Source organism: Phaseolus vulgaris, chromosome 3 (genome assembly GCF_051622355.1).
Source record: "Phaseolus vulgaris cultivar YP4 chromosome 3, ASM5162235v1, whole genome shotgun sequence".
In the NCBI taxonomy this organism is placed as follows: domain Eukaryota; kingdom Viridiplantae; phylum Streptophyta; class Magnoliopsida; order Fabales; family Fabaceae; genus Phaseolus; species Phaseolus vulgaris.
The window spans coordinates 5,662,464-5,734,552 of record NC_143500.1 but is presented as its reverse complement, the minus strand read 5'-3'; the positions used below and the strand labels follow the sequence as shown (position 1 = coordinate 5,734,552).

At 28.2% G+C, this 72,089-nt stretch overlaps 2 protein-coding genes, 1 long non-coding RNA gene and 1 pseudogene across 10 annotated transcripts; 1 reads left to right on the top strand and 3 right to left on the bottom strand.

Moving 5' to 3' along the window:
* Positions 1-11,927: 11,927 nt before the first annotated feature.
* On the bottom strand, positions 11,928-17,178 carry LOC137806314 (dihydrolipoyllysine-residue acetyltransferase component 4 of pyruvate dehydrogenase complex, chloroplastic-like; annotated as a pseudogene). Its single transcript, XR_016519832.1, has 6 exons — positions 16,477-17,178; positions 15,509-15,700; positions 15,311-15,398; positions 15,148-15,218; positions 14,947-15,029; positions 11,928-12,289 (listed from the first exon to the last, which is right to left on the bottom strand). The product of XR_016519832.1 is annotated as a dihydrolipoyllysine-residue acetyltransferase component 4 of pyruvate dehydrogenase complex, chloroplastic-like (transcript).
* A 2,352-nt stretch (positions 17,179-19,530) lies between these two features.
* On the bottom strand, positions 19,531-25,793 carry LOC137806313 (uncharacterized). 3 transcript variants are annotated; one of them, XM_068606352.2, is made up of 5 exons: positions 25,345-25,793; positions 23,388-23,445; positions 20,533-20,616; positions 20,309-20,450; positions 19,531-20,030 (listed from the first exon to the last, which is right to left on the bottom strand). In XM_068606352.2, the coding sequence occupies exons 1-5, from the start codon at positions 25,724-25,726 to the stop codon at positions 19,752-19,754; spliced, it is 945 nt and encodes a 314-aa protein (XP_068462453.1). In that variant the 5' UTR covers positions 25,727-25,793; the 3' UTR covers positions 19,531-19,751. The 3 variants fall into 3 exon arrangements, with proteins under 3 accessions (XP_068462453.1, XP_090156745.1, XP_090156746.1); XM_090300619.1 differs by lacking the exon at positions 20,309-20,450; XM_090300620.1 differs by lacking the exons at positions 20,309-20,450; positions 20,533-20,616 and having other exon boundaries at positions 19,830-20,030.
* A 15,104-nt stretch (positions 25,794-40,897) lies between these two features.
* On the bottom strand, positions 40,898-41,775 carry LOC137806312 (uncharacterized). The gene is made up of 2 exons (XR_011080327.2): positions 41,709-41,775; positions 40,898-41,252 (listed from the first exon to the last, which is right to left on the bottom strand). It is a non-coding gene; the product is annotated as an uncharacterized LOC137806312 (long non-coding RNA).
* Positions 41,776-41,857: 82 nt separating this feature from the next.
* On the top strand, positions 41,858-57,475 carry LOC137806311 (bifunctional 3-dehydroquinate dehydratase/shikimate dehydrogenase, chloroplastic). 5 transcript variants are annotated; one of them, XM_068606348.2, is made up of 13 exons: positions 41,858-41,987; positions 42,078-42,295; positions 45,669-45,774; positions 46,448-46,666; positions 46,770-46,862; positions 53,419-53,765; positions 54,491-54,554; positions 54,668-54,776; positions 54,873-55,016; positions 55,822-55,970; positions 56,470-56,632; positions 56,758-56,802; positions 57,344-57,475. In XM_068606348.2, exons 1-12 carry the CDS (start codon positions 41,967-41,969, stop codon positions 56,796-56,798), a joined length of 1,674 nt encoding a protein of 557 aa, XP_068462449.1. In that variant the 5' UTR covers positions 41,858-41,966; the 3' UTR covers positions 56,799-56,802; positions 57,344-57,475. The 5 variants fall into 5 exon arrangements, with proteins under 5 accessions (XP_068462449.1, XP_068462450.1, XP_068462452.1 ...); XM_068606350.2 differs by having other exon boundaries at positions 41,934-41,987; positions 45,656-45,774; XM_068606349.2 differs by lacking the exon at positions 46,770-46,862.
* The last annotated feature ends 14,614 nt before the right edge of the window (positions 57,476-72,089 follow it).

The following is a 72,089-nucleotide window of genomic DNA, read 5'->3' as shown; positions in this document are numbered from 1 at the left end:
AGAACGTGACAAAATTGGTTTAATGTAACCTCTTACAGTATTTTAGCACTAAGAAATGTAGCAAAATTTCTAACATTATACAATTTAATATTTAGCTTGATATTATACGTGAAATTACGATAATTTCGAAAGTAATTTAGTATATCATAACTTTATGTTTGCATCAATCACTAGTAAAAGAAAAGTGTTTAACAACCTCTTAGATAACCCATATAGTGAATCTATTCTTGAAAGTACTATATTCTTCAAACTAAGACTAAATTTATGATAAATTTATGATGATGACTATAGAATCTTCTTGGTAAAAAGTATTGTATAATAATAATCTTCAAATTATTATAATTATGAAGTTTATATATCAATAGGGTATATTTTTTCTTCAGTCAGTTTTATCTTCTCTTATCATTATTGCATAGTCTTCTTGTTTAAGATGTTTTAATTGTTGTCTTTCCTTCTTATTGTATTGATTTCATGTCTTTTTTCTCTTACCTTAAATTGATTAGTTTGGTTTGTGACTTCTTTGTTTCTCTCGTGGGAACATAATCTCTTCTTCTCCATTTTATTCTCTCATTTCTAGTTGATTTTCTTATGCTTATTATAATGAACTAATTATTAACTTGTGATTATCTCTTTATTTGATATATTTTAATTTTATTGTGTTTTATCTAAGTCAAATAGTCCATATGTTTGATTTTGATTGTATGCTCAAATAACCTAGTATAAAACATAATTTTATGCATAATAGATCATGTCAGACACAAAGTATCCAATTTAGATCATTAGACACAAGTTGCATGGTTGGACAAAAACAAACACTATTTAATATATGTTTTGTTTGACAAATGCAAGTGTTGCATACATGCATCATGATAAGATTTTGCTTGAACAGAAACAACTGAGTATACTTAGTCAAATAAGCTTTTACTTGAATAAACGATAACTAAATTTTGTTTAATAGATGCAAGCTTGAAGCATTTCATGAAACATGTCAAAATTTAACAAATACTTGTTTTATGCTTGCAAGAAATGTACACTTCTCATTCTTTCAAGAAGATCTCGCAACGCCATGTCAACATAAAAGTTGTTTCAAAGAATATGTTGAAAAGCTACTTCATCCAAACAACTTCTCTGGGAAAAAGAGAGCAAGATGTCAACATTGTGAAGTCAACCAATTATGTCAGGTCTTACACGTTGCTCAAAAGGAAGAAAGAAGCCACCTACCTAGGTCCGTGAAGCTCTGCCATGCTCCAGAAGTGTTAAGAACGAAGCCGCACACATTTAATGTTGAGTCAACAAGATGTAGCTGAACAAAAAAACAATGTACACACTCATTTATGCACTTCTTAAGAATGAATACAAGAAAATGTTCAGATCAAAGACTGTAAAGGAGATATGGGATTCCTTAGTGGTTAATTATTAAGGGATTGACGATGTTCAACTTCGAAAAGTTACCATCCTTACTCATTAATATGAATGCTTCACCACAAAGAACGAAGAAAACATGGACGACATTTTTGGAATAATGCATATTCTTCAAAAATGGATTAGAAGCCCTTAGGAAAGGTTTCTCCATAAATTTAAAGTTGTTGGACAACATGCCTAAGATTTGGGAGTCTAAGAAGACAACCATCATTAAGGCTAGAGATCTCAAAAGCTCACTTGGAATGAGCTTCTTGGGATTAATTGTGAAGTTCACCTGCACGATAAATAATAAAAGGAAGTGATAATAGTAGCATAGAAAGGATTATAGGGAAAATATTCTTCAACACAGATAATCACCAAAAGAAAGGAAAATAACACAAAAATATATGGGGAGAAATAAAATTATTCAACTAATGACAATATTTTTCTTATATTTTGAAGATTTAGGCAATTTCTTAAATGAGGAGGGCAAGAACATATAAGTTTTCCTCTCAAAAGAAAAAAAAAAAGCTCATATGGTAGAAGAATGAGGAATTCTTATAGGTCATTGTGTACAATAAGCATGAATATAATTTTGCAGGAATATCTTTTTAGTTTTTATTCAAAATATCTTACATGTAAAAGACAAAAATATAATATGCTAAACATAAGTTAATTATGTAATATTGATTATATCATTTTATTTAATAATGATACATGCATAATCTCGTCATTTAATAGACAAACTCTATTTATAATAGTCAGATGAAATAACAATCTTTATAGATAATTTGTCAGTAACTTACCCTTTTATTTAATATAATTTTATTGATAATTTTTTCTTAAGATATTATTAATTATTCATTATGGAAAAAACCCTCATCTTTGTAGAACTTAGCATTATAGCCATTAACACGAAGTTCAAACTATATTCAATTTTAATTGTTTAATAGCTCTGATTTTAGCTTAAAATAATAGCTTTGATTTTCAGCCACGTTCCTTTCCTATCCATTCCGAGTATCATCGCCCTTTGACACCAAACACCTTTTCTTCAAATTTGTCGGTGTGGTTTCAAACAAATAAAAAACAACCTTTTGGGATAAGTTAAAAATTTCAAAAAAATATATTTAATATTATTAATATATCTCCATCCTATTTTAACAAGAAAAATAATTTTAATTATTATCTTTGCATATTATTTTTCTGTTAACATTTCAGATAATAGCATCTCAAAAAAAATTATTTCTTTTTAATTTATTGAGTTTACTTTCTATTAAGTGTCAGTATGATCGATTTTATACTATAATTAATAAAAATCATAAAAGTTATTGAGATAGTCATTAAGAATTGATAAACTTTTTATGATTGAATTTTACACAAAGAATCTTTTATTTTATGTTATTAAACTTTTCGTTTTGAAGTTATCGTACAAAAGTAAACAGTTCGTTGAATAACTTAATTATTTTCTCATGTTTCTAATATAACACTTTAAACAAAATCACAAATTAATAAAAACAAATAATTTAATTTAGTTTGTGAAATTTTCAAAACAATATCATCAAAATATTAAATTCCCTTTCATTATTAATAACTTTTAAAATTATCTTCTTCCTATTTATTAATAAAACGTATATTCATAATATTTAATAGAGATAAACAAGCCCAACAACATTAAATGAAAACTATAAAACATTATTTAAAAAGACCATTAAGGATAAGTAAGAAGTATTAAAAATATTTAATTAAATTTTATTTAAAAATTTAAAGTATTACAATTTATATTAACATAAGTAATAATGGCTTATATTTTTTAAATAAGTAATTAAGGGGTTGAAATATTTGTGATGTGGTTAAGACCGACAATATTAATTATTGTTTCATAAGGTAAATAATATACATAATTACCATGGCTAAAAATATAGTACAACTATTTTTTGTTAAAATCATAAAAATGATTGCATAATTCCTTTTTCTAAATTTTTAAAATTAAAATTATTATTAAATATTTTAATCAAAGATATTTAAAATACTTTTTAAAAAATGTATTTATTTATCCGATATAAGATATATTAAAAAAATAAAGATTGAATACGTTGTTTGAAGAAAGTTAGAAGTTTTATAATTTATATATAGAGAGTATCTTCAGCTTTATTCATGGAGAACACACAACTGTAGTTTTTAAAATGGTTATTATAAAATTTATAAATTTACGATCCATGTGATTGAATAATAAAATAACAAAACTTTACATTGTTCGGGAATATATTGTCTATTGTAGAATATATAAGTAGAACTTTTATTATGTGTTTTTAATATTTTGATTAATATTATTGTTTGACTATTGTCTTGAAGAGACTTAGAAAGCATAAAATCTAAAACGTGATTGTGTCTGATTCTGATATGCCTCGTAAGTAGCGTCTATGTTTTACAACAAAAAATTATGTAACTTTGCGTTATTAGTGTTAATTAATTAATTATATAATCAAAGAAAATAAGAAGGAAAAAGGAAAGGAGATAAAGAATTAAAAATCTGAATTTGATAATTAAGATTAAATCCAAATTTCTCCATCGATTAAATTGTATCTTGATACAAAATGAGTTGAATTTTTTGTTACAGTTAAATAGTTTAGTTTCAAACAATCTATTCACTAAAATTGAGTATAATTTCATCTAATATATGTATATTAGACATTTTTTACATGGAGTTTTTTACCATAACAACTAATGTTAAATCTTAAAATATTAATGAATTATTAAGATATATTCAAGTCATAAAAAATATAATAAAATTCACAAATTCAATTAAACACCAATAAAATTTTATATATTTTTCAGAATAATAAATTGTTTATCACTATATCAACACACTAAAATTTTAAAAATTATAAAGAATAATGAAACAACTCAACACACACAAATATACGCGCATACATGTGCAAATAAGCATACACACGTGCAGACAAGCATACACACACATCTCGTACATGTATGAGCATACTTGTGCAAACACCCAACCCCACGCATGCACCCATACACGCACACACATGCATGCACATCCACACATACGTATTCAAGCAGGCACATAAACAAAAACACCCTCACACATGCTAGTACGTTCATCTGCATGCATGTTTGCATGTACGCATGCATCTACCCACGCATGCACACATGCAAGCACCCACATACAAACAAGAACTTGCACGCGTGCGCACATACACACACTATGCACAAAGACATTTCTTTTCTCTCCTTCTAACTTCTTTCTAATTCCACTTTCCATATCTTATCTCTTTCGGAATCTGATCGCACCTCATAGTACTACGAGAGGAATTATGAATTATTTCTATTCAATTATATTTCCAACAGAATAAGTTCTTGTTTACTATAAAGATTATTTGTTCTCTTCTTTTCCTTATGTTTTTACCATCAATTTTGGTGGGTTAGTTGATTAAAGTGATACTATCAACTTGCTTAAGCTCATAATAAATTTTTGTTATGTTTGGATATTTTGCTTTATATCCCTAAATTTTGAATAGTTTTAGGGCTTGGATTTGGAAATTTCTTTGAATAGAAAGCATTGTAAGTAAGAGAAGCTAATTAAGTTTTGACAGTACCTTAAGGTAGATTATCTGAATGCGAATGTGACAATGTCAGAATAAGTGATTTTATATAATGATTGTCTGATTTAAATGAATGAAATTATTGTGTGTTTATCCATTTTGTGTTAGAATATTGCATTTGAGATAAATTGATTCAAGTTGTGATTATTTTGAAGTAAAATATTTAATATTAGACATAAAAAATAAGTGAAAACTTGAACCAATTAGAAAACTTGCTCTATTCTATGAAATTTTTTAAGTATGCAAAGTCATTGGATGAGCAAAATTTTCGTTGGCCAAAATTCATTTAATTAAAAATTTGAGATATTTGGTAGTTGAGCCAAATTCATTTGGCGAGCTCTAAATAAAAATTTCAAGTGGTTTGGTCATTGGATGAGTCAAGTCTTGTTGAGCAAAATTAATTAAATTGAAAACTTGAAAGCTTTAGTCGATGGGCAAGTCAATTCTCACTAAGCAAGACATTTTTTATGAAAAACTTACAGTGGTGTAGTCTTTGTCGAGTACTATGTTTGTTGGAAAACTATAATTTGTTAGGTGTATTGATGCCTTTGGTTGGTCAAGTAGAATTATGGCTAGGACGAATTGCAACATGCGTGTAATTCGCCGATGAGCCAAGTGTTAGCTCCACAAGAAAGTGATTTCTAAACTTTAACAAAGATATTTTTAAATATTTCCAAATGCTAAAAATTATTTATATTTCATCATATTATTATATTGATGATCAATATATTTGGTGAATGTTATTAAATGTAATAAATGATAATTTTAGTAATTAAATTGTGATTTTTTATCAAATAGAATATGCATGTAGAATAAGTTATTAATAATATGTATGTATGAATAAGAGGTCACAAATCTGGGATGATATGTGAACTTTTATTTAGACGGTGTATTAAGTATTGACACATATGTGGTAATAAAGATTTCTTTTCTTTTGTTTGATTGATGATCTAAGTGATATAAATTAATTTTCTATACAGTAATATGCTATTATATACGTAAACAAAAATAAGTACTTTACCTTTTATTTTATAAATATTAGTATGTATGTATATATTTTGTATGAAAAATTGTATTTTGGAATGTATCCTTGTTAGAAACTTTCTATAACTTTCTATTAGATTTATAGAACCGTGAATAGTTTTTTTTTATGTTATATAAAAAATATACTATATATTTAAAAGTAGAAAATTATAATTTGGTAATTCCTTTACAATATACATTGTTTTATAATAATATTAATACTTAAATTAATGAATAATATTTTGATAAATAATTATTAAACGATTTTATATATTATAGTGGTGTTGAGTGTCTCACTACACTAAAGTTGCTGGTAAGTGCAAGGAACAATCATGATTACGTAATCGTATTCTGATTTCAACGTCATCTCATGCAACACCGTGGCACGCCTATCACATGGAATCACCTGTTGAGAAAACGAATTGGCCATACACGTGTTGGCTTCTCAATGGACAACGAAAAGACGGTACCGTGGAGGAGCATATTTCAAGGACCATTTTTTATTTAGTCTTTAAAAAAATATTCTGAATTCATAAACAATTCAAATTAATTCCTAATACTTTAATTTAATAATGAAACAATTCATAGTTAACTGCTAAAATATCTAAAAATCATATTTTAATTATTAAATTCGAACACTCTTTTTAAATGATATACTCTTAAAATGATATACTCGTGTTGGATATATCCTTGTCTGAAATACTCCTATTAAATATACTATATTCGACATATATATCATACACAATTTCGTATGTTATTTATATAATATGTATTAGTGAAGTTTTCAATTAAAAAAATATTTATTAAATTTTTAATGATTTCATATCTTTTAACATAATTTAAAAAATATTAAATTTTTAAATAATTTAAAAAATTTAATAAAATAAATAATTACAAATTCGTGTTTTTTTTCTTTTCCATATTTTACCGACATAAAAAGTTTCAACAGAACGGCACACCGCCCCATTTTGGTCTAATTTAAGGACAGACACTTGAGACACTTGAGCAATGTCTCAAACCAAAGTGCCGAATTTTGGTTAGAATGTTGAATGAGAGTGAGAAAAGGAAACACGCCCCCAACGACGCCGTTTCGGACAGCCAGGTCAAGAAGCAGGCGCGCGACGTAACGGACGAAGAGGTCGAGGAATTCTCTGCCATACTCCGCCGCATGAAGACGGCGGTGAAGTACTTCAGGCGCGGCGAGGCATCCCGGGGACGGTGGGCGGAGTCGCTGGAGGAGCAGATTGGGCAGGAAGTGAAAGAAAAAAGCGGCGTTGGGAATTTGGGCTTGGATCTGAATGAAACTCCCAGAGAAGAGTGATTCATTTTTTTCCTTCCACCACCACCACCTAAACTTTTCACTGATTATTTATAAAGAAAGAAAGAAACTAAATTTGACTTATTTTTTTAAATAAGTTAAATTTAGTATGTACAAATTAAAATGCTTTTTAAAATAATTTTAACTAATTGTAATTTATTAGACGATTTTTCGTTTGAAGAAGTTCGTTTTAGTGTATGGTGTTGATGATTAATATGTCCGTTTTTTTTCTTTTACTTTCTACGGGTTTGTGTTCTGGGCCAATATTATTTTTTATTATAAGAGATTTATATGTTGTTTTGTGTTAATATTATTATGTGAAGTTTGGTTATTTTATTTACTATTTTTTTTTGTTATAGAACCAATAATTAATCTTGATTGTGATTATGGTCGGCCAAAACCTAAAGTTCTCACTTATTGGACTTAAAAAAATTCGAAAAATTTCAGACTTCATTTTAAGTGCTTAAGCTTTTTGATTGCTGTTAATTTTGGTTGATCATATAATTTCAGTTCATAGGGTCTCAACCCATTTATATACAATGAATTGTCCTTATTTCTAGTCGATGTGAAATGGCTCTGATACCATGTTACAAAATGGATTTTAAACCTAATTTAATCCCATAAAACCGGTTCATAGGATTGAGGTTTGTATCCATTTATATACAATGAATTGTCCTCCTCTCTAGTCGATGTGGGATCTCCATCATATATTTTCATCTTTATGGACTTTTGATATTTAATAGAAAAATAAATAAATTTAGATTAATTTTTGGATTTTAGGTAAATTTCTCTATATAACTATTTTATAAATTAATCAGGGATGCATGAAATTTTTTAGTTACTTTGGATTTTAATAAATTAAGGGATACATGTAATTTTTGAATTAATCTTTGATTTTAGATAAATTCCAGATTTTTTATTAAGGGAATGCATGTTACTTTTGAATTCACTTTTGGATTTTAAATAAATTTCTATACAATGATTATTGTAATCATTTTATAAATTAAAGAATGCAAGTCACTTTTGAATTAAACTTTATATTTTGGATTTCTGTATAATGACTGTTTTAATCATTATATAAATTAATCAAAATTAATTATATTAAGGGATACATGACAGAAATAACCGTACGGTACAGTTAGACAAATTGTTTTTACGGCTTGTAAGTACAAAGTTTCTGACTAATACATTATCTATTGGATTTTTTTATTAATGATATAATATTGTGCGAATCTTTTATTATTTGTTTTTGTAAAAATATGCTATAGCGATATTTTTAATAACTATATTAGTGGAATGAAGTATATCTTAATTTTATTAAGATTAGTCCATGAAAATTTAGTTAATCATTTTGAATAAAGTTTTTACAAGATTTAAGCTTGATTCCTTAAATAGGCATCAAGTGTAAAAATATGATTGATGACTTTGGTAAGCTATCTAATTATGAATTTTATTATGTTTGAATAAATTCATTTTGAAAAATAGAAACATAAAAAATGGTTTTTTATTTTTTATAAGCAAAATAATTATATAGTGAAATGTTTTCATCTCTAGTTAATGTGAGATTTTCAACGCACCCCGCACGCTGAGAGTGACAACTCGTACGTGAGATAACATATTATAGGTGGTCCGATAAAGGCCCTATAGGATGGCCTGATAAACCCAACAAACACTCGCTAGGATAGACTCAAAATGACTCTGATACTATATTACGAAGTGAACTTTAAGTTTAACTCAACCTCATAAAACCGACTCATAAGGTTAAGGTTTACACTCACTTATATATAATGAAATGTCTACATCTCTAGTCTATTTCTAGTCCATGTCGGATCTCCAACATTATTTCTCATAAAAACTATAGGAGAAAAATATTCATCAAAAAGTACTTTTTATGGTAAACAAATCTGAATATTTTTAAAAAAAAATATTTAAAATAAATCACTTGCTAAGTCAACACTTTTTCTAAAATTAAAAATAAAGACACCGTTATATAATAGATGTCCAATTTAGGTTCCCATTCTTTGCCATCTTAACTTTAAACACATTAAGTAATTAAAGAATCAGAATCATTAGACGTAGATAGCATATTTTTCTCTCATATTAGCATTGCTTAAAGTTTAAGCTTTAAATATTAAATGTGTGTTTTAGTTTTATTTATTAAAAATATAAATTATCAAATCTTTAAAGAACTGTCCTAATTTATTGATTTTAATGTGTAATTGGGTACGAAACACTGCGTATAGACTAATAATATAAATATTCCTTCAGTATTTCACGTAACCGTGATAAATTACAAAACCGTTTACGAAATAAGAGTAAATTTAAGAAATTGCATTGATCAATATATGCAAAAATATATGAAACTAAATAGTACATTTGTAGTATTATCCTTTTATGTATTAAATACAATCACGCATTAAAGAAAAAAAAAGAGTATAATATAGGTGAATTATTAATAATAAAATCAATACAATTCAATTATAGTTTAATAGACCAAACTAGTTCAACAACTTTATTTATTCCATTTTGAAACACTCTTATATATTAAATATTTAAGTTTAAATGAATACAAGATCGAAGATACAAATAAATGTTTTCCAAATTTTTTATTAGACATGTTTTATAAATTTTAATTTGTAATTCAAAATTATTAAAGAATATTTAGTTTATGTTAAATTATCTAATATTCATTTAACGAGTTTTGATGATAACAAACAATATAAAATGTTTTAAAGTCTTTAACCAAGTTATTTCATCTACGACTTAAACATAAACAATCTAAACGGTTTATTAAGATTAAAATCTAGTAAAAGGTTTTATAATATTAAAATTGTTATTTGCTCTCTCAGATTTAAACTTGTTAGACAATCTTGGTATTAAAAACAGTAAAATCAAAGTCTACAATTTTAACATGTTAGACAGTTTCACAAATTAACATGTTAGACAGTTTAACTATACTAAATATACTAGATGGTCTCACAAATTAACATGTTAGACAATTTTTTTATGTTATATTTACTAGACTGATAAAAACTATTTACTCTCAAAACCAGAATAAAAGAAGATGAAATCTCATAAAAAAAATTAATGATCGTAGAGTCTAGTTTTATGTGTCTCATTAAAAGAGTTTGATACTAGAGTGTTGTCTTAACGTTGATAAAACGCATTTTAAAAACTCATGATGGAATATATTATACAAACTAGCTTTTTTCCTTTTCAAACTCTAGCCTCACTCTTATTAAAAACGAAGACAAATAGGTTGAATTTGTTGCCAAAAACCTAACTTTCTTTATAAACTTTTTTTTTCACATGACAAAAGGGACATCTCTCCTTTACACTCATTTTCTTTTCTTAACGACTTCTTTAATTTTATTATTTATTTATTTTGTATATTTTTGTCTTATCCGTAAAAGTTCAATTTGATATTTAATTTTTATGATTGAAGCAATTCAATCTTGTCCGTCATTTGGATAAAGGGTGTCAATTTCATAAATTCTAAATGTTTTGATTTAAAAATAAAAACTATTTTAATCACCACTTTATTGATTTTTAGAAATAATGATTGTAATTAAATAAAAATGGTATTTTACTTTTAATAAAGGTTTTAACATCGACAAACTATAAATTTGTTTTTTAATTCACATTAAAATTTAGGGTAACTTTATTGCCAATATGTATATAATTTATTCAATTTGATATTTTTATTATTAAAAATATTAATTAAATATTCCAACTTTTAAATTAGCATTAATTTAGGTTTTTTTTTTATCACAAATATTGTTAATGCAAGTCGCATATAAAAAAAAACATGCCTAACAATTGGTGAGCACTTGCTTGAACAATGTACTCAAAAAATATTGTAAAATGAAATGGAAGTTACAACTATTTGAAAATAGAATTAGCATAGTTGTGAAGCCTGATCTGATTTAACTTATCCAAACAGGACTTGTTAATTAGATTAGTTCGAGTTGATGATGGAATAAAAAATGTATCTGATTTGCTCAATTGAAATTTTGTCTCTGAGATTACCTGCTCCAGGTTGATTATTTTTAAAATAATACATATTTATCTTTTTACTCGTTTATAAAGTTGTGTTAAAAAATATATACAATTGTGTCATTACTAATAATTTTATTCTAGATATTAGTTTCTTTATTATAATAATATTTTTACTTCTAAATAGATGAATGCCCTAAATCTTAAACCTTAAATCTTAAATGTATTTATACATTTTAAAATATAATTTTGGATCCAGAAATAAATTCCGTAATATAATATATTCTATAATATATTCTGGAATGCACATTTTTTTTGATGTAATTCTAGATTTGAAAATATATCCCAGAATGAATAATCCAAAATACATAGATGTAAAGGGTAAAATTGGAAATTTAATTTTTGTGGTGGTGCATTTATGAAGGTGTGGAATGCAATGGCTGCCAACATGACATTATCACAGAAAAAATCACAATAGTCCCATTATGAGCCATTCAACTTGTTTCTCCTAGTGACAAAATAATGTGTTGACACCAACCAAATGTTAGAATCTAACTGCAAACAAGATATGAAAAGAATCCTAGGTTTCTTTATTTCTCACCATAGATTTTCGTTTAGAATTTCCTTCACCGAAAAAAAAACACAAAATATTCCTCCCCTTGAAAATCATGTAAATGTGCCTTGGGAAAGACCCTGGAAATGTCACAAAAAGTACAAGATAAACACAGCATATGAGGCATTATGCCAGAGAGGCTGCTCAGTGAAAATGATCATCTTGTAATCCCCTGTGGATGAACACGTATAATTATGTCAAAGAATTGAAGGCCTATAATGTTAGGCTTTCAGGGTTTGCAACGATTTTTGAGAATGTCTGAAGGAATGCAGCCAAGTCAGCCCCATAGATTATTCGGTGGTCAGCAGTTACATTTACCTGATAAAGAAAGTTCAGTCTTAGTTACGCCATCGAAGTTCATCTAAAGAAGATTCAAAACTGAAGACAAAGATTATAGCAAACACAACTTCATGTTCAAATTTTGCAGACCGGCTTTAAGAGTTGATTGACTCGTCCAAGGAGGTCTTTGACACAATAGACCATGATGCTAAGTTTGGTGTTGTTAGTACCAGAAAAAGATATTCAGAACGAAAAGTATTTTAAGCATAGCAAGTTGAATGCACCAAAGATCAATGTAAGTTAAAAGGACTACCAACCTCTTCTCTGTTTGGCACACAAAAATCAAGATACAAGTCACACTGATCTTATTTTAGACATTTATTGTTAGATCCAAGTTCTAGAGACTGTATTTTACTTTGATTGCATGCTTAAACAACTAAGTATAAAATATAACTATGCGCGTATCAGATCATGTCAGACGCAAGAGATCCAAAACTAACCCATCACACACAAATTGTATGGTTGGATAGATGCAAACATTATTTAATATATGTTTCATTTGACAGATGCCAATGATGTGTACATGAGTCGTCTAATAAACTTTTGCTTGAAGAGACGCAAGCAAGTGTAGTTCCATGTGTTCCAAATAATACCCAATGTTAAAGAGTGACTGACGAGTTCTTTACTCTATAAAATTATCTCACAAAAACGAGTTCTTATTTGTATAACTTCTCATTTGAGAGTTTTCCTTGTATCTTAAACAATTTGTTGTAGCGAAGAGTGAAAGTAAGAGAATATTTGAGAAAACCATAATAACTTGGTAAAAAATAATATTGTCATAATTGCTTAACTTATGTGAGCGGGTTAACTACTAGAATAGGTTAACTCATCTTTTGTATTACCTATCTGACATCTATGTGTGGATCATCACATCTTTTTGTATGTTATTGATGTAAGAATCCATACAAATGAATGAATTAGCTAAGAGATAGTTAAGGTCTCCAAGACATTTTTTCATATTTTCCATTCTTAAGTAATACTTGTGTTCTTTATTTGAGGATGAGATAAAGTAACAGCCAGAAGTTACTTTCTGTACTCAGTATAAGCCAGAATTAACATAAAAAATACTTATAATCAGTTTGATTAGTGAAACTTAAAGGTTGTAAAGGAGAACTAGATATAGACAATGTTAGAGTGAATTAATATAAAAAGGAAGTGTTTTTGTGCTTCTGCTATTACACTTTCATATGCATTCTACTATCCTTCACAAGTTATTTGCGAAAACTGTTATACAAACTGTCTACCCTCTACTGTCTTACGAAAAACTTTCAAAGTATTTATAAGCTCTATTCTATTCGACCCCACCCTGTTAAGCTAACATGTTACTTTCATTCAGCACTACGGTAAAGACAAGGAACCTTTTGCGTAGGATTAGATAAACTGCTCTATCTTCTTGTTCAAAGAAATGCTGCTATCATAAATTTCAGAATTTTTAATAAGGTTCATTCAACTATGCATACAAGTAGGGAAAGGATTCAAAGTTTCTTGCAGGCACATATTGGCTACGGCAAACACTATTGTCGATTACTAAGAGAGTATACACAATTAGAGTTACAGACTTTGATGGAAAAAATACCCAAAATAGCTCTGTTTTCCTTATATTCAGTTAAGAGTAAGGGGCTAAAATAGACTAGCTGCCTTTAGAAACCATGATCTGGCTCAAGAAGACAATTTTCCTTGAAATACTAACTTAAAGGATGAAAAAGAAAAACTTGAGATGCTCCAAAACCACCTTCAGAAGGACATATTTGTTCATTGACTATGACAAATAAATAGCGTTCAAAATAATTTTAAGTATAGACTTTCAAAGCTATAATTACTATCTTCACATCCCAGTGAAGCCCTCAATTTTGTTAGCAGTGAATTGGGTAAAAAGAATCAGAACAGAAACATTATACAGAGAGGTTTTGTCATTAGTGGTATGTCCCTTTCTTAATAAAAAAGGAAATTAGAGGTATGTCATCAATGTGAATTAATACAATAGTGGAACTCAATAGTTGACAAGAAACAAAAATCAAGTCCTGACATTTACTGTTCGTCAAGTAAGATGACACGGCCTATGCTGTAGTTTAAGATACATCTTTAGCCACTAAGAACCAACTAAGCCATGAGACTACAGTTTCTGACATCTAGCATGATAGAAGCCCAGTGAAAAGTTCACAAAGGTGATAGCTTTTATGATGGAGAAAATGGAAAAGTTCCAGATACAATTGCAAGAGCTTTGGAAAGCTACAGATCATGTTTTTTATATATGATGGTTGCAGCTTGGAGTCTAAGAAATGAGACTTCAGAGAAAAAGTATCTTATTTTTCAGTTATGATTGAGGTCCAGCTAATAATTTAAATATCATACGATGTCCATAGAGTTAATCCTTCAGGATAACAGCATGCAAATGCAAATTAAGGTTAGGGTATGCCTTCTGACTAATATAGTTTTTTTCCAGAACAAATGTTATGCAAGATTTCTTGGCTTCACATATGATAAGTATTGTGCATTCAGGAAAAATATGACTATTTTTTGCATAAAACCAAAACATTGTTTCTGTGTTCACCTAAGGATAAGTGCCTAATTATAAATTATAGAAACTTGTCGATGTTAACCTAAAAGAAATTTAAAGAAAAAATTATGCTACTCACCAGCATTTTATTTTTTACACTAAAAAAGCCATCGTTTTCTGCCAGAACTGTAGGTTTTGAAGTGCCAACCGCCATGATAGCCCCTAAACATAAATGGAAAAGTTTTATCAGAAAAAAAAATAAATCAAAGGTCAAGTTGCCACTGATACAGAGTCTCAGTCTATTAAATTAATAGCACAAATTCAAGATTTCACTGGTCACCTGGCCTGGAGGAAGTATGGCATCGAACCTGTCAACTCCTAACATTCCCAAATTTGAAAGTGTGAAAGTTCCTGAAGACATATCAAATATCACAATTAAATCTATAGATTAGAAGATTCCAGTTCCACAGAGAAACAATACTAAAGACAAACTATCAAGAAACCTGAATTGTATTCATGAGGTTGCAATTGCTTGGAACGAGCTTTTTCCACTAGTTCTTACCATTTTTGTGACAAAAGATACAAGTCCAACTGTAACAAAACAAGTAACCAACCAATTAATTAGGGAACTGACATACAATTCTATATTCAGCGAATATCACTCTGATTCAGGATAATTCTCCAATTCACCAATCACATACCTTATCTACATCCTGAAGAACCAGGGTAATCAAACCACCATTGATTGCCACAGCAACAGCAATGCTAATGTTACTATTATAGGCAAAGTTCTTCCCATCTTTGCAAGAGGCATTCACCACTGGGTGCTGAACCAGTGCCATTGCAGCCGCCTTGGCGAGTATTGCAGTCATTGTCACACCCTTCGGTTTCACCTGAAAATACATCAACAGCAGCAAAAGCAAAATTTATAAAACTTGAAACTCCATATTCAGTTTCAATAAAATTGCAATTACAGTGCCAATACTATGTTTTTTAAGCCCGAGTATTGCACCTGTAATTGATTGTAATTTCAGTAATCACATCGCAACACCAACCACACCCTCATACACAATAACACGACAACCAAATTACAACCAAAAAATTCAATAATCACAATGTAATTTAAAATCTTAAGACCGAGAAGAACACTTTAGTTAAAATAAACTTCTAAAAGAGCATTTAAAGGAGAAGAAAATATAAAGAATTAAGACCATAAAACGACTCAAACTTTTTTTGTAAGTTAAAATCAACTAAGGGTTTGTTTGGTTGCACGACCTTAAACATGTATATACCAAAATTTTCTCGTCACAAATATGATCCTTTTCTGTCTGAACATTTTCTGTTATTGAATCAGATCCTATGATCCAAGCAAAATCAACTTGATCGTGGATGCAATTCAGTTATTTTCTCTTTCTTTTATGAGCATACCATACATGTAAACAGCCAAACTATACATTCTTACCTCCTTTTATCGTGTTTTACTGATTGTCAATAGATTCTGTTTCATGATATCACTAAAGTCTCACGAGTGTTGTATCATACATGCAATCCAGGCAGCTGCAAGCTGATTTAACCCATGAAAAAAGTTTGATCAAATTATTTTTTCCTTTGAATTAAGAGTTTAGTTCACTTTCAAATTTATTGAAAAATTGACACTTAAAAAGCATACCTTCTCATACAGAGCGTCAAGTGCATCAGTGGCCACTTGGTACCCAACACGGAAAGTTGGCACAGAGAGACTCTCCTCCATGTTCTTCGCAACCGCAGATTGCATTGTCGTAAAGGCCACAACACTAGACCCGGAATTGGAGCTGAGGCGGCTGCCGGAGCCGCCGGAGAAGCAGAAGCATCTTTTGGCGGAGATGAAGCCACTGCCGCTGGAGCAACATTTTTCTCCGACTGTGTAACTCCGGCGGCTTTCTCCACGTCAGCAGGAGAAATCCTCCCATTCGGACCACTCCCCACGGCCTTCCGCGGCGCGTTAGAGACCTCCGTCACGGCGCCGGAGAAGGTTCGGACGCAGTTGGAGGGCCTTGGCCTCGGCAACTTCGGCCTCGGTTTCGGCGAGGAGGCCGTCGTAGAATGTCTCGACGTCCATGTCGGCCTTGTCGGACTCAACGACGACGACGTTGTCGCCTTTGGAGAGGACATCGCCCTCGGACTTGACCCACGAGACGATTTTACCTTCCGTCATGGTGGAGCTGAGGGCGGGCATGAAGATCTCCCTAATCCTCGACTTCACCGACAGGAGGAGAGGCGGCGGGAAGCGACGGTCGATGAGAAGGAGAGCGTGGTGGGAGGGGAAAAGGGAGAAGGCATTGTGAGGAAATGGAAGGGTTTGAAGGAAAAGAAGGAAGAAAGAGTGTGAATGTCAAAGATTGAAAAGGAGGGAAATAGAGAGAAGGGAAGAACGAAGGCGGAGAAGACGAAGGACAGTTGGTTGACAGTTAGAACAGGTTCACTTTGTTTACTTCGCCAACCATCTCTCCCGGCTCCTTTCACATTGTGATGACATTTTCACTTTCACATCCTACTCCAGTTAAAAAATGTTTTTAATAAAAATATAGATAAAATATAGATAAAATATAATATATTAAAATAATTTTAAAAATTAAAAATGATTAAAATATTAATATTTAATGGGGATGTAGAATGAAATCATTTTCTTTTAAATTATACGGATAATTTCACAATTACTAAGCTATTTAACCACATTAAATTTACATTCATCTTATTTTAAATTGTTTTAATTTTTAAACGTTTGATAGATTATTGTCTGATGAAGTCTTTAACAATAATTAAGAATATAAAGAATAAAATATAAATGACAAAATATTAAAACATAAAAGTAACTTGTTACGCGTATATTTTTTTTAATATATTGTGAATATCTCTTAACTTTTTTAAATATATTTAATTTGAATAAATTGAAAATCTCAAGCACTCTATTTTAGTGTCACTTATTATTATGACTGTATTTTTGAATTAGCTTCTTAAACCGATTTGAAGTATAAAAAAAAATTACAAGATTGTAAATTCAATTTTGAGTGTCTACCACGAGTAAGATGAAGATACTATAATATCCAAAATTACAATTCAAGTATCAAAGAACAAATGCATAAAGCTATATGAAGGGGTCGAATCTCAAGAACAAAATTAAGACAAAGTCAAGCAACAAAATACATATTGGTGATCTTGTTGAAAATACTGAGAGAAATTGTAGTTGTAACCTGGAGAAGAATAAATTCTAGTTGTAACCTTGAAATGTGAGAATATTCGTTGTAACTTGGAGATGTGATAATACTCGTGTAACCGGTTGGTCAGTGAAAACTCTTAAGTAGTTGCTAAAGGGGATTGGACATAACCCAGATTTAGGTGAACCAGGATAAATTTCTTATGTTGATATCTTATTACTCCTGTTGTTTTAATACTTTAAATTTTATTGTTAGACAATCTGTTAGATGTTCCAATAAAAGATTTGTTAGATGATCTACTGGAATGTGTTAGATAATCCACTAGACGATCTACTAGATAATCCAATTATGAAAATAAAGTCTGAGACTCCGTTCAACCCTCCTTCTAAAACCAATTGTTTCTAAAACCAATTGCACCTATAATCTTATAGTCTCCAATTATAAAAATAAAGTCTGAGACTCCGTTCAACCCTCCTTCTAAAACCAATTGTTTCTAAAACCAATTACACCTATAATCTTATAATCAGAACATCTCTCAACGTATGATATTTGCAAAAAGAATTAAATATTAATTAAAACACAATTCAACCTTTCCTGTTTTTCCTATTTTCCTCCTACAATATTTGGCAAAAAGGAGTTTGCGGTACACTTGACTTCCCCAAAACATCACTTCATAACGTCACATTATTTCTTTACAAAATGACACCCATTTAGTTTTCCCATTTAAAACCAAGTAATCAATTATAATCTTACTATTATACAACTGATTCCTTAATCTTGAATTAGAAGCAAAATGCAAGTTAGTTGTATCACCAAATTATCCTCCACTCAAAATACGATAAATCATTAAATTAGTGTTTGGACAACCACTTGGGTTGTCTTGTTGAGTGACTCTCTAATAGTAGATTATATGAAACAAGAGGTTACTTAGGTCAACTCTAGGTCTAAAAAAACATAAACGATAATGGATCATAAATTACGCCAAATTTAACTAAGCATATTCCACATAATTACATGGAAAGAAACTCTCAAGTTAGATAAAATCTAGATTCATAAGACCTATCATAAAAAAAAACAGTGGAACTATTAATCATATTTAGATATAAAAAGACATATTGAATGTTTCTAAGTAAAGTTCTCTCAGTATTTTTGTTAGAAAAAAAAAATTAATAATAAAAAAAACCTTGATTTGGTTTATTTTCATAAATTCTTTCTTTTTATCTTCTTCTTACCAAACCACTTTAAATAGAAAAATAATAAGATAAGTAGGTAGTAATCCCTGAATTATATATCTAAAATGTAATATATATATATATATATATATATATATATATATAATAAAGAAACTACAAAAGGATGAACAATAAGCAAATATCTTTCAACAAACTTCTTTCATCATGTTATATATTATTTGTATTTGCTTGGCATACCACACAAATAGTATCAGTTATACCCTCTGGCCTCACTCTATTTGTACTTCCTTTTCCAATTTAGTGACAGGGACATGATAATGAAAAGGAAGAAAAAAGTGTCCAAAATATTAACTATACACTGTTCATGTCTCTATTTGATTGACATGAAAGAGTTATTACATGATTCATAATCACTGCATATTTGTAAGTTCAACTGATCTTCTCATGACAGATAATCAAAATTTTCAGTTTGGTAAAAAAAATTAAGAAATCTCAATTTCATGTTAAGTGAACATGAATTGAGATCTTGTAAAATGCAATAAATTCTCAAAAAAGTGTTAGATATGCCTCCAAGGTCTTTCTGCTAGGCTCACACACTCACTGTGTCTGTAACAATCCACAAGATGATCAATGGTCAATCCTGCAGCTTGCATGAAAGAGTGCACAATCACAGGACCCACAAACCGAAATCCACGTTTCACCAAGTCCTTGCTAAGGATCTCTGCTTTTGGACTCCTCAATGGAACATTTCTTGGGTATTTGTATCTGTTAATTATTGGTTTATGATTTACATAACCCCATATGTAACTACTGAATGATCCACATTCTTTAACAATCTGTCATAAACACCACTAAGTCAGCTACCATGAAGTTGAAAGTATTCAAAATTTGCATTTAGATGATTGAAAGTGTTTGATAAAGTGAAAATTTTAGCTCTCCAATGATTTGGAATTGAAACAAATATAATTTTCTTGAGTAAGGACAGGTTCACAGCCATTTCTTTCTATACAACCATCCTATAACCATTTTTATTAACTTTCTAAAAAATAATTTGATTCATTCAGTTTGAAAAGAACATTTTATTGAAAATGTGTTGTGTTACTTGTGTACTTGCCTTTGTTATGCATTTGGCATTGTCTACAATGCACATGACTCTGCTATCAGCTAAAGAAAGTGCTTTGTTTGATGCAATTTCAACTATTTCCTTTTCCTCCATTTTGGCAACAGTGTTAGCATCAAATCCAGCAAAAACTTCTCTGTGTCAATTTTCAAACATTGTACAGAATTATAATGTTACTTTGATGCATAGAATTATGAATTTGTGAGAGACAATGATACCTAAGAGTTTCCTTTCTTTTCAGAATTTCTGTCCAATTGTAGTCCATGAGCAATCCAGACATTGCAAGCAGCTCAAACAATTTGCTGTTTCATGGTTTACCCAATCATCAGGTCAAGTAAACCACACGTCTTCTTCATTATACTAATATAATTATTAGCATTAAGAAATTTAGAGAGAATCATTGTGAATTAATAATATATTTAATTTTCCGGTTCAAAAGTGTTTAAATGAACTCAAATCTTTAAGTGTCTTTATTTATATATTTATAGTGAGTAACGTATTTATAACTTCGGTTTGTTATTTTTTAATCTTAATTAATATTATCTAATATTTAATCCTTAAATTTATATTTTTTTTTATTAATTTCAATCTAGTAAATATCTTTTTATTTTTATTCTTGGCAAAGATTATTTAATCTTTAAAGTTTATATGTTCTTCAATTGATCTCAAGTAGCACCAGTAGTTGGAAATCTCACATCGATTATAAATAGTATTTCATAGTCTATAAGTTAATGTAAATACTACAAAAAAAGAGATTTTAACGAGGGTTTATTTTTACATTATTCAAGGTTAAAACATTTATTAAGTCATTTATCTATGGTTGCAGTTTCTCCCGCTAAACCATCATTGAGGAACGTATTCTCCTGTGTTTTTTTAAACCTCAGAAAAAGTCTTTCAAGACCTCTGTTAAATACTATGGGGTTTAAGAACCTTTGTAAAATATCATGGGTCTCAAAACCTCCATTAAATACCATGAGTTTAAGAACCTCCATAAAATACTATGAGTTTCAAAATTTTTGTAAGATGACTTACCGTTTGAAATAACCTTCAACCCTATTTCCCACCACCTCTAATGATCTTCCTGACTTCACTCTTCCACCATATACACACTACTCTCTAGCACAAACTTATTGGTTGCCGACGAGATTCCTAGTAAGGAATCACAATTCAGCCACACTTATGTTTATTATATCTAAGGAGGAAAAACATTAAATAAGGAACTACCTTCTTCTTACTTCAATATTGCTTATTCCATCACCTTACTCTCCCAACTTGAGTCACAAGCTGTTACCTAACTCGACAACAACTAGTGTTTATCATTGTTTTATATATCCTAAATAATTTCATTATCTATCAGATGTGGGTTTCAAAGTCATGTGTGTTCTTAGCTAAAGATTGCAAGAACATATTACGATGAGAAATTAATTTTATTACCATCTCACTTTCACAGTGAATTAATTATTAGATACATTTTAAAATAAAGACCTTAATTTAAAATATTTCAAAATTATGAGAATTAAATATTAACAATTATAACTAAAACTAAAATATGTACATCAAAAGTTAAAACAAAACAAATCAGGTTTTTTTGAAGTATGAGCTCGTAACAAAAAAAAAACTAGAAATTATATAAATCAACTACCATCAATCATACAAAATATGCAAATATTGTTGAAATACTTATTATTCAAGATTAATTGTTGAAATACATATTATCCAAGGTTATTTTACTGAGTTTTTAAAATAAATATTTGAAACATTACAAATATCACCATAAGAAAATCATCAGATAGAAATCAATTTTTAGAGACCAAAATAATTAGTTACAATAGTAACTAAATTAGAGACCATTTTAGAAACTAAAAAAAAAAATTGGTTTCTAAATTAGTTTTTATTATTGTTAAATGGTTTCTAAATTGGTATCTAATTAGCAACCAAGGTTTTAACTACCAATTATTTAGATTCTAAATTTGGTAGCAAAAACCTTGGTTTCTAATTAGATACCAATTTAGAAACCATTTAACAATAATAGAAACTAATTTAGAAACCAAAAATTTATTTAGTCTTTAAAATGGTCTCTAATTTAGTCACTATACCAACTAATTATTTTTTGTCTCTAAAATTGGTTTCTATTTCATGATTTTCTTGTAGTGTATATTTGTAATGTAAAGCTATACTTTCAAAATTTTAGAGAATTTAGTTATAAAATATATTATAACTATGTAGTTTTAATTATTTATTTATAAATAGATTTAATTATATTTATTTATTGAATTTTAAAAAATTTGGAGTTTTTATTGAGGTTATACAATAAATCTTTGGAATTTAATGAAAGTTAAACTAACCTCCGTTTTTTTTTGAAATTTTAGAGTAAACCTTTCGAACTTACTGAAAGTTAACAAAACTTCTATTTTTTTGCTGAGATTTTAGAATAAACCTTTAGAATTTAACAAAGGTTAAAAACCTCCGTTATTTTGCTGAGGTTTTAAAATAAACCTTTGGAATTTAACGAAGGTTAAAAAAACCTTCATTGTTTTGCTGAAGTTTTAAAATAAACCTTTGAAATGTACCGAAGGTTAAAAACCTCTGTTATTTTGCTGAGGTTTTAGAATAACCTTTGGAACTTAACTAAGGTTAAAAAAATCTCTATTAATTAAATCAATTTCTAGGGTTATATTAACCTCTACTAAATAACCTCCGTTAAAACTTTTTTTTTTCTTGTAGTGAAACATCATTTTATAAGCTGGTTTTGTAAAGTTGAGTTAGACTCACATCGACTATAAATAGAAATATTTCATAATATATATAATTGTGTAAACCTCATCTTATAAATTGGTTTTGAAAAGTTGACTTAAACTTAAAATTTATTTTTTAATATTAGTAAATATCCATTTATTCTTATTCTTGACTAAGATTTTAGATAATTTTATTAAATTTCTCTACTAATAATTAATAAATTCTATAACCCATATAAATTACATTATCTATTAATTGAAAATCATACTACCAATACATAAAGTAAAAAAAACAGGAATTGAAATGAAGAGAGTATTTTTCACTTCTTAGAACTTACTTGTCATCATAGGCTGGAATTCCCCAGCACTCATCATGAAATTCTATGTAAGCATTATCTGCGTATAAAAACCCTAGATCAGTTTTGCCAGGAAATCATGTACACAATTCTATGTTTTTGGACCATTATTATGAAAAAGTTACCCAAGAATGTACTCAAATATCATAAATTTACAATAATTTATATACTATATTCAGTCAAAAATTACATTAACTCTTTAATATTTTCGTAAAATTGGCTAGTATGATTGAAAAAATAAAATATTAAGCACGTTGATTTGAAAGAAAAGTATAGAGTGGAAAATTGAGGGTGCAAAGAGCAATTTTCTTAATTGAGTGACAAAGAAAGTGACAGAAATTGTCAATTTTCGTAAAGTCTCTCTCCTATTTTATTTTGCATTACTCATGAAGAAAAAACACCGAAAAAATGATGTTTTTTAAATTATTTCTCACTCATCATTATAAGAATTAATCATATTCGTGTCAAAGTAACATTATTTTAGTATTTAAAGTCAAATGTTTTAGAAAAAAAATATTTTATCGTAAACAGTATTTTACATTTTATAATATAAAAAACTATTAATGTATAAATAAATTTGCAATTAATTAGTTTTAGTTAGTTATTATTTTTGTAAATAACATTTTTTTCTTTATTTTGATCACATTTTCTCATCAAACTAATGAGTATTTTTTTTATTTTTTTTATTTTCATTCTTGGCAATCGAACATACCTTAGATAGAACTAAATAGATGGAAGTAGAACCTCTAAATGTGGAGACAAAAAATTCAAAACTGTAGAGAACTAGCATAATAAGTGGTATAATTTGGTAATTATTTTATTATAATTAATTCTAACAATATTTGCTACATTTATTACATGGGCTAAGTTGGTGTTTTACACTTCAACCACTCTACTGAAATAAAATGTTGTGACTTTGTTGACCACAGTGCTGCAATTTTATTATCACCTCTAACAGCAATTAATTAAGCTAAGCAGCAAAAAATATCCAAATTTGTAGCCATGATTTTACATTATTGATATTGAAGTGAAAACAACCTATTCTACTGAAGTTGTTGAATCTTGGTTATAAAATAATAGAGCTTTAGGTAGAAGGACTTGCTTTCAGATTAAATTTTTTTGTTTTATTTATCCCATCAAATAATCGTATCCCCCAACAAAATGGTTAGACATTTTAGTCAAAAGAAGTGACAAGACCAAAGTGCAAAAAAATGTATTTATTGTCACATTTCATTGTTAGGTTTTCTCTTCATCAAATTTTTCTTATAAAAATTAAATATATTTTGTTATAAGAAAGAAAAAAAATTATCTATCATACAAATATTGAAATTCGTGATTATTTGTAATAAGAAAATTATTAAAATAAATTATTGTGAGTTTTTTTCTGACATATTTTTATATAAATTCATTCTAATAATTTTCATTTAAAATTCTAAAATTAAAATTAGAGATAAAAACTATTTTTTTTGGAAAACACATATTTAACCATCTTTATAATCACTTAAAGAATAAAGAGATATATAATCACTTAAAGAATAAAGAGATAAAAAGAATAAAACTTATCACAATTTCACACCAAATATGAAGATAAATAAATTGATTTTGGAAGTTTTATATGTTTTATTGAAAAAAAAGGCCTCAACATGTTGAAATCTAAACCCAACCAAATTAATTCAAAATTTGCAAAGTTGTAAAAATAAAATAAAATAAAATAATGTATGACAAGATTTGAACCCAAAATTTTATGGATATAAAATAAAAGTATTTTTGAGAGCTTTTTCTATATTCAAAATAACTTTTAATGAAAAAAAAAAGCTCTTAAAAGTTTCTAAAAAAACACTTGTGTCTGTGTGTATGTATCCAAACATGCACTATGTGAACTGGAGTGGACCATGAAAATGATAAAATAAAGATAAGTTGGAAATGAAAGTGATGATACCACTGTTCTTGGTGATCCAGTTACATCGTTTGAACTCCCCGGGCTCAGTGGGTGGTGAAGTTGGTGGTTGGTGGTGGTGAAGAGGCTTAGAAGCTGTTGAAGGTTCTCTTGCATGACGAGGTGAAATGAAACGCAGAGCCAGAGAAATCTTGTCATCGAGAGGAGTCAAAGAATCAGCCTGAGAAGAGTCGTTTGAGTTTTGTGACAGAGACAAGGATATGGAAGAGAGAGACAGAGAAGAAGAAGAAGTGCTTTTGTGAAGGCCAATGGGGTAGACTTTCTTGAGGTTTCTGGTGAAGAAGTTGTGGTTCACTGTTTTCTGCGTCTCTTTCACAGTCCTGCACTTCTCGAGAGCATGTCTTCGAACATTGGTTTTAGACATGGTGGGGAAGAGAAAAACAACGTTGTTGAAGGTGGGTGTTGGGGAGGGTTGGGAATGGGAATTAATGATAAAAATAGGGTTTTATAAAGAGATTGGTTGCTGTTGAAGGGTGATTTTCATGCAGAAGAAAGAAAGGATTTTGGGTCTTGGTTTTCAAGCAATGTTTGTTTACGATGGGAAACACATTTTATTGATAATGATGGTTTTGTCTTTGGCCCACGCAGATATACCAAATGTTGAGATTACCACTGCATCTGCCATGGATCAAACACCAGAGAAGAGAAGATAAACAAACAAAGAAAAAATTACAGAGACACATGATTTGGTAGGTGTGGGATAAGAAGAAAACAAATGATACAATTTCCACTTTAAAAAAATCATTAAAAAGATACTTAAAATTTATTATTAATAAAATGTATAACTAATTTATAAATTGATGTTTATTTAGTATGGTTTTAGCTACTAGTTAATATAGATGTAAAATTGATAGATGTGATACTTAAAATATTGATAACTAATTATATATTAAATTAAAAATTAATTTTTTTATTAATAATAGAAAGTAATTTTAATATTAATAATTTGTTTAATATTTAACTTAATTAATATAATAATTAATGATTTTAAAAAAATGTTTTTATTTAATGATATTTTAGTGTTTATTATATTTATATTTAATTGAATTTATATTTTTATGGCTAAAATATTGTATAACATAATCAATAATCAATTATATTATGTTTTGTAGTATTTTTATGTATGAAACAATAGTAGAAAATCTCATAATCAATTATGACAATATTTTTTTAAAATTTAATCCTGTATTGTAAAAGATAAAATAAAATAAATATATTAAATTTATTTGTTTGCATTTTTCACTTCTAAACATCAAAATAAACTTTATGTTAATCAATAGTTGATTATATATAATTTGTTTTGTAATTCTTTTAATTAGAAAATAATAAAAGTAAATTGAATTCTTTTCTTCATTGCTTTTCTTTTCTTTATTAGGGTAATTTGAATTCTCACTTTCTTTTATTATTATTTTTTTCTCTTTACCAAAAGTACCACTTTTTACCGAAAACTCTAGATAGGAAAACTCCATTGAATTGTTCGTCGTCTCGTGAGAACAGGTTTTGATTAGACTGTCAATTATGTGGAGATTAAGATTGAGGCAACCATGGTTTCATAGTCAAACAATTTATTTAGCCTAATCATTCAACGTAATAAATGAGAAGATTTTTGCGGGATTTGAAAATGATGAGTACGAATTTAGCCGTTAAATCTTACGTAATTAATCAATATTAAAGCTTAAGTGAATGATAAATATTCCCAAATAAAAGTATTGCAACTTTTTTATTATTTGAGTGTTCAATTATAAGTATGGTTTATAAGGGGTTTTGGTGTAACATAGACATACGGACACTATACGAATATAGAATATAGACATGATATACGTATTCGGACACGAAGATACGTAAAGACACAAATCTATATATTACATAATTATGAATTATATAAATTGACAATAAATATTTATATGTATGTTTCAGTTTTTTTTTTTTTGAAACAGGAAGATGTTTTTCATGACTGGTTCAAAAGAATTTGTTCTTTATTTTTATAATCATAATAAAAATTTATACAATAAATTTGATTTTTTAGAAAATTATTTTATTTATTCTTTTTAAAATTGTGTTAGAACCGTGTTAGAATTTTCAGAAATCCAACAAATATTTTTTGAATTGAACACTTCACCGATAAATGTCTTACGAATGTTGACACATATACGTGTAACGTCATTTAAGAGAAGTGTCCGAATCTCATAGAATTTTGATAAGAAAAAGCAGTGATACAAAATATAAAAAATAGGAGCTATTTTTATTTGAAAGAGAGGTAAATATTGATGATTAAATCGAATTTAAATAAAAAGATATTTAAACGAAACAATATAATATTTTAATGTAACACTTCCACTACATGAAAAAGCAAATATAATTTTCAAAATTTAGTGTGAATGGATATTACTAGAGTAAGCTAAATTAATTCTAATGTTAAACAAAATATTTATAATTTTTTAGTAATGTATTTTATATAAAATCATTATAAATTTTAATATTATGTTGTAAAAAATCTATACATCCGTTAAGTAGATGCATGTGAAAAAATATTTCTAGAAAAATATATTGAAATTGACTTAACCAATTATAATAATATTAAATATATTTTTATTTAATAAGTTAATATCAATTTGACCTATATGATAGTATGATTATCTTATTTAATTTTATTAATTATTAATAAACATTTTTAAGCATCATCATAATAGATGCTATAATATTTTATTATTATTTTTAACTGAAAAAAATATGTTAATAATTAGATGGACGTTATTTATATTTTAATTTTTTGATAAATTAATAAAATTATCTATATTTATTGAGATTAATAAAATATATTTTTAATATTTATTTAAGTTATTGTTGAAGTTAATTTATATATTATGAATCTGTGTCTTTGCAATAACAAATCATTCTTTTTATTTAAATGTATATATATAAAGATGACTACTCTTTAATTAAAAAAAAATCTCTCTCACTTTCTGTATAAATCTCTTCACACTCATCTCATTCATCCACATTCATCTTCTTCATCCACATTATTCTCTTCATTTCCTTCATCTACGCACATATCCTTCATCCAAACTCATTTCTTCAACTCACAATTATCTTGTTCATCCACACTCATCTCCTGCATCAATGTTCATTGTCTTCATCCACACACATCTCCTTCATCCACATTCTTCTCCTTATCTCCTTCATCCGCACTCATCTTCTTCATCCAATACAATTTTTTTTCAATTTTTTATATTTTATTTTGATGAAGATAAAACATTGTACACAAATTTTTTGTTTTTTTTAATTAGTGTCATTAGCATCAGCCAAATGATACAAATTAAATTAATATTAAAATTATATTTTATTCAGCTTCCCCTAAACTCTCAATATTTAGTCTTGCCATTAATACCCAAGTTTTAATTATAACAAACAAGGCAATTTGTGTGTGTCTAGTGTGTATACCTAATGTCAAATAGCACTAGATAGAAAGAAAAGATGATCAATTTTCAAAAATAAAACACAAGATCTTAACAAGATTCAAGACGAATTTGCAATAAAAATTTATCATAGAAGAATATATAAGTCAACAACAAGTGTATAAAGCGTCGTATGACTACTTTAAGAACAAACGCTTAAATTGTTAGAAGATGCTTTGCTCTCATTAAAAAAATTCATCAATAGATGAAAATACATATAAGTTTGAAGAACATAAGTTGATATAACCATGTTTGAAGAAAGTATCAGAAAAAACGAATGTGTTAGACACAAGCAAATAATAGACTTATAAAATAATAGTAAACACATGCAGTGCTAAATGTTAAGCAAAAAAACATAGGAGTCTAAAAAAGCGTCAACAACATATGACATATTCCCAATTAAATAAATCCATGTGTCCAATACAAGACACGTCATTGAAATGTTACATCATCTAAATTCTACGGGTTGTCTAAAAATATCTTTCAATAAAGATTATGACACATAGTACCCTTGATCAATGTGTGAAAGTTTAATTTGATATTAGCGATATAAAGGCATATAAGAGATAATGAGTATAGTTTCACCAACTCTTCATATTATAAAGCAAAGATTTATAGCAAAAAGTCATGAATATTTGAAAAAGCTTTGACTTAAGATGTTCTGAAGCACACAATCTATACTGGTTCTTTTTGGACATTTATGTAAGGAAGAACTTTCATGTAAAAGAAAGATTACCACATATAAAAAAGACTATCACGTACGTGTATGAAATAAATGTGAAAAAAGTTTTAAGTACTGAAATAGTAATTAGTCTTTTAGATGAGTTAAATAGAGTGAGATCTTCATCATAAATTCTTAACTTTCACACAATAGTATCTTTAGAATCAAGGATCACATTATTTTATATATACTCAAGTGAGTGAACCTTGTAATCAAACAACTTATTTTTATTGTATCGCCTCTTTTTATATTTTTCTTTAAGAGATTGAATTTAGGGAGAGTTCAACTGAATAACTTGGATAAACTTTGTGTACTTGAGTAGTTATGAGTGATTGAAAGTATGTATTGTCATAGTATATTATAAGTACAATTTTTTTTGTTGGTTATCACTTTTAAAAATGGTTGTTAAAATGATTATGAAGTCATAATACCATCCATATTAATATTTGATAAGCTTTTTGTAAAATTTGTTTTTCAAAAGTGTTTTACTCACTCTTTGAACTTCCATATTTATAGCTAACATGTTGTTTATCTAAAAGAAGTTAGGTCTCGTCTTTATAGAAAACATGTTATTTATAGCTTTGATATTTAAACATGATTTCAAAAAGAAGTTAGGTCTCGTCTTTTATCTAGAGGATACCATTGGTTGTGAAAGTCAACATTGATGGTTTTGTTAAAGAATGACCTGGTCATGATACTTGTGATAATATTTTTAGTGAGAGTTATAGGAAATACATTGGAAATTTCACTTCTTACCTTGATATCAATAATTCTCATAGAAGATCATCGAGTCACCACATCATTAACTAATATGAATGCAGAAGACAAAACATTTTTTAAGAGAATCAACATTTGAATAATTTCGAAATTTTTTCCTTTTTATTAAGCTTGTAAAAGTATAAATATTAGGAATAGCATAAAAATATACATGTTTTCTATTCTAAGTTTTGGGTTATTTTGGCTCTTTTGAAGAATTATTTTTATTGAATAAAAACTTCAAATCTTTGTGTTAAAAAGAATTCTAAAAAAACTTAAACTTACCTTTTTAAAAAAGTTTTGTTAACTAGAAACACTAGAGTTTATGTTTTAAAAAAAACTTCAATAACTTAATCATCTATGTGACACGGATATCTATTTAAAAATTACTCTGAAAAATTCTTAATATGCACATGTGTCAACGAGTATCCACAAACGTTTCAAAAATTATTATAAAATTAAAAATCCGTAAAATTATTTTGTATCCTTTTAAAAAAATAAGGATTGCGAATATAATTATAGAGTTGTAAATTAAAAGATTATAAAAAATCACGTTGACCATATGGTGAATTTCTCATTCCATCAATAGATATATTTTCATTGTTTAGAAATCATGAGTAAACAAAGATAATTTATTATTCAAAATGCAAGAACGAAAAAATATAAAGCAAAAAGTGTTATTATTGATTATGTGAAGAAATGTTGTATAAGAGGGCAATAATTAGTATTAGTTTTATATTTTTAATATAAACTTTGTCATTTATTTGTTATTTATCTCATTTACTAGTTATTTTCAAATTTCTTATCATAAAGTTCAATTTAATTTTGATGGAGACATTGAATTATGGAATATGTAGGCTCTACTACAAACATTTTCTTTATTTTTTCAAGTTTAATATTTTTTCTACTTAAAATAATGTTTAATAAATAATAAAATTGTTTACTATTTCCAACAATTATTATGTTTTAGTTAAAAATACATCTAAATCTAATATAAAAAATACATACGGTTCGGTTTGATTATGTTTAAAGAAAAAAAACCTAAACCAAATACAAATTTGATTTGATTTAGATTGATTTTTTTGTTTCTAATTTTTAACTCAATTTTTTATTAAAAAATTACTTATTCTTTTGATCTTTTAAATAAAAATATTTATAAAAATTGATAAATATATTAAATAATAAACTAATAAAATTATAAGATTGAATATCCTTAAAAGCTGAAATAATATATTTTTGTAACATAATACGAACAAATATGAAGTAAAACTTTAATATTGATTTAAATAACATAAAAATACATCAGCCAATATGATAAATTTAATCAAGTTATCAAAAAGAACATAAAAACAAATTATATCAATTATCTAATCAACTGTTAAATGTCAAATGATCACTTAACTGTTAAATAATTCACTTTTTTTTTCAATTATCGGTTATTTGGATTTATTTTCAACTTTTTTTATCAATTCGATTCTATTATCAAGTATAAAATGTGTGTATATAATGGACAATTTTGCATTTAATTCACATAAATTTACATCACAGGTAATAAATAAAAAAGTATTTTACAGTAAAAGGCTATACATATGATTCTTTTTAAGTACATGAGTTACTGTAAATCTATAAAATCTTTCCATAAGTTATAATTTTAATATTTTATAAATTCTTTAAAGTTCAAATTACAAAATCCTAATCACAGACGTGTTTTAAAATAATTTTGAAACACTTATTACTTACAAAATCTTTTAAAATTTCATATGTAAAAATTCTTTCGAGAAATCTTAAGTGAATACAACCTAAAATTATATATTTTTCTATTCAATTCACACCAAATACAAAGGGTATTGATAGGGTCCGCATGATTGAGATCATGTTTCGGATCCGGTCATTATGTCAACCGACACCACAAGTCAATTACGTTTAAACAAAATTAGTGAGGCTAATCAGCAATAAAAAACTAGGTAAAACATTTTTAAACATAACCTAGCTCTCTAACCTGGTCAATAAGAAAGGCTCATTACAATCATATAAATAGGCACAAAATCCAAGAACTAGGTACATCATTATACCGTACTTAGAATACCGAGTGTCGAATATTAAATTTGACTTGAACGTCGGAATGTCTTCTGCAGATACCATCCGAGTCTGAACTTTGTGGAGACCCAGAGATAAAGGGAGACGAGGAGGATAAGGAGCTTGCTTGAAAAAGTGAAATTCAAAATAATCGACTGAGAAAGTAGAAGAGCGACTTGAATCGTTCCTTAGATCCCAAACAAGAACACAAGAGCGAAAGAAGGACATTGAAGATTAAGAACATTTGAGATTAATATTACAAAATAAAATAAAAAGCTCTAAATGATAAAAAGAAGAAGCGAGGCTATTGCTTCATATGATTAGATGAAACTACAATCCCATCTTTACCCTTCATATTATTAATACACTACAATACAATTATTAAATATAAATTATTTTTTTAATTATTATATTAATTAAATATTCATAAACTAAAAAATTATTAATATTTTAAATATTTTCTATTATTAATTAAAAAAGTTATAAATTAATTTCTATATCTAGTTAAATAGCTAAATTTTAACAAATAAAGTAATTTTTATTATTAATTAATAAAATTTATAAATTATTTTCTAAATTATTATCCAGTTAATTAATAAGATTTTAGTCTAATTTAATCAGTGTAATAGTTTTTATCTCTAAAATTAATTTTTATTTAATTATTTTTTAATGATATTTTATGTTCAGTAAATAAAAATATATTTACCACTCTATAAGATTAGAAATGTTAATAACATGCTGTCTTAATTCTAATTCATTTTTTATTGATCAAAGTTTATTAAAAAAATTACAAAATAAATTGAGAGTATCATTAATAAATCCATGAAATTTTGTGATTTTTGATAAATTTGAATTAATGAGGGTAGAATTTTATATATATTGATAGTAGAGAATTAGTGTAGAAATAAAGCCATAGATATTAAGGGTACTAAAATAGATGAAATATTGGTTGAAATGGGAAAATTGGAATAAAATTTAGTTGACACTTATATTTCTCTCTCATTTCTATTTTACAACTCTTTTTAATAATAAAATATTATATTTAAATAAATAAAAAATTAAAATAAAATAGTAATGTTTTTAAAAGAATGAAGAAAAAAAAAAGTGGAAATTGAAGATGGCATTGTTAATGATGGATAAGAGCTAAAAGAAAAGTGTTATAGTTGCAGTGTTTTTCTCAAAGCAAGGTGTAATGGGTCCATAAAATCCTTGACTCCTACTCTAGTGCTTTAATTCTGAGACATACCTGTGGCCTGCAAAGACAGAGATTTCTCATCCTTCTTCTTCCTTCTTTCTGTTACAAATTCCTCATTTCCATTTTCAACTTTTCTTCCAAAAAATGGCTTTGCTGCATGTAACGTGAGATGCTCAAACTAATCATTATTTATCTTTTGAATAATGATGATATGTATAATTAGAATATGTGTGATGGTGTAGAATTTTATGTTTTTTTTTCTAATTAAGGATTATTATATAATTGCAGTTTTTAAATTTAACAGTTAACTTAAAAGGAAATTTTGAAGATTTTAATTAGTTAACTGTACACAAATATTTCTATTAATACACTACTAAAATAATTTCATAAAAAAATTAATTATTATATTAAATAAATTAAATATTATTTTATAAATTAAAAAATTATTAGTATTTAAAATAATTTTTATTGTTAATAAAGATCTATATAATAGTTTTAAACTGATATCTAATTAATTATTAATTACTTTATATTATAAAGTTGATAGCTAAAATCTTAATAACTAATTAAATATAAATTAAAAATTAGTTTATAGTTTTTTATTAATAATAAGAAGTATTTTAGATTTTAAAAAAAATTATTCTGTAAAATAGTATCTAATTTAATTAATTAATTATTTTCTTTGTTTAAAATTAGTTTCTGTTTGTTAATTTTTTTAATGATATATATCAAGTTTAAATTATTTTTTATAGTATTCTTTTCCTATTAAATCATAATAGGTTCATTTTTTTTTATAAATTTGAAGTAAATATTTTCAACAGAAAATTTTCATATGATTAAATTTTAACTTCTTTGTATGAAAACAAATACTGAGACATGTTAGTTTCTTAAATAGATTTCAGTATCGAAAAAAATAATTTGATTCCCAGTCTTGATTAGAATGATTATTTTAAAAGTTAATAAAATATTAAAATTATTAAAACTTTATTTTCTTAAAAAAGTTAGATGTAAGAGTTATCCATTCAAGAAAAAGTCATTTCACCATTTTGATTTCTTTTTTAAAAGTTTCTTTAAGTTACGGAAATTTTTCAAATATATTTAAATTTATTTGATGAATATACGGTAATAGGGAAAAAATTTCAATTAAATTTAAATTTAGTTGATGAATATAATCTTTTAGCTTGACAGCTATTTAAAGTTAAAAAATCCTTCAGAACATATTCTTTAAATTTGGAAACTAAATGAAAGGCTTAACTCCTCTGTCATAAACAAAATGTATAAATGTTAACTCCAAATAGATAAATGTAATTTAACTCAAAAGTATTATGTTAACACCATATTAAAATTATAATAATATAGAAAAGATGTATTATTATATGTATTAAGATAAAATGAGTTCAACATCATATTAAATTACATTTACAACATGAAGTCCAGACCCAAAACTAAATACAGGTTTTAGATCCTTTACCAGATTAAGAGCTAAAATAGCCTATTTGTTCATAAATTTAGAAACTAAATAATTGGTAGTTAAAACATTGATTGCTAATTAGATACCAATTTAGAAACCATTTAACAATAATATAAACTAATTTAGAAAGAATTTTTTTTTTTTTTAGTTTTTAAAATGGTCTCTAAATTTGTTAGTATAGCAACTAATTATTTTTTGTTTCTAAAGTTGGTTTTTATTTTATGTTTTTCTTGTAGTGTTTTCTTTATAAAAGGGGTATAAAATATATCAAAATGTCTTCAATAATATTTGAACCTCTAACTTCAAACTTGATATGAGAGAACTTTTCTTTTAGGTTCTTCCATAAAACATTTGATCTTATTAAGATTTTTTAATTCTTGTGGTGCTTAAATTTAAATCAAGTCTAAATAAAAATTATTCTTAAAAAAGAAAAAGGAAGATCAAGAGACACAAAGTGTTGGAAATTGGTTTAGAAGATTAGTTGCTTGTGATAATCAAGTTCTTGAAATAACTAAATCTTCTTGTTCAAATTGTGTCTTGTTTTTTTACATTATCAATTGTGTCTTTGTTGTTGTATGTATATTATATATATATATATATATATATATATATATTTCATTTTCACAAAGAATTCAAGTTTGTCTTACTTGTTTATTGGTTGTGAAATTGTTCTTTACTACTTCTCTTGTGTTGGGTTCTATAATTATGTTTTAAACTTTGTCAGTGTTACTTTTAAAAGGAATTATTGATTATAGTTTGTTTGATTCTTATAAGAAACCTATGTGGAGAAAAAGTGCAAAAAGGCAAGAGTGCTTCATTATAGAAAAAACCAATTTGATTGTAACGAGGAGTGGAACAATGTAAACATGTGAGAAGAGTGGTCAATTTGATTTAAAGTATGGGAAGAAAAATTGGTGGTGATAATCCTCAACTTGATGGAGCTCAAAGGTTACTAATTGATGCTATGAACACACAAATGAAAATAATGATAATAATAATGAGAGAAAACAATAAAGAACTTTTTGAAATAATTGAACAACTAGAGAATCAAATGAATAATAATGAAATTAATCAAGATGAAGATAAAAGGCATGGAAGAAGAAGAATAAAAAGAAAAAGAAGAAGAGACAAATACATATATCATAGGGGTGACAAAATTAAAGGGGTGACATCAGTCAAAATAATTATTTCATGTATCTTGATAAACCAAAGAAAACTAGAAGTAATGAGATAAAATGTTTCAAGTTCTTGGGAAAAGGGCATAACTTTATAATGTCCACTGATTGTGCTATTTAAGGAGAATTGTGACATCATAAGTGAATCTTCCAATTTTGAATCATCTAGTAGAGAAAAGAGTGAGAATAAGGAGGTAGAGATGTCAGATGGATACTTATTCATTTTTAGGAGGATCTTTAGAAGTGGCTAAGGGAATTGAGGGTAGCCAAAGAGAGAACATATTCCATTCTAGGTGTTGTATTGGAGGAAATGTGTATTCATTGATCATAGATGAAGGGAGTTGAACAAATATGGTTAGAACCAGATTAGTGACAAAAATGAACTTAGAGACTAAACCTCCTCCTAGACCATATAAACTGCAATGGTTAAGTAAGGAAGAAGAGTTGAAGGTTGACAAGCAAGTAGAGATTGTACTCTCTATTGGGACGTATGAAGACAAGTTCATTTGTGATGTAGTTCCTATGGAGGCTAGTCACATGTAACTTGGAAGGCCGTGATAGTTTGAAAAAAAACTCAACATGATGGTCACACCAACAAATACACATTTGTTCATCAAGACCACAAAGTCACTCTTATTCCTTTATCACCCAAAAAGGTTTGTGAGGATCAAAATAGAATGAGGGAAAAAAGATAGCAAGAAAGGAAAGAAAAAACATAAAAAAATAAAATAAAATGAGAGAGAAAAATAAATAAGAAGCCCTAAAAAAGATGAAAAAACAGTTGTTAAGGAAAAATTTCAACACCTTAGGATTTTGATTAAATGCTAAAAATAACTAAGTGTAAAACACAATTATACTTTTCTATAAGACGATAGCTTTGTACAAACAACAGATCATGTAAGACGCAAGTGTTTCGTCTAACAGATAGTACAATAGTATGTTGTTTTTCTTAAGTCCGATAAGGTGTATATAAGATCAAATGAAACACACATAAAACATCAGACGACACTCACACAATCTAAGTTAATCTCGTACTTCAATAAATGTTTATATGCTTATTGTTAAAGCAAAAAATACAACACCCTAATTGTTTTGAGTATGTGCTTAAACACAACAAGTTAGGAGCTTGAAATACTTGAAGTAGTTGCATCTAACAAACGTTGATTAGATCACAAATGCATGTGCTTCATTCGAAGAATAATAAGACTACAAATGCATATACTTCGTCTAACAAACGATAGAGTGAAGTTCTACTTCATCTGATAAGTTGATTGAAGATTATTCAGACGATAAGTACATGCTAAGACTTCAAATTGACACATATAAATAATACTTTAATGCTTAAGTATGAAGAAACAAAGAATGTCTTCTATGTTTTTCCTAAGAGCTAAAGCTGAAATGACCACCAACTTCTCTAACACGATTAGTTTCAATGTTGTCTATCCTGTAGGATGTGCACTTTTAACCATTTTTTGGCGTAAAAGGATCTACTACCGAGGAAGATAAGTAATGTCAACTATTAGAGAGGTTGCGTAAAGAAGAAAAGAGAATTTAATGCTCCATGCTATGCATTTAATGCTTCTCAATGTAAGAGCTCACCAAATGATAGCAGAAGAAGAAAGACACCAACAATGAGAGTTTAAAGTTACTCAACAACCAGAAAATAGTTTATGTTCAACCATTAGTAAACTAGGAGAGAAAGCTTAACCTTGTAAATGTATCTCTAGTGAGTAAACCTTGTGATCTATTGATCACGAAGAAATTTAGTTGCCTTGAACCAATAGTGGCTTGTGAAAAGAATACTTAGGTTGAGCTAGGAGTGACATGTTGAAAGAAGACTTGAGTTGGGACAGGAATGACTTGTTGAAAGAATACTTAGGTTCAGCCAGAAGTGACTTGTTGCAAGAATACTTGTTTGCACTTTGTAGTGATAGTTTGCTTAGTGAAACTTGACTGGTTGATCAAGAACTAAATGTAGTATGTGTTATCAGACAAACCAATACAAAAATAGTGCGTAAACTTTTTCATTCATCTTTTTGTACATAGCATGTTGTTTTCCTATAACTAACTTAAGAATGTGAAGTTTTTCAAACTAAGTTTGTAAAATTTCTTATTGTTTCGTTTGACCAAATTCTAAACCTATTGTCTAACTACACAAACGATATTTGCGAAAAAAGTATAAAAGGTTTTTAAAATACAATTCAACCCTCCCTTGTTGTGTTTTCCATTTTCTTTCAGATTAGAAGTCCAAGTATCAAATCCTCATAAACTTACTATATATAATTATTTAATAAAAAAAAATTAGTTATAAGATTTTTGTAATAAAAGAATAAAAAGGAAACATTTTAAACAATAAATAAAAATATGAGCATAGGAATTTTAGGTTTTTAATAAGAGAACAAGGATTCAAAATAATAATTAAAAATAAAGATAAACAAAGGCAAATTAATAAAAAAAGAGGTTGTTAGAAATTGCTTTCACTTGTCTAACCCACATAATTATCTCTTTGCCAATCCAATAAGTACTTTTTTAAATGGAATTTTCCTTTGTCTTCCAAACCCATTTTCACATGTGATATGATTTCTTATAGTTTAGTTGTTTTATACATGTTATTGATTTTGTTTTCATGTTAATCCATTAATCAAGCTTTCGTACTCTTTCAATTTTATATTAGTTGAAACATATTGTTGTCATGGTATGGAATCTAGTTTTGAGTCTACATTTTCTTGTTTTGAGTGCATGTATTTTGTTCTTTTAGTTTTCTAAATTATAAAAGTGCTAAAATCTCTTTGGAAAGTTACTTATAAAAATGTTATTGATTTGAGATTTACAAATATTTAGATTCAAATGTTACTAAAGGACATGAAAATCTGAAAATGCTAAGGCCAGCCTAAAAGCAAAAGCAAAATTTACGCAGAAGTAGTTGAAAGTATTGGAAACAAAGGTCTTAAAGTTTAATTTTCCTAATATCTTGAACATAAATTTATAATTTAATTTTCTTGGAATTCTCAAATTGATTCTTTACATTTTTTAGGTTTTGTCTCTAATAATTTATTTGTTTTGATTAATGTTCATTAGTGTATTTAGAGATGGATCTTGTGGAAGGAATAGTTGCTTAGTTTTACCCCATTTTACATGTATTCTTACAATTTTTCTTTGCTTTATTTTGAGTTATATGTCTTATATAATGTCTCTTTTGGTTTAACTTCCTTTCTTTACCTTTTTTAGTTTTTCTTTAAAACTTCTTTTTGAGTTTTATCTTGTAGTTTTGTCTATTTTAAAAAAAAATTGTAAATGCTTGGTGATTTGTCTCCTATTTTATTTAATGGTATGCTTGCATGATTTGATATCTTTAAAAAGTTTACCATATTTTTAGAACTTTTTTTGAATCATTGAGTACCCCAACAACCTTCAAAACTTTGTTTTGTTTGGAGTGAAAAAGCCTAAATACTTTTGAATGGAAATACTTAGGAGAGTGGTGAGAAATTTGTTACTTTAACCAATACTCAAGTTCTCCCAGAAAAAACCCCAAGAAGATCGAAATGAATCTCCAAATAAAAAACTTCCAAATGGAACTAGACGAATACAATAAAGCAGGATCTCTAAAAAAAGACAAAGAATGGAGCTTGAAAGAAGAGAAATATAAGAAGAGGAAGAAAGATAAAGGGGAGAAAGATAAACCTCCAAATAAAGATAAGAAAGATAGAGAGAGAAGATAAAAATATGATAATGTACTCATAAACCCCCTCCTACTATAGTAGATGAAGATCGCTTTGGAGAAAAGAACAAGAACAAGAAAAACAAGACCATTGCGAAAATATAAAAACACAATGTAAAAATTTTAAAATTTGATGGTATTTTGAATCTCAAAATGTATATAGAATAGAAAATATATATAGAATGGGAGAGAGAAGTGTAACATATTTTCTTTCCATAGATTTAGTAAACTTAATATGTTAAAATTGCTACTCAAACTTTGAAGAAACTTTGAAGGTTATGCTTTAATTTGGTGGAATCACAATATTAAATAATGTGGTAGAGACAAAATATAAGAAATAGTCACTTTAAATGTCTTAAAAGCATGCCTGCCTGAAGGAGATATTTGTTCCATCATATATATTATAAAAATATCTAATGTTGGAGATCCACATCGACTAGAGATTAGACTCTTTCATAATATATATAAGTGGATGCAAACCTCATTCCATGAGCCGGTTTTATGGAGTTGAATTAGACTTATAAAATATTCTCATCTCTAATCGATGTGGGATCTCCAATATCTAATTCTTCAACTTCAAAAGTTAAGACAAGGGAAAAATGTCATATGGACAAAAATTGTCCTAATAAAATAAAATGTGAGGTGGAAGAAGGCGTGGAACTCATCATGACAATATTCTTAAATAAGTTGAATAAAGAAAAACAAGATATAGTGGAATTTTATGACTATACAATTATGGAGGAATTTGTCCATCAAGTTACTAATGGTGGAACTACAACTTCACTGTATAAATTTCTATAAGAGATCATTATCTCACTACTTCTTATGGGAGGACAAATCAATAAAATGAAATAACTTCCCTTGAACAAGGTAACTATTACAAGACTCCTTATCAACCTTCTTCTCCTAAACATTTTGAAACATACAACGAATCATCTTTATCAACAAAACTCAAATTTCAAGACAAGTGGAATAAAATATTTTAGATGCTTAGATTTTGTACACATTGCTTCCAAATCCATTTACCACGAGGAAAAACCATGCATGCATATGAATGCCATTGTTCTTATGAATGGTTCAAAGCATAAGCAAAAAAATTACAGGGACTGAACATATCATCAAAATTTGTCAACACCAGCAAGAGTTCCACAATTGCATGAATAACCCATCAATTGATTTAAAAGAAAGACCTCTGAGAAGGGAAGTGCTCGAATCTCAGCAAATATCAACTAAGGGAACTCAAATATCAAAGAGCCAAGAAGAAATCCCATTGCAGAGCTTTCCCTTCCTGTCAATTCAACTTCCTTGGATTGAAATTCTTTCCTTTTCAAATCCCAATGCAGAAATACACCACAATAAGCAAAACCTCAATCAATACTTGCAACAACACGTTATAAATGCCACCAAAATCCTTGAAATTAAAAAAATTGAAGCATAATGATATATATAACTCAACTAAAAAATGTTCATGATGCAGGGTATCATAGATACTCCTAAAGAGGCTCCAAATTGTTTACTAGGGAACCAATCCACAGAACACTCAACCAAGCATTCTCAATTCTGTATATGTAATGACATACAAATCTGTTATCAATTTGTTTCAGTTCTGGCATAACAAGCTAGAAGATGAACAAGTTAAACTGATCTTTAAATAACATGAATTAGGCAGAGTGATACAAATTTGTCTACAAAACCCAGGTAGAGAGTTTCTTGAAACTAATAAATGGATCCAATTTTGGGGTTGAGGAAGAACCAAACAATGAAAAGTTAAGAGATTACCTGCATGATAAGGTTATCGCAAACCTGTGCTGTGAGGACGTTGAAGAAGAGAGACCCAAAGAAGAAAAGCTAAACCAAACAACTCAACTAATATATTTTAATTTTTTTAAATTTTAAAAAATATTATTCAATTCCAATATATTATTTTATTCCTCCTACCACCAACCAAAACACTTCAACTACCCTACACATATACCTTTTCATTTTCTCATCAAAATCGCCACCAACCTTCCCAAAAGACTCATCCTCTTCTCTCCAATGGACTCTCCCAACGTTCTGGTATGGTAACTCCTCCATTTTCATTTCTGTTTCTCTTCCAACCAACGCTTCTTTCAATTTCAATTTTGATATCTGCTTGTTCTTCTCCAGTTCACCGCTCCATCGGCGGGTACCAAGAACGCAACCCTAATTTGCGTCCCGATAATGGGGGAAACAATTGAGAAAATGAAGATTGACGTGCAGAAAGCCAAGGCTGAAGGTGCCGACGTTGCCGAAATTCGATTGGACTCTTTGAGCAACATTGATCCCTATCAAGATCTCACCGCTCTCATTCAACATCGCGTTTTGCCTTTGTTGTTCACTTACAGGTTTGCAATTCTTATCTCTATTGTTTCTTCCATGCTTTGTTATTACTCGCCGGCGCTTTTGGCGGCCGGAATAATAGCGCCGATTACTGTTCAACAAACTTCTTTTAGACTGTTCGGCTGCGCGGAGAGTTCACCGGATTCACAGTCTTAACCCTAAACGAACAAGAATGTTCAGATTAATCCTAAGATAAAAGGCAGAATGATGAATTTGTTATTAAAAGCTTCATCAAATTCAGTTTAATCCTAAAATTTAAATAAAACTTTTCAAAATAATTATTCATCATCAGAAGTGTGAATGAAGATTATTTTTTACTTGATTCTTTCAGCTTATTATAGGTTAGTTCAATTCATAGATTTATGACTGTAAAAAGAAATTAACATAACATAATATATATATATATATATATATATATAATATTAAATCATTATATTTAAAATTTTAAATATAGGTCAAATTAGTTTGATACAAAAATTTGAGGTGATAATTTTAATGATTAAAATACAATTTTATCCAATAGGTTGTTGTTGTTATTATTAATAAGATGTAATTTAGTCTTGAATGTGTTTATAGTTATTAAAATACAATTTGGATTTATATGTTATTATTAAAATATTATTTATTTCGTATATAAGAACTAAATTTTATTGTAATAATAACTATATAGGAAACTATTTAAAACGAAATGTGAACGTGCAACAAGATGAAAATTATTTTTAAATATTTTTAATTTATTTATTTATATTTAAGTAAGAGAAATATAAATAAGTGAGCACAAACGTCTCAATAGTATTTATGTTGTCATTTAGCCTTCTAAATTTATCTAGGTAGAGCTTGTTTGGAAAAGCTAAAATCTCATATTTAAGCTACTTTTTAGAAAAGAAAAAAAAATGTTTGTAAAATAAGTTGTGGACTGGAGAAAATAGCTTATATTTACAAAAAAAAAAATTCCTTAAAAATTGAAGTTTATAACTATTTCCAACCTTTTTATTTTAAGTTTTTTTTTAAATAAAAGTTTTCATGACGGCGATCACTATGCAACTTGACATCTCAACTATATTGACATCTCAAGTTACAACAATCATTTGTTATTGTATAAAAAAAAGTATTATTAAAAAAAATACAAAATTATAGAGGACTAGACCAAAATCTATATATTAAAAAAAATACATAGATATATTATACTTATTCCTAAAGAATTTTAAGAACAAACTAGATGATAATGTATTATACCAATGAAAAGATTCTCTGTGAATAAATCTTAAATTAGTCAACTTTATCGGCACACGCATTCCCTTCACGAAAAATATGAGTATTTTCTTTTTCTTACTTAGAAGTTAGTTTTTTTCATCTAAAAACAAATAATCATTTAAAATTTATATTGTGTACCTCTATTGTTAGTAATATGATAAGTGTATAGTTATATTGTGCACTCAAATTTGAACTTATATCTCATAATTTTTTGTAATAATAATAATTATTATTATTATGTATTTTAAACATAAAAAAGTAAAATAATAGAAATGGGTGGCTTCTAGAATGTTATTAATTTAATGAGTGATTTAAAGCTATGCTGTGAAAACGGGACCAAACTCACTAGTCGAACCGAAAATCTGATAAACTCATCAATTAATTGGTTTAAATAATTCAAAAGTTCGGTAAAAAAAATAACTAATTAATGAATTGAAAATTTGATAAAAACAAGTTAAGCTAGATGAAAAAAAAATAGTAAATCATAATTTTAATTTTTTCTTAAAAGAATAAAAATTAACCTAAAATGTCTATCATTTTCTATTTTTATTATACATATTATTAACTTAAAATTTCTATCATGTATATTATTATAGCATATTTTATTTAATTTTTTATTTTAAATGTTATAATTCTCTAAATTTTTGTTTTATTTTAGATTATGAAATTGTATTTTATCATACTATTTTGTACATTTTTTATTATTAAAATAATTTTTTTAATATTAGTTTGATCCTGGCTCGATTTCGATTTAACCATCGAATCTTGAATCAATGTTTTAAAAATATAAGTTTAAAAAGTGTCTATAGGGATAAAATAATAATTTAATAAATAAATTATCGGGATAAGCAGAAGACAAAAATGTGTTCACCAAAATTTCATATCCTCTTTGTTATTATATAAAAAAAAGTTTTTATTAAATATAGTTACTGTAATTTTTAAATTAAGATGATTTTTTAAGTGTTAAGAAGTGGGTTTTAACCCAACAAATACTCGCTAGGATAGGCTCAAAATGACTCTGATACCATGTTAAGAAGTGAGTTTTAAGCCTAACTTAACCTCATAAAATCGGTTTATGGAATGAGGTTGGTACCCACTTATATACTATGAAAGACTCTAATCTCTAGTGGATATGGGATCTTCAACATTAAGTCCTAACAAATCTTCATATTCTTAATATATTATTGTTATATTATAATATTATTTTAAATTTAAATCAAATTATTTTTTATTTTTATATTAATTTGATTCATTATTAGAATATAATAAAATGCTGTCAGAAGAAAGAGTATGATAAAGTTATTTCAATTTATATGATTAAATATTTATATTTTGTATGTATATAAAAAAGTTATTCCATGCATTTACGAGTTTAAATGCTAATTCACTTCAATAGCAAAAATTTAGAATATATGACCAATTTTAGTGACAGAACTTATTAAGTATTGTTTTGTATGAAATAAAAAATATTTAAGTGATGTGATAAAATATCATAAAACTTGTTAATGTTTTTGAAATATAATATTTAATATGTTATAATTTAATAGCAAAAAATTTATTATAAATATTATGTATAACAAATTTAACATCAAATATTTATTATAAATTTTCGTATTATTTACATTTTTCTTATGATTAATGAGAGACACATGATTTGATACTAAAAGGTTGTTTATTGTTTTTTCTAAACAGGTAACTGTTTTAACAAATATTTTTTTTTTTTTTTTTTTTTTACTTTCTTTTAAACTTGGAAGAGTGAAGCTCTTCGAATTTTGAATCATCATAACGTCTAACTTAGTTCTCCTCTTGAAGGCTATGGTAATTTCTCTTAATTTTGTCAGTCTAATTAAGAGATAATATACTTGACATTGTTAATTGTCTTTGATCTAAGAAATTCCTCCACTTTAAATCTAAAAGTGAAAAATTTTCTTATTATAAATCTATAAATAGCAATACTATCGCTATACTCTATGTAGCTATATTGTGTAATCTCTCTTAGGTGTCATCTGCTGTTCTCTACTATTGTTGTGTGCTTAAATTTGAATTTGTTGACCATTAGCTATGGTGTGATTTAATTGGGAGATTTAAGCGTTGTGAATGATGAAATTCAGTATCTTTTCTAAGGCCCAAGTGGGAAGGTGGAATGTATGACGGTGATGAAAACAAACGGTTGGATGCACTACGGTTAGCCATGGAGTTGGGAGCTGATTATATTGACGTTGAACTTCAGGTTGTGTTCCCTTTGTCGATATAAAGCCACTGACAACTTTACTGTACTGTATGCACTTGAAAATATAAGCCAAAATATATTTAGAAATATTTTGGGAGTTCTCTTGAACCGAACAAATCCTTGGATAGGTTCTGTTCATATGATAATGCTACTACACCAAATTTGTCTGATTCTAGTATTAGTTTTGCCAATATATTATGCTGTGAAGTATGAAATATAAATGACTGCAGTGTACTTGTAATTGCGTAATGTGTAGTTTGTTATATATACCATCATATCCTGTTCTTATGATATACAGTCTTAGATTACTAGTTCAGTGCATTATGCTGAAGAAAATATATGTATCTCTCAATCCCAAAGATGCCTTTTCATTGTTTTCTCTTGTTTTATGTTAAATAGAAGTCTTTGCATGATTCTAACGGAAAGATGACATCTGACATTGAGCAAACTCAACTGCAGATGTGAACTGCTTGAACTTCTAATATATGAATAATCAAATTAGTGTCTGGAAATATCACATAGTTGACCTGAAGGAAAATAATTTGTTTTTCTTCTCCATTTAAAACTTTCCCCATTTGATGAATGCCAGATACTGTCTTCGTATTATTTTCTATATAATGTCTGAACAATGAAACTTAATGAAACATTTCCTGCTTTTGTGATATCTCTAAAGGTAGCGCATGCATTCTATGACTCTATACGTGGGAAGACATTCAATAAAACCAAGGTCATTGTTTCATCTCACAACTATCAGCTTACTCCTTCAATTGAGGATCTTGGTAACCTTGTAGCAAGAATACAAGCAACGGGAGCAGACATTGTGAAGATTGCAACAACTGCCACTGACATCACTGATGTGGCACGCATGTTTCAAATAATGGTGCATTCTCAAGTAAGGCACTAGAAATGGAAATTTTGAACAAGATTTTAAATCCATATGCATTTTCTAAAAAATTTTATAAGCTATTGATCTAAGCATTGGTGAGTTTAATTAGAGTATGGTAAAGAGGAAATTGATGGGAAATTCAGTCGAGGAAGGGAGGACAAATATGTCATCAGGATACATATATGAGGAAATAAGAACCGAGGTAAATTTAAGGAAACATTTTTTTAACCATTTAAAACCATATATTTGTTGGTAGTCGAAGAAGCACTTTGCCTTTGCATAAAAACCATGCAATACACTTGGTTTGTATGAATATCACATAATTTAGTACTTAAAACCTTTTGTTATTAGTTTCAAGTCATGTGCTCCTTTGAGAAACCGCCTTTGATTGTTGTTAGACTGGTTTTGACTTTCTTCCTTCTGTTTTTGCTCCATTTTCAAGCTTGATGGTTGAACTTCATCTTGCTTCTTGATCAAGTTACTACTATGTCATCCAGTAGAAAATGGTCTTCACAACCCAAATTCTTCACAATTCACATCCAGCAGAAAACTTCATTTTTGATCCGTTCCTCCCTCTTCATGGAATATCAACTTCTTTCTCCATCATAACTTCTTCAATCTGAAAGGAAGTGTTTTCTTTGTTTGTGCTTGTTGTGTACGTTGAGGGTTCTGGAATAATATCATCTTGCAAAGGAAATCAGGGTGTTTCGGTTTAGAGAGTGAATTTTGTTTTTTCTTAACAAGGCACGTAACAGAGTATTTCCCCTATCCTTATACTACAATCCTTGTCCTTGAGCCCTTTTTTACATATCTGAGAATGGTAATCACAACATTTTGATGGTCAATGTGAGGATTCTGCATGAATTGGCTAACAACTCCAACTGCATAAGGGATATCAAGTCTTGTGATAGTGAGATAAATGAGTTTTCCTACTACCCTCCTATACCTCTTGGATGTGAAAAGGTTTCACCTTGGTCCATTATTACCTTTTTTGATTTGGTCCTTAGGGCTATCAACGAGCTTGCAATTTTCCAACCTTGTCTCTAGAATACCAAGAACATATTTTCTTTGTGAAGCTACAACTCCTTCCTTTGACTGATCCATTTCAATACCAAGAAAGCATTTTAGATAGTCAAGATCTTTGGTCTGAAAGTGATAGAATAAGTGCTCTTTTAGTTGAGAAATTCGAGTGGTATCATTTCAGTGGAAAGAAATAGATGAAATATATTTCTGAGATATCTTACAAATGTGATTACAGTCTCTATTTATAGACTGTTTTACAACCTAATTAAAGAAAGAAATAATAGGCAATGAAAGCCAGAAATAATGAGTGTTTAAAGCTGTACAAATCAAATAAAATCAAATCACTAACAAATCTGTCCTAATAAATATAAAATGGAATTTGCACTTAATTATAACATAATTCTCCTGATTATGCAACACTCCCCCTCAAGTTGGTGAATGTATATCTATCATTCCCAACTTGCAAGTAAGATCTTCGAATTGTTTTGTGGGAAGTCCCTTAGTAAACATATCTGCCAATTGGAGTCTTGAAGGGATGTACTCAGTGGCTATAAGACCATCATCCAACTTCTCTTTAATAAAATGTCGGTCTATCTCTACGTGCTTTGTTCGATCATGTTGAACCGGATTGTGTGCAATACTGATAGCGGACTTATTATCACATGCCAAACCCATAGGAGCTTCATATTTTATTTTTAGGTCATCAAGTATGATCTTCATCCATAAGAGTTCACACACCCCTTAAACCATGGCTCTAAATTCTGCCTCTGCACTTGATCTTGCAACTACATTTTGCTTCTTGCTCCTCCATGTCACCAGATTTCCACCCAAGAACATGCAGTAGCCTGTGGTGGATCTCCTATAAACAATCGATCCTGCATAGTCAGCATCAGTATATACTTTCATGGATAAGTTTTCCCCCTTTTTGAATAGCAATCCTTTTCCTGGAGAGGCTTTTAAGTACTGAATAATTTTATCTACTGCCTGCAAGTGTCTTTCTCTTGGATCATGCATAAATTGACTAACCACACTAACTGCATAGGCTATATCTGGCCTAGTGTGTGAAAGATAAATGAGTTTTCCCACAAGTCTTTGATATTGTGTCTTCTCCACTTTTGGGTTTTCCTCATCATTCCCAATCCTATGATTTTGCTCTATTGGCACTCCAGTGGGCTTACAACCCAACTTACCAATCTCTTTGAGAAGATCAAGGATGTATTTCCTTTGAGAAATAAAGATGCCCTGTCTCGAGTAAGCAACCTCTATCCCAAGGAAGTACTTCAGCTTCCCAAGATCCTTCATTTCAAATTGAGCAGCTAGTCTCTCCCTCAAATTTTGTTTTTCAATCTCATCATCACCTGTAATAATCATATCATCTACATAGACCAAAAGTAGAGTGAGTTTACCATTCTGAGAATGTTTTATAAACAGAGTATGGTCACCTTGGCTTTGTCGGTACCCCAAAGATACCATAGCTTGAGTAAACCTTCCAAACCAAGCACGAGGTGATTGTTTAAGACCATATAGGGCCTTCTTAAGTCTGCACGCCTTATTCCCTTCATTAACAATACCATAACCAGGTGGAATCTCCATGTATACTTCTTCCTCCAAGCTTCCATGCAAGAAGGCATTTTTAACATCAAATTGATGCATTGCCCAACCAAAGTGTGCTGCCAGGGAGAGAATAATCCTGACGGTATTCATTTTTGCCACTGGAGCAAAAGTCTCCTCATAATCGATCCCATAGGTTTGAGTGTACCCTTTTGCAACCAACCTTGTTTTATACCGATCCAGTGTGCCATCAGACTTATACTTAACTGTGTATATCCACCTACAACCCACTGCTTTCTTATCTTTTGGTCTCTCTACAATCTCCCAAGTCTCATTCCTTTCTAACGCGCTCATTTCTTCATTCATGGCTCGAATCCAGTTCTCATCTTTCAAGGCTTCTTGTACCGATGTAGGGATTTTGATAGAATCAATAGCTGAAAGAAAACTCTGGTGCTGCATAGAAAGTTTTTCTGTAGACACAAATTGGGATATAGGATATTTGACACAAGATCTTTTTTCTTTTCTCAAGGCAATAGGTAAATCATTTAGATTAGGTTCAAAACCAGTATTTAAGGTGTCCTCAAGAGTCTCACTGGTATGAGTTCTTACCTCCGATTCAGACAATTGAAGTTGCTGTTCGACCAGGACGGGTTCTTGTTGCCTTCGCTGATATTGTTTTCCAAAATATTTGTCTTCATTATTCTTCTCTGATAATGATGTTGGTGCAGGGTCTTTGTCATCCTCCCTAAGAACGAAATCCTGCAACAAAGGAAAAGGTGGCAACTCAAGGTCCTCAGCTTCTTGAATACTCTCCCCCTGAAGCTGAGAACTAAGAAAGAAAGACTCTGTTTCATGGAAGGTGACATCTTTGGAAATATAAACTTTACGACTTTGAGGATGATAACATTTGTACCCCTTTTTGTTGGGGGCATAACCGATGAAGACACATTTGATGGCACGAGGATCTAACTTACCCCGATAAGGACTATGAACATGGACAAAAGCAGGACAACCAAAGACACGATTCTGAAGACTATTCAACATGGGAATAGAAGGATAGAATGTGGTCATAACCTGAATAGGAGTAACACCCTCTAGAACCCGAGAGGGTAATCTATTAATCAAATAAGTGGCAGTCAGGACTGCTTCCCCCCAGTAAGATCTAGGAACAGATGTTTGGAAAAGTAAAGCTCGAGTAACCTCAAGGAGATGACGATTTTTCCTTTCAGCAACCCCATTTTGTTGAGGAGTGTCCACACAGGTTAATTCATGAACAACTCCATTTTCCTCAAGGAACTTGGAAAGGTTTTGGTTCACATATTCTCTTCCATTATCAGAACGCAATCTCTTAATTGGACTTTCAAATTGTGTTTGAATCATTCTGTAAAACTTTACAAACAAGTGAAAAACTTCAGACTTATCTTTCATGAGGAATATCCAAGTAACCCGAGTACAATCATCAATAAATGAAACAAACCATTTTGCACCCGAGATATTAGGAATAGGTGAAGGTCCCCATACATCTGAATGAATAAGATCAAAAGGTTTAGAACTTTTATTACCATTGGGAGGAAAAGTTGTCCGATGGTGTTTAGCAAACTGACAAACATCACAATGAAATGACTCAGCAGACACTTTTGTAAATAAAACAGGAAATAAGGACTTTAGGGTACTAAATGGAGGATGACCAAGACGTCTGTGTTGAAGCCATATCTGAGAGGATGACCAAGATTCACGACCTTGATGAAGATTAGAAGTGTGTGCCTGTAGTCTAGCACCCTTTTTACTTTCTTCATGCTGGAAATAATATAACCCGCCCTGCTCTTTAGCAATTCCAATAGTCTTCCCCGTGGCAAGATCCTGAAAAACACAATGGGAAGGAGAAAATACCACTGCACAATTTAAATCTTGGGTAATCTTTTGAATAGACAAGAGGTTATTGGATAGTTTGGGAACATGAAGCACATTTTTTAAAGGAAATGAAGGTTGAAGGTGAATGTTACCACGACCATTAATGGGGGTAGTGGAACCATTAGCAACAGTAATATATGGCTTACCGGAAAAAGTAGTGTAGGATGAAAAAGAAGAGGAATGAGGTGTCATATGATCAGTAGCACCAGAGTCTATAATCCAGATATTTTCAGTACTAGAAGCATTAAAGGATAAAAAACTAGAACTCTTACCACTCATAGTAAAGGAACAATAGCTAGATGGCTTACTAAGGGAGTCCATGAGAGTTCAAAACCAACTGAGTTTTTCAGATTGGCAAAATTTGATCCTATTCACACACACAAAAAATCCGCCGGAAAAATTTTCCGGTACGATTTCTGGCGGCCGGCGGCGGTTTCCGGCGAGCAGTGGCAGTTCCGGCGAGCGACAGCAGTGGTGGTCGGTGGTGGTGGTCGGCGGTGGTCAATGGCGGTGGCAGTAACGGTCAATGGTGCAAGGTGGTGGTGGTGGTCAATGGAGAAAGGATAAGGAAAATAGAAAGTTGCAGCAATGAAGGCTATCCAAAAAAAAATAATTGTAGCAATGAAGGCTGTCAAGGAAAATGATTACAGCAATGAAGGCTGTCAAGAAAAATGATTACAGCAATGAAGGCTAAAAAAAAAATTGCGGAAGCAGAGTCTCCTAGATCAGGAGCTCTGATACCAAGTGGAAAGAAATAGATGAAATATATTTCTGAGATATCTTACAAATGTGATTACAGTCTCTATTTATAGACTGTTTTACGAAAGAAATAATAGGCAATGAAAGCCAGAAATAATGAGTGTTTAAAGCTGTACAAATCAAATAAAATCAAATCACTAACAAATCTGTCCTAATAAATATAAAATGGAATCTGCACTTAATTATAACATAATTCTCCTGATTATGCAACAATTTCCTTTTATAACTATATCATTAACATATACCATTAGATAGCACACTTCCTAGAGTATGTATGACAGTAGAAAACTGAATGGTCTATCACTTTGTTTCAATCCAAAAGGTCTGTGCACAATGACTAAATTTACCAAACTAATTTTTGGGCTTCAGTCCATAGGGAGATTGAGTAATTTACAAGCTAGGCCATGCTCCCCCTAAGCAACAAATCCAAGAGGTTGTTTCATGTAAATCTCTTCCTCAAGGTCACTGTAAAGGAAGATATTTTTAGTGTCATGGTGGTGAAATGGCCAATGACGAATAACAACCATAGAAGAAAGAATTGAATTGTACTAATCTTAGCTGCAGGAGAAAAAGTATTACAATAATCAAGATTATAGATTTGAGTATATCCCTTGGCCACCAATCGAGGTTTAAGGCGATCAACTTCTCCGGTGGACCTAAATTTGACAGCGTAGACCCATTGGCCGTCGAGACAAGTAAGACCATGTGCTTGTTGAAGAAAAAGGATAGTGACCGGCTGTCGACAGTGGTGACTGAGAGTATTTCACCAAAATTACCAACAGAATGAGTTCACTTTGATACCAACTTGATTTTAGAGATGGCCAAAAATGAGTGAGTATATTGGGTTGATGTGTGTGTATAAATGATCACTTTATCTTTTTCAGGTTCTCCTCATCATAAACTCTTGCATGAATAGGAAAAATTTCTCCAATGGCAGCGGATCTGCTTAAAAAATTACAATGTTTCTTCAACCTTAAGATCTTGAAAAAGCTTCCTCTTGATAGCCTAAATGTGATAGTGTTCATGGTTAATCATTAGAATGACAAGTGAAAGAATTGTTGAAAGTAGGCATATATGCATCAAACGTCTTGAAAAATAATTCACTCAATAGTGTTTTACACTAAGCCTCACTATGTTTAGCGCTTACTGAAAAGTTTGCGTCACAGTTCTTAGCAAGTTAGCTTTGATACTGTTGGAAATATTTTGTAAAATAAATATATAGAGATATTGGAACTTGCATAGAAAATGAGGAGGAACAAAATAATCCTTGAAATTCATAAATGAGAATTTCTATGTATAATTTGAAATCGCGAAAGTTTCTAATGAACTGTTAGATTTATTTGAAATTTAAATTAACTAACCAAAATATTATATAAAACTTGTTAAAAATTCAAGTATGGCAAAATTTCATTACTCCAATAGTTCTAATTATATTTTAACTCGTATGAGTACTATATTGAGGCTTTTTATATTATAACGAATCATTTTAGCATAACCGTTGTTCTAATTTCCAGGTTCCGTTTATTGGACTTGTTATGGGTGATAGGGGGTTGATTTCTCGTATACTTTGTGCAAAATTTGGTGGATATCTTACTTTTGGTACCCTCGAGTCAGGAGTAGTTTCAGCTCCTGGACAACCTACACTTCAGGATTTATTATATCTGTACAATTTGAGACAAGTGGCACCTGATACAAAAGTATATGGGATTATTGGAAAGCCGGTCGGTCACAGTAAATCACCCATATTATTCAATGAAGTCTTCAAGTCAGTTGGTTATAATGGTGTTTATGTATTTTTATTGGTGGATGACCTTGCCAATTTTCTCAGGACTTACTCTTCTACAGATTTTGTGGGATTCAGGTTCCAACTCCTTATGAAGATATTTTGAATTTATATAATATAATGTTAGATGCTTTTCTCAAGTGCGGTAACATGTTCTAGGTTCTTCTTTACATGCTAGAAAGCTTTCCTGGGTTTGCTAAAGATCCATATATTCAAAATAAGCTATTAGTCTACTGCTTGGTCTTTTCTAGCTAGGATTGTTGATATGTTGTTATTCCAAGTTTAGTTAAAGTATTTTAACGGCTCAAATACTTCTAGGCAAAACCATTAAGGATGTAATTTCTTTTTGGCTTAAAGTCATTCATTGATTAATTTGATCTGAAATTTTGAATTCATCAGGCCTTTTTCTTTTAAGTTGCATAATTGTTTACAGTTCGATGAATATTTCCAATATTTCCCAACCAGGTGGACAATGAATGTGATCAATATATTGTATTTCGTATGCCATTCAGTTTTACACACTCACATGCAATGCGTCACTATACTGCATTGTTTTGTTAAAGCATATACATATAATTGTATCTACTCCTTTCAAATCCAGGTATACATGACCTACGGGTATACAAATAAGAAAAGTTACGTAGTAGTTGTGAAGTTGTTTCTTTATATCATGTAATGCATCACCTTTGTTTAAATGCTGAAGTAACCCTATATATGCCTCCTATTTTTGTTCCACTTCTATGAATATCTTGTAAACCTCTAAGAGAACTACTTGAATTTGATCTTTAGTATTTGTATTTCAGTGTTACCATTCCTCACAAGGAGGCGGCACTTGAGTGTTGTGATGAGGTTGATCCAGTGGCTAAGGTAATTGATGTACTTTGCATTACAATGTACGATTGGCAATCTTGGATCGATGATGGAAATGATTTGATTCCGTTTTTTTTTTTCTAAATTCTTCAAATTGTTTATGATCACAGTCAATAGGAGCTGTGAATTGCATTATTAGAAGACCAACTGACGGAAAATTGATTGGATATAATACGGATTATGTCGGTGCTATTTCTGCAATTGAGGATGGTTTACGAGGTAGTTGTCTTCTTTGGTAGCTAAGCAACATTACTATCATTGTTGCTGGTAACTCTTATTCTGAAAATGTTGTGTATTTCAATTATTTCTTGGCAGGTAAACATAATGGTGGAAGCACAAATATTTCACCATTAGCTGGTAAGTTGTTTGTTGTTATTGGGGCTGGTGGTGCTGGTAAGGCACTTGCCTATGGTGCAAAAGAGAAAGGAGCAAGGGTTGTGATTGCTAACCGTACCTATGGTAAGCTTCGTGATTTGTTTTTTTCTTGCTTAAATTTGAAACATGTTGAATTGTTAAAGTTTCTTAGACGTTGTTCACAAAGCACCACATGTAGGAGATTGTTAATAATGTGATCAATTCTCTTAATATTAGTGTCAAGGATGAGAAATGTCTTAATCAGGCATTTCTGGTTCAGAAAAGAAAAACCATTTTAGTTGAAGTTATATGGTTTTGCCCTTTTGGGTACAATTACAGCTGTTTGAAACATCTCGATTGTTTGTTTTGGGTTTCATTTCTTCTGATATCTTGATTACGAGTTTAAGACAACTTGCATTTTGTTAATGATAATGTCTAACCTGTTTCACTTTTCATCATTTGTTTACCAGTACTTTTTCCTTTCAATGTTCCTTTGTGATGTAGTAATTTCTTGGTCTACTATATTTTGTATTCCACTCATGCTACTAGATTTGTTCGTTCAATTCATTATGATTCTCATGAGTGCAATATTTTTATATAAGCTAGCTTGAGCGTTAGATTTTGAGATAATCAATTAGTTACTTGAATATAATAGAGAATATGGTTTTCAAAAAAGTCTTCTATGGTCCCAAATTCTCATTTTATATACGATAACCTTCCAAATCAGTACTATAAGCAGCATCGAGTTATTAATATGTCACATATTTATTGTCCCTCTAATAAGCATATATACATATATATATATATATGTATATTTCACTCATTTACTGAGAAATCATAACCATTATTTCCTGGTTTTTTTAATCATACTTAATGGCATACGTATTGTTTGTTTTATTCATGTATATAGACCGTGCTAGAGAACTTGCTGATGCAATTGGAGGAGATGCTTTAACTCTTTCTGATTTAGATAGTTACCATCCGGAGGATAGTATGATTCTTGCTAATACAACATCAATTGGAATGCAACCAAAAGTTGATGATACACCTATTTCTAAGGTTTGCTCCTTCAATATAGATGTGTCATACCAGTTAAGACCTTGAAATACTGTTAGTGGAAGTTTTGAATTTGATATATCAATTCCAGTCATATCTACTTCCATTTGCTAATGAAGTTGGATTTCTGTTTTGATGAAATATGATTGTTGGTGTATGAAAATGTTTATTCCATTACTTGTTTTCACTAAAATCATGTTATTTTATCATTGCATAATTCCTTCTTAATGGAAAGTTGGTAGGGAATCAATATGATTAGTTAAGTCTTGTCTATGACTTTAGCCTTTTGGTTTGACATATTCATGCAGTCTGAGGATATCTATCTATATATATATATATATAGAAAGAGAGAGACAGTTGAATTTTACCTGATAAAAAATACAGACCTAGCCGGCAAAAATATTCTTATGCTTGTACAAAGGCACACAATTTCATCATATGGAACATGAACAAGTTGAGATTGAAATCCAGAGATCCAATAATTCCTTCTTTTTTTTTGCAGCATGCTTTGAAATATTATACCCTAGTTTTTGATGCTGTATACACGCCCAAAATTACTAGACTCTTGAAAGAAGCAGAAGAATCAGGAGCCACTATTGTAACAGGATTGGAAATGTTTATGGGGCAAGCATATGGACAATATGAGAATTTCACTGGATTGCCAGGTAAGCTGAATGTAAAAAATTTAATGAACTGAGTTTCACTGGATTTCCCTGCTCTATTTATACCTCAATTGATCCAATTGATTTTGAAACCCTTTTATTTGTTTGATTTTATTTTGAATTTGCAGCACCAAAGGAGCTCTTCAGAAAAATTATGGAAAAGTATTAATGAGGTTTGCACAAGACATAACCTCTATCCGATTTATCTTGCTTCTTCACGTGTTGAAAGTTTTAATTTTGCTAATTTATTATTCCATCCATGATTCAATTTAGCCAAGTAATTGTAATTTAAGCGGAAGGATCCTTTCATGTCATCAATGCTTGAATCCGTTGTAATCTCACCATTTATTCTTTTAAATCTCAATTTTTAAAAATCTAAAGTATTGAATGCTGCAATGATACTATTGAATGCTGCTGAGAATTTTATTTTCCCTTAAAACATTGGCCATCATGATTCCGTATCTTATTAACAACCTTTTTTGTTTATTTGTTCTTATTTAAAACTTATCAATAATCACTTGTTAGAGTTAAAAAAGTAAGAGGATAAAATTAATTTTATGACTTAAATTAACTTGTCTATTCTGAACTTTCAAAAATTTCATTTGTGTAAATTTATGAGTATTCACTGGGAAAAGTATTTAAGCAGGGTTTTAATGTAATAAGATAAAAGTAATAATGCCAAATAAATATCTAACATGATTTTTTATTTTGCAGTGATTAAGCTTAGCAACGGAACGGATTGAGACAGGTTTAGAAGAGACATTTCCAATTCGTGTATCTAACACTTTATTCGCCAAAGTAAATTCAATAACAACCCTAAAAAACTGGGTTTTTTTGTTGTCAAAATTAGGTTTACCGTGAAATTAAATTTCGTTTTGTAATTAATGGAAAAAATTTGTCCAGTAGAAAAAAAAAATGTTTATATATCAGATGAGACCATTAGTAATAAATAGATAAATTGATGAAGTATAAAATTACTAATATTAGAATTTATAAAGGTGTTAAGAGGAATAACTTGATTAAAAAGAAATGTAATAAAAATAAGACAATATATAAAATATGAATATATGGCATCAACTAAAAAAGTTTCAACAAGTTGGTTATATTTTTATAAAAGTTTGTAAAAGAACGAATAAACGTTAACAGAGAAGTTATTTATCCAATATATGGAGAAGAAAAGGTGATAAGCTGACCTTCGACAACCATGTAGCGTGGATTTTTTCTTGTGGTACTTGAACAATTTGTCCATATTATGATTTCTTACTTCTAATTTTGTAATGGTGTTAAAAAGTTACATGGTATTGTAATTTTGTAATGCAGAAATTACAAAAATGAAAATGGAAAAATTAGTGCAAATTATCTCTCCACCTCCATATTTTCTCTTTCTACCTCCATAGTGAAACATTGGTTTTAATTTTTTTTAAATTTTTAAATAATTCTAAATAAAGTATAATATCATCCTGCACTCTTACACCTTATATCTTTCTTTCAGTTACAACACATCATTTTCTCCAACCGCACGTCTGAGAGAGCAAATATATCATTTGAGCTCTGAAAGAGTTGGCGAAAAAATTAGTTGTATTTGACGTTCCCAATTTGAAGATAATATATTTTTTTTTATATTCTATTTTTGTACTTCATTGGTTTTTTTTCTGAGTTTGTAACTTCCAAAAAATTGAAAGAAAATAAGTGAATAAAAAAATAATCGTCACTAATACAAACATCACAAAATTTATCTCAACCACCCGTCACTACAAGTAATCACCACCATTTAAAAATGAAAGAGAGGGTATGTATTCATGATTACTCAATTTTTTATTTTTTATTTTCATATTTTTAATTTATCAAACACAATTCTCTCTTTACATTTACATTTTTTCTACATATACCTAGGTACTATTTAATTGTTCTTGGCTTCTACATTTTTTTTCTATCATTTCCTGCATTTATATTTCTTGTTCTATACTCTTTTAAGAAGCTTGTTTATTTACTTTTTTTATGAAAACGGATGAAATGCACACTAAATAAGGATTCAATTGTGTATTTAAAATTTTTAATTTTTTTTGCAAATTAATATAAAATAAAAGTGATCAAACGAAAATTTAATTTGACAAATTTCAAAACAAAAATAAAAAATCCTAAGAGTATCATGTGAAGAACATTGTCAAACACAACTTCAAATTCACAGTCACAAAATAAAAAAAAAACATTTTCCAAAAACTAGTTTTAACAAAATTCTCCTTTGATTAGTTTTGAATAAATACAATGCAATTCAAAAGATAAGGCTAGAGAGATTTCTCTACGTGTTGTTATACTAATTTGTCTTAAAACCTACACTATGTCCATTGATCAACACAATCAAATTTCACTAGCATACTCATTGATAAAGTTCAACTTATGAATTAGAAGGAATGATCTATCAAACATTACTTTTATTTAATCTGAACCAATAAAACTCAATTACATTTGGTCTAAACAAGATTTAATTAGTTGGAATTGAATTATAATGTGTTTGCACGGATTAAAATGAAGAAACAATCAAATTCATGCATTAGAAACCAAAAGCAACCAATTCAAATGGTAAAGTTGTTTAGAAATGTATGAAATATGATTGTAATGGTTCGACCGTTGAAGAAAGAATAAGAGAAAGTACTATAAAACAAGAACAACAAAATACAAAAGTTGGAAAAGGATAGAGATGAAGAACGTGCCACTTTCCTAAAAAATATAAGTGCAATAGGACAATCACCACTTGAATTTATAAAACTCAAGATAAAATTCTAAGGTTGAGGACTTGTCTATTGAACTTGAGAATATTGAATACAAAAGTGGTGAGTTATCTCTTAATTTTTCTTATATTCCTCTCTAAATCTTGCTTTTATTATATATATATATATATATATATATATAATACAGTCATCGCAGTTCATTCATTAACAAACACATACAAGGGTAAACTATAAAAATAAAGTTCTGACATACAAAAATATAAGTAAAAGAACTAATTTGATTAGTAATTCATAATTAATTTAGTTTCTTTTTCACTCAAACACAGTCATACAAAATACAAATGTCAGTCACGGTAATTCAATTCCATTTCAATCATATAAATCCCACATGGGTCTATTTCCAATCACGATGATTAGATTTCATTTCAATTCATAATACTTTGATTTCATTTTAATCATACTAACTTTACATATATCCATTTGTCTCACAGTACCTTGATTTCCTTTCAACCATCGATACCTTTGATTTCATGCCAATCATAGTGATTGCATATGAATCTATCACCTCCTGGAAGACCCATTAATCATAAATCAAGTACCTTGATTCCCTTTCCATTTTCAGTACCCTTTTGATCTCATTTCAATCAATGATGGCATAAACTTATTCTCTTCCGGAAGACTCGTTAAGTATGATCCTACCAGAGACTAACATCTAATTCACTTCAATCGAATCAAGGTAAGTCCAAACATCTATATCGTGTGACTACAAGTGGTCATTATGTGTATGAACTTCATCTTCAGTTTCTCACCAACTGATATCTTAGCATGTGTGACTTAGATCATCCGTGAAATCAAAGGATATCTGCTTATAGGCTTTTCATATGATAAAATATATCAACCAAAAGTAAGTACAAAAATAATCACCGTAGCAGTTAATTAAGAAGATGAATATAACTTAACAAAATTAATAATGAAAGAACTAACTTGTAAATTAAAATAAATTTAAAAAATTTAAATGCTAGCAAAATTCTCTTAAATATCAATTGGACCATGTTCATACTTTTAAAACGAAAATTAAAATTCACTTTTTTCTATTTTTTTTATTTTTAAACAAAATATGTAAAAATTATAAATTGGACTAAAACTATACATTTAAAAATATAAAATAATGAAGAAAAAAAAAGAAAACTAACATCATTTATAATGAAATAGATTAACATTGTGTTTAGGATGGAAAAACGAAATGATTTCACGTTTGGATTCACGGATATACAGTGAAATAAGAGTGAGAAAAAATGAGATGTCATTGTTCAATGACTCAATCAAATGTAAAGAAAAACAATGAAAATCATTTACATATTTGACAAAATACTATTTTAACCTCTTTATAACAATAAAAAAAATACATAACATCATCGATTATTCGAGACATATTGAAGTTATCAATTTAGGATTTGTAATTATTTACAAATTTTAATAATTTAGAAATTTTATTTATGTAAAATACGTGTTAAAATTTGTAAAATATTTTTGCATAAATTTTAATTTATTTATGCATAAAACAATTTAATCATATTCTATTTTAATTTAATTTTAACTACAAATATAAATTTACAATCTTACACTTTTATTTATTTAAAAAAAATATTTTATAAATCACACATATCACATTACTCATAAATTTCTTTTAATTTCTAATCATCTTTCTTTTAATTTAAAGTTCCCTTTGACTTTAAATATACATTCAAATCAAATTCAAATATCAAAATTATAATTTTAAAAGATATTGAATAATTTAACAAACTTCTTTTCTTTTGCTTCAAGAAATTCAAAGTGCAGATGTGACTGTCACGTGCAGGCTGAATAATAAATGCAATACAGCCAAATTAGGACAGAATGGTCGCGGGCACCGGTAAAAGCCGGTGAAGGAAGGGTCTCACTTGAGCAAAGCAACCGATGAAAATGGCAAGGACAAAACAGTACCCGGTTTTCAAAACTCCCGCGTTTTCAGCTTCAATAATATATCTGGTTCGGTCGGCTGAGCTGTCGTTTTGATCCATTTTCTGTGCACTATCACCCAAACACGTCACTATCTTTCTTACAATTATTGTTTTTAGTTTCAAATTATTTATTTATTTCTAATTTTTGTCTTTTCTTTTTTTAATTAAAAATAATAACCAAGTTACACACTTAATCCTGCTATCACCCATCTTAAGTACATATTTTTTACATTTAATATTTCATCATATTTACTAGTTTTGTTTTCGTTTCAAAAAACACTAAATTTACATATATTAAAAAAAATCAATTCAATATATTAAATTTCATTAATTTTCTTTTTTTAAAATATCTGTATATATAATTTTGTAAAATATCAAATATCAATTAAATTCTAAAATATTATTAAATAAAATAATAATTAAAATTTACTTATATTTAAAATAAAAATAAAATATGTTCTTTATAAATTGAGAATTATCTTTTTAATCTCTTATAATCTTTTGTTCTTCCTCTTTCTCTCTCGTGTTAGATAGGATTTTGTTATGGTGTATTATTTTTCTTTCAAAAACTAATTTATTTTAACAACCTTTGTTTATTAAAATGATTTAGTTTTGATTTTTTTAAGAAATTTTTCGAAAGGATTAATTCTATTATATTATAACTATTATTTTTCTACTAAAATATGTAGTGTAAAATAAAATAATGTATATATATATATATTAAAGTTAAATATATTAGTTATACAATATTGCTAATTAAAATAAACGAGAATATTAATATTGATTAATTTAGAAGTTTAATTAATTTTTAAGTTCTTCATAAATTTAGATATTTTTAATATATTGAAATTTTTCATTCTACTATATTGAGTAATAAAAAAAAATTAATTAATTTTTTTATATATTGAGTTATCGTAACCATTTAGTTTCTTAATATTAAAGTAGAACCAACCAAATTTGGACAATGAGAAATAAAGTTATAAAATCTAATTATCTTTATAAAATATGGCATTATTTTATTGTATAAATTAAATACTAAAATAAAATAAATATGAATGTATCTGCTTGAAGTTTTAATTTAACTATGATAATATATTTTATTAAAATATTTATTTTAAATGTTAAGAGTTTAATAAATTTATGTTTCGTAGTTGATTTTACTATCATAAGATTATAATGTTATATTACATATTTTTAATCTTTAAAATCACTACAAGAAAATTCATTAAATAGAAATCAATTTTTGATACTAAAATAATTAGTTGCAATAGTAACTAAAATAAACTAAAAAAATTGATTTTTAAATTAATTTCTATTATTGTTAAATAGTTTCTAAATTGGTATATAACTAGCTTCCAAGTTTTAACTACCAATTATTTAGATTTTAAATTTGGTAGTAAAATATTTGGTTGTTTATTAGATATCAATTTAGAAATTATTTAATAATAATATAAATTAATTTAAAAATAAAATATTTTTTTAATCTTTAAAATGATTTTTAATTTAATTATTATATCAATTAATTATTTTTCATTTATAAAATTGGTTTCTATTTTATAATTTTGTTCGAGAGTATTATAACATGAGTTGAATGTGATTGAAAATTTGAATATTAGATAGAGTAGTAAGTAAGTGGTTTAGTTCTAAAATCAGAGTTTTCTTTGACGAGAAAGTCCATTCAACTTTAAAATGTCTCAATTTCTCATCATTTTTACTTTTCGCGCCATTTTTTTACCTTTTTTTTTTCTTTTCTTGACAACTTCACCATTAGCTTCATTTCGTCCATTATTATTCGATGTTTTCCTCTCAACTCAATTCAAATGTTTAGGGTAAAAAGAATTTTGAGTTCGTGTAATTTTTTCATAAAAATCAACTTAAAGTTATTACATCATAAATGGTTTTATTTGGATTTCATCATTCGTGTTTTATATTTATTATTATTTTTTTAAATGAAGTTAAAAGAAGGCGAAAAAATTAGACAATGTTAGTATACCAAAGTCCTCATTCACACATACGAATAAAGAAAAAATAGGAAACTAATATAAAAAATAAGACTTAACACAAATGTTCTCGTCTTATTTTAATAAGTCTATTTTAATAAATCTTTTGGGGGTATAAGAAACTTGATATTCATGTGTTATGAGACAATTTATAATTTTTGTGAGAAAAATTATATAAGAAAGTTTACAATTTTTACTGTACGAGAAGATTTGTGATTTTAAAAACAATTACATCTTCAATAATAATATTTTTTATTGAATATTGATAGATATAAAATTTGAAATGTCGAAACCATATTATATTTATTATCAATAAAATGAATCATCAATTTATACCCATTTAAAATAACATTAAATATTGTTAAAACCATATTCAATTTATTATCAATAAAATAAAATCATTAAATAAAAATCAAGATAACATTAAATACAAATTAAATCAAGATAACATTAAATAAAAATTGATTTATTCACAAGATAACTTATTATTCTTTTCTTGAAACTCCGTAACCCAAAAAAAGTTAAAGTAGGAATGAGTAAGTAATGAAATGAAAGTGTTGTTACTATTTTATAAGACATTTGGATTTAGTCTATTTTTAAAAAATATAAACTCAAACACATTGAATTGTTTTAAATGGTTAGAGAATTATTTTATTGGTACAGTAGGTTTTCTTCTTAGAATTTTTAATGAATATGTATAGTTTAGTTATGTATAATTTTTGTTAATATATGAGTTTATTTAGTATTTTCATTTTTTTTATCTTCTTTATTTTTAATAATATTATTTTCGTATGATGACAAATGATTGTTGTTATTTAAGATGTCAATATAATTAAGATGTACTTAAAAAAGTACTTTATCACACATTGAAGTCCACCCAATTATTTGAAATAAATTAAAATATATAACACAACAATATTAACATTTAAAATATATTTTCATTATTAAACCCTACTTCAACTTTTATTCATTTATAAAATTACACTTAACATTTTAAAGCCTAATTCACCTTATTACTTTCTACTTGCAGATTAATTTCATATTTCAAAATAATTAATTCCTAATTTACAAATCACATTTCAAACATATTAATCCCTACTTTAATCTATTGAATCATACTTGAAAAAGTATTAAATTATAGTTTTAAATATTAAATTCTATTTTAATTTTGTATCCCAAATTTAAGTTAGAAAAGATTTATAAATATAAATCTCTACGTTACAATGTTGTTACATATTTTCAATTATAAAATAATGAAACAAAAATTCACATGTTAAAAAATTATCAACTCAACTTTCATAATCCAAACCCTATATGAAAAAATTATACACATCATGACAAATTTAATCCCTCCTACGAACTTAATCCTTACTGTCATGTGTTAATGATATTGTATTTATTACAAAAAAATTATTAACCAGAAAATAATTTTTAAAATAAAAAATAAATTATTACCATATAGACTAAATTAACTGAATTAGATAGCGTTACCTTGTAGTGCTAGTGAAGGCATTAAGGTGAAGAAATGTGTATTATCTATTATATTAGATTGAGTGTTTTATCTGGCAAGATTTTTCCAAAAACTATTAAGAATTTTGTTATTCTTTATCACGAAATAAAAATTAATTTTAAAAATAAAAAATAATTAGTTATTATAATTTAGAGACTATTTTAAAAACTAAAAAAAGTTTTAATTTTTAAATTAATTTTTATTATTGTTAAATAATTTTTAAATTGGTATCTAATTAAGTATCAATTATTTAGATTCTAAATTAGAAATAATTTTTTTTTAATTTTTAAAATAATTTTTAATTTAATCATTATAACAATTAATTATTTTTTATCTTTAAAATTAGTTTTTATTTTAAGATTTTGTTGTTGTTAATTAATTATCTCAATAGATCTTACCAACATTATTTCTCCAACTAAAACTAAAAAAATTTCTGTAAAAATCTAAATTAAATATTATTTTATAAATTAAAAAATAATTATATTTAAATTAATTTATATTATTAATAAAAAAATTAAATTAATGTTTAATTAGCTACCATTAGTTAAAAAAGTTGAGTTGTGGAGTAAGAAATATTGTGATTAGAAAGTCGTAATTATGAGTTAAATATTAGGTTTATTAAGGTGAGTTATTTTGGAAAGAGTTTAGAAGAAGAAATTGAATATAAATTGATGTTAGATGATGAAATGGTATTTGACTAACGCAACCTAAATCAGCGGTTTGTCATTACATGGAAATAATATTAAAAAATAAAGTGAAACGGTGAAGAAGGAGACAACATGCTCTGACATCCATAACTGAACGCTAAAGACAAAACTCAAAATAGGGAACAAAAATCTTTCCTAGATTCATACCTCAACATCAAATTCATTATTCTCAATTATATCACATTTTCGTTCCTTCTAAATTACACTTTTTTTTAAATTTCAAACCACTCCTCTCTCTTTTATCATGCTACCATACTATTCACTAAATTATTAAATTCTCCATTTTCATCCACCAACTCACCAAAAGTGAATATGTCAACTAAAGGTGATAGAATCTTGATTCATCCTATTTAAGGGTTGATTCATAGGAAGAAGGTAGACCCACATGTCAAAAACAGAATTTTTTCAATTAAAAATACATTTTTTTTTTTCAATTCTTAAATAGATTATGGAAATTTTTTCAAATAACACATCATTGTTTATAGTGGGAATTTAGTCATTTGTAGCCGAATTTTCATCTTCGTTTTTGAGAGCTGAATTCTGAGGAATGTTTTACTCTGTTTTTTTCAGATGAAGGGGGAGAAAATTGGAAAATTTTACACCTTGAAAAGTGATCAATCATAAAGATCCATTTTCAATATATTATTTATAAAAATATTCAATATATTAAAGAGGGGTGGAAGACACATGTGAATATATGTGACTGTGAATGTATGTGGAAGGCATGATGGTCATTGATACTTATCATTTATTAGTCAAACTAAAATGATTGTAGCGTATACCATTTAACACATCAGTCAAATTAAAATGATTCTAGCGTATACCATTTAACACAGTGTTAGACGGTCTAATGCAGAGAGATAGATGATATACCGTATAAAAGTGGTAAGATGATCTCAAGTTATCTATCAACTAATCCAATAGTAAATCTAGTGAAATAGTGTTCAGAACCTATCTGCAAACAATAAAAACTACCAATAACAATAAAGTAAAAGAGTTTGTGATTGTTTAGTAGGAAAATATAAAAGATGATTAAGAACAGTAGAGAATGCAGGTTGACTCCCAAGTTTATTCATCGTGAATTCCTCATTAGTTTTTCTAAGATTATCATTCTTTAATTTTCACACAAATATCAAACTTAATCAAGCAAGGGTCAATCAAATTCAACATAATCCCATCAATAAACACAATCATCTACTAATGTATTCAGTATCTCACTAGTTCTAAGCGTATACTTGTGAAATATTTATCTTCTACCTCTCGAACTAAGCGAACAATAGATTCATTAGAACTAAATGAATTAACCAAGAAATCTAATTAAAGAAAATAATTGAATTCTCAACAAGCATTAAAAAAAATTCTTTGACAGAAACTCGATTTCAAAAGATAAAAAAATAAAGCATAATCTGCTACATAAAATTGAAGAACAAAACTTTATTGAATAGAACCTCAAAATTCAATGGGAAATCACAATGGATTCAACCAAAAAGGTTTTAGCCTTCCATGAGAAAGCAACAATCGGGAAAAAACAAAAAGGAAATAAAATAGGTTTAGAGTGTGTTGCGCGACTGTGAAAACACGATGTCCAAAAACTCAACCTGGAAGTATCTTTTATAATCTTCTGTTCTTTGCAAAAAATTGAATTCAAAATCTACCTCATGATATTGTTTTACAATTATCATATGTTTCCTCTCTTTGTTTAGAATTATTAAGCAGATATCTTTTTTCCCGATCAGTTCCAAATTTCGTTCTCACTTTTCTTCCATATATTTTATTTCCAAAACCATTTAGATTTGCTCATTCATTATGATTAAACTCATCGCTAATGTGAGAGATATTTGAAAGAAGATTTTCTTGAACAAATATCTTTGAAGGATATTTGCTTTATTTTTGGTGCGTTTAACAAGGGATTTTCACTTTCAGAAATTCAAGAGAATATCCTTGTAGAAGATTTGCTTCCAATCCCTTTTTCTTATATATTTGCATATTTAATTCTCTAATTATTTATCTCAGGTTTTATTATCGTTTTGACTCAAAGAAGCAACTTGGACTTTCGCATGGGTTGACCCACTCGCAGTTTTATCATATTGTCTGGGCAAACACTTATATCATATCTTTTGGTTATATGCTTCTATCAGATCATCTGGTCATATCGTCTAGGAGAAATATTAGATCACCTACTCTGAATAAAATACAAAATTAGTATAAATAAGAGTTAAGACCAACATAAATCAAATTAGATAAATTTAAATTAAAATAGTGGATTTATTTATGATTACCTACTGTTTTCAAATTAAAAAATATTTTTTTTATGTACCTACTATTTTTTAATTAACCCAACATCAATAAAATAAAATAAAAACCTAAGTTGAAGTCATGCACATAAAACTCAACTTTAATGTAAAACTTATAGAACTTAAGTCTTCACCTCCATGACAACTTTAGTTATATAAATTTTACACTAAAATCATACTCTATATGTATTACTTTAATTTTGCATGACATAGAATTCAATTGACGACTTCAATGTTAATTAAAATTGTTATCGACCCTCATTATTTCTATATAATTCAATTCAACATCAAAATTGTAATGTGAGAACAAAATTTCAATTAAAAATGCTTTAAAACGGAAGTTGTGGAGGTGAAATACGATTTCTATTGAATAAAGTTGTATAAGTAGAAACACAACTAATCTAAAAGTGTAATTATTACTTTTTTATTGAATATAATAAATAAAGGATAAAATTGTATATTTTGGTGCAAATGCTTGACTTTACATCTATCAATGATATTATGTTATACGTTAGTATTCTGACTTTTACACAATTTAGGTAAATCCTAATAGAAGTGTGTTTCCAAAAAGCATCTTAAAAACGTTGGAGGCATATTAAGTACACCACTTACGTCACACACTGTCCACATAGTTTTTGTCCTTTACATATCTTTGTGCGTCATTCAATAATGGTCACGGATATATTAGGAATATTCAACACCAAAACTCTACCATAATTATTAATTTAATAATCATTAAGTTTACTTTAATTAATTCAGAAATGTATGTGTTAAGAGTGAGTGAGGAGAACAATCGGTAATATATATATATATATATATATAGAAAAAAATAAATTATATTTATATAACTTTTAATAAATATTATATTATTTAATATTTTTCTATTGAATTTTATTTTTTAACATTTACAATTGAATTGAAACTCTATTTCCTATATACTCTATATATAAAATACTACATTAAGCTTCTCAGGCATAAATTTTACAAAAAGTAAAGAATTACAAGACAATAGCTCACATACACAAAGAATACTAAAATTTCAATACGCTTGATAAAATTGGTGTGGTTTTCATCTTTATCTTTTATTTTTATATAGATTTTGAGAGATGGTTGATGCACTACAAGAAAATCATCAAATAGAAACTATTTTTTAGAAACAAAAATAATTAGTTCACTACAAGAAAATCATGAAATAGAAACTAATTTTTAGAGACTAAAATAATTAGTTGTAGTAGTCCCTTAAATGATCTTTAATTTAGTTAATATAACAACTAATTATTTATTTCTCTAAAATTAGTTTCTATTTCATGATTTTCTTGTATGATATTTGATAGTCATTAATGAGAATCTTCCTCTTTATTGGTATGATGTTTCATAAGCAAATTTCTTATTTGCATCTTCAAAGCCTTATTTCCTTAAATCTATTTATCAAAATAATAAGCACAATCTGTTTGTTTTTATATTAGTAGAATTATAGTTGTTTAATGAAAAATATTTTCAACTCTTATATTTATCTACAAAAACATTTAATCAATGCGACTAGTATAGATTTTTTAAATAAAAGCTTTCATGTTAGGTATCACTATGCCACTTAAGATCTCAGCTAGGCTGACACCTCAAGTAACAACAATCATTTACCATCACATTAAAAAAAATATTATTAAACAAAAGAAAAAAGAAAAGAGAAAAAAAATACAAAAATACGGGGGGACTAGACCAAAACTCATATGTTAACAAAAACGATACATAGGTAGACTATACCTATTCATAAAGAATTCTAAGAACAGACAAGGTGGAAGCCTATTATACCAAAGAAAAGGTTCTCTATGAAAAAATCCTAAATTAGCCAACTTATCAGCACACGCATTTCCTTCACGAAAAATATGAGTAACTGTAAACCTAATTTTCCCACAGTAATTAAGACAAGCATTCCATCGATTACGAAGCATCCAAGGAACATTTGTCCTAGCAGTAAACGCATCACAAACCAAAGCAGAATCACATTCCAGCCAGACATTAGTAAGCCCCATCTTTTGAGCTTCCTCCATAGCATGTATAACCCCATAAAACTCAGCAACCAGAGCAGTCTGAACTTCAAGAAACATAGAAAAAGCTCCAATAAATTCCCCCATACTCCCACGAAAAATACCTCCGCAAGTAGCAAGACCAGGATATCCCCTAGCAGCCCCATCAGTGTTAATTTTTACCCAGCCTGGTGAAGGAAACTCCCATCTAACAGGAAGAGGACGTAGAATTTTACCAGTACGAGTGTTAATACCAAAAAACTTTAGCACATTGAAATCAAACATATCATTCTTCATTGAAGCTTTAGACGAATTACCCACTAGACAAGTTAAGTCTTTAATAACCAAAATAGCCCTAGAAACCTCAATCTTATCCTGAAAACGAGCATAATTCCTCATACGCCATATCATCCAAATAGAAAAAGTTATCACAGCTAGCTTAATTAATTTAACCAACGGACTACCATCACTCTTAATAAAAGAAAGAAGATCATCCTTATTAGAGAAATGATAAGTAGGAAAAATGTGTTGAACCCAACTCCAAATACGCAAAGCATTAGCACATTCAAAAAATAAATGTTGAATAGATTCCTCGTGCTTTTCACAAAGCGTACACATAGAACAAATATGCAAACCTTTATTTTGAATATGCTGATCTGTAGGAAGCCGCCCATGAAAAACTTTCCAAAGGACAAGAGTTTTGGAAGGCGGAATATATGAAGACCAAATAAATTTACCATAGATTTAACTTCAAGTTATAAGGACATATATAAATTGTCTAACACGAGACTTTGTTATAGATATTATAAACCATCAGCTGCGACAAAAACACATGTTAGAATGTTCAAACAAATTAATCACATTCAAACATATAAAACGCTTAAAATGTTTCCTATCATCAAAATTAATAGATAGTGTATTGGCATAAAACCGTCTAGTGAGGCTTAAATTGTATAGTGTCATAGGCTAGGTGCACCAAATCACAATTGAATTGTGACACTTGATTTGCTACAATCTTAAGGGTAAATAGTTGTGCTCTAACTATCAACTATAACTTTTGGTCAAGTGGTAAGTGTTCAATTTAACAATTGGTATCAGAGTCAAAGTCTCAGGTTTGATTCCTAGTGGAACAATTATGTAAGGGGAGATTGTTGCAAGTTGCATCAATTATTTCGTGATGAATACTAAGTGAATCATGTCACAATCAAATAGTTCAATCCCTAGTGAGATCATTGTTAAGAGGGAGATTCTTGTACATGACATCAATTGTCCTGTGTCATAAACTGGGTGAGCCAAATCACAATTGAATCGTGAGACTTGAGCTGCTATACTCTTAAATACATATAATTATCATCGGACTATCAACTATAATTTTTGAAAAAATGATAAAGGCTATTTTTTTCAATTATACTAATACATGTGTAGTACAACACCATAAGATAAGACTAATAATTTTCTAATGCATATTTTTTATTCAAGCTAAGTATAGTCATATAAATATATTTATTCTCTTCTTCATTATTTATTTCGATATGAACTCCATTTAGAAGGATATCTTTAAAACGAATAAGTTTTCACTAGACTTAGAAAAATAAAATGCATTTTTTATGGGCAACTTAGTACCGCTTAGTAGTATAGTAACTCTTACATAACCTTAAGTTATATTTGTTGTACCAACACTAATTTCGTACATTTCCAAAATAAGTAATACTTTTAAGAATTATACAGGTTGTTAATAGTAAGACAAATATCTTAATTATTAACTCAAGTGCTAACATTCTTTTTTTATAAGAGAAAGAAGAAGAAAAAAATTTAGAGAACATAATGTATAAAAATATATTAGAAATTTCTTTTATAAAAAACATGGAACATCACCAATGAGGTGACCATACGCCACGTAGTTCAACAAAAAATCAGCAATATCAAGATAGTAGTATATGATCATAATTTGAATCACTATCTTCATAAGTGAAATAATTTTTTTTATATATTTTCTCCTTATTTTTAAGTGATTTCTCGTATAGTTCAACAAAATATTTTGGTGTATAACAAGTATGACTCAGATGGTATTTACCATAACAACGATATCACATATTTTCATTTTGTTTGCAATATTTTTACCATTTTCTTTTCATTTCTTCCATATTATTGTTCCACTTCTGATGAAAAGAAGTATATTAAAAGTTTTTCTATGAC

Excerpts from the sequence above, each read along its gene's own strand:
- LOC137806313 (XM_068606352.2), bottom strand. The coding sequence starts at position 25,726 with ATGTCTAAAACCAATGTTCGAAGACATGCTCTCGAGAAGTGCAGGACT. Across the intron at positions 23,446-25,344 it reads CTGGATCACCAAGAACAGTG|ATAATGCTTACATAGAATTT; the intron begins GTATCATCACTT and ends TTTTATACGCAG. Across the intron at positions 20,031-20,308 it reads ATGCCAAATGCATAACAAAG|ATTGTTAAAGAATGTGGATC; the intron begins GCAAGTACACAA and ends TGTTTATGACAG.
- LOC137806311 (XM_068606348.2), top strand. The coding sequence starts at position 41,967 with ATGGACTCTCCCAACGTTCTG. Across the intron at positions 54,777-54,872 it reads AATTGAGGATGGTTTACGAG|GTAAACATAATGGTGGAAGC; the intron begins GTAGTTGTCTTC and ends ATTTCTTGGCAG. Across the intron at positions 55,017-55,821 it reads GATTGCTAACCGTACCTATG|ACCGTGCTAGAGAACTTGCT; the intron begins GTAAGCTTCGTG and ends TCATGTATATAG.